General features: G+C 37.7%; 1 protein-coding gene and 1 long non-coding RNA gene across 9 annotated transcripts; both read right to left on the bottom strand.

Annotated features, from left to right (window-relative positions):
• Positions 1 to 15,581: 15,581 nt before the first annotated feature.
• LOC145795319 (uncharacterized) lies at positions 15,582 to 17,413 on the bottom strand. Its single transcript, XR_014336112.1, has 2 exons — positions 17,295 to 17,413; positions 15,582 to 15,763 (listed from the first exon to the last, which is right to left on the bottom strand). It is a non-coding gene; the product is annotated as an uncharacterized LOC145795319 (long non-coding RNA).
• A 16,379-nt stretch (positions 17,414 to 33,792) lies between these two features.
• Positions 33,793 to 71,264, bottom strand: LOC114317503 (arogenate dehydratase/prephenate dehydratase 1, chloroplastic). 8 transcript variants are annotated; one of them, XR_014336111.1, is made up of 12 exons: positions 70,541 to 71,257; positions 57,756 to 57,823; positions 57,549 to 57,641; positions 56,389 to 56,589; positions 52,107 to 52,187; positions 51,916 to 52,011; positions 51,446 to 51,523; positions 51,272 to 51,361; positions 51,109 to 51,176; positions 36,614 to 36,695; positions 34,325 to 34,440; positions 33,793 to 34,214 (listed from the first exon to the last, which is right to left on the bottom strand). XR_014336111.1 is itself a non-coding variant. In XM_028264242.2 (12 exons), exons 1-11 carry the CDS (start codon positions 70,830 to 70,832, stop codon positions 34,432 to 34,434), a joined length of 1,158 nt encoding a protein of 385 aa, XP_028120043.2. In that variant the 5' UTR covers positions 70,833 to 71,257; the 3' UTR covers positions 33,793 to 34,214; positions 34,394 to 34,431. The 8 variants fall into 8 exon arrangements, 6 of the variants coding, with proteins under 6 accessions (XP_028120043.2, XP_028120040.2, XP_082735528.1 ...); XM_028264242.2 differs by having other exon boundaries at positions 34,394 to 34,440; XM_028264239.2 differs by lacking the exon at positions 34,325 to 34,440 and having other exon boundaries at positions 70,541 to 71,264.
• Positions 71,265 to 72,089: the final 825 nt, after the last annotated feature.

Below are 72,089 nucleotides of genomic sequence, written 5' to 3'. Positions count from 1 at the left end.
GTGCTGTAGAAGTGGTTCATAGAATTCAATGTAGGTAAAGTTAGGTTGTTCAGTCATTAGATTTTTTCATATTAGTGTAGAGAGATTTCCAATAGTCATTCAGCTTCCCATTATTAGTATTAATCGTATTAATGATTGGAAAACTCCAGCAGCCCATTATTATGTATTTTTGCTTGTAATATTGAAGAAAAGGGTACAAACATTTAGGGTTTGAGTTTGAGTCATTTGTGATGTAGGCTAATGTCAAGGGTCTGATTCCTAAAATATTATGGTCAAGATTCCTAGATTCTTGCCATCTTTTTTTTTTTCCTTCCTTTTTCTCTCTTACTAGAAAAATAGCAAACTTACTATTGCCAGTTACAGCTTACATGCAAGAATAGCCCTCAATATTTTCACCAAAACCCTGTTCTATAACCAGAAAAATAAAATAGTTCCAAATATCTATATTTCTCATAGAAGCAATGCCTTTTTTCATGTCTAGTGATTTTTTTGCAGTGTTGATTGCATGTGGACCTAATCAATATTATGCCTTTTTTATTATGCCTTTTTTCATGTCTAGTGATTTTTCAAGAATAGCCCATTATTATGCCTTTTTTCATGTCTAGTGATTTTTTTTTCATGTCTAGTTCAAAACCCTGTTTTATTTTCACCAAAACTCTAGTGATTTTTTTTCATGTCTATATTTCTCCTGCAGTGTCCAAGTCTGGAATAGTGGAAAGTCTCTTGTCATGGGCAGATTCTGGAATAGTGGTATGTTTTTATTCTTTTATTGCATTTTTATGCATTAATAAGAAGTTTAAAGTAGCACTTAATGATTTTTTCTGCATTTTGACTCTAGACCTTGGGTATTTTAATTCCAGAATTTCTATACATAAATATCTATAAATTTTCTGAAACTAAGGTGACTCAGGTGTGGGCATGTGTGCATCCATCTATTCATTCCTGCAGTAATCTTTCCTATTCATTTTTTGATATATACAGGTAAAGCATAGTAGAGCATCATCCCCATCTTCTTATGAGAAGGATTTTTGTGAATTGGTAGATATATATACCAGAAAGAAAAGGCCTGACAAAAAGAAGCATAATGTGATGTTTATATACATGTTTATATGCATGTGTGTATCCATCTATACATGTTTCTTCTAGTGACTCTAGTCACTTCATTTATCTTATTACTCTTCTAATTGTCCAATCCATGGTAAAGTGGGGAGCTTTGAAAAATTATTCTCTTCTCTTCCCCGGACTGAAGAATGTGTTCCTATAATTCTTTTTCTCTTACATGAGCATTCACTTAGAATCTATTCATTGCAGTTTCCTGTGGTGAATTCTTTGGTCAATCGCCTGATAAGGACTCGTTTATTTGTGGGTTATGTGAGATAAATGATCTGCCTAACAAACGGGAAGAAGGATTAAAACTTCAGCAAGGTCATTTAGAAGGATCAACAATTATATATGTACCTAGCAGAAAAGAAACGTTAAGCATATCAAAGTTTCTTTGCAAGTGTGGTGTGAAGGCTGCTGCTTATAATGCCAAGGTAACTATTTTTGTACATCTGTTTAATTTGGATTACCTATCATTCATTAGTTTTTTTCATTTTGGTAATGGTTTTGTAACTCTCTTCCAGGTAAATCAACCCTTTAGCCTTACTAGACTTCTGTCACTCCTAGTTTTCAAAATTTGTAAAGTCTTACGTCTCATGAACGATGAAAGTGGAAGCTGAAAGTTTTATTCAATAAGTGATTATTAACTTTATAAAATTGATGCATTCTCTTTGGGGCAACAGAAACACCATTATTAACTTTCATGTTTTCAACCTCTGTGCTAATTTTTTTTTTTTTGTGACTGGTAATGTTGTCACAAAACGGTAGTGATGAGGTTGCAAACACTTTTATACTGCCAGTTTTCTTCTAGTATTTGAGGTCCTTTTTCCTGTTTGGTATGCAAATGATTTATGCTTTTTATTTTCCCCAGTTGCCAAGATCACATCTGAGGCAGGTGCTCAATGAATTTCATGAAAATGCCTTACAGGTATGGACTATGAAACTTTTGTAAATTGTCTTGTTTTTCTTTTGACATATGTTTTATCAAATGTTCTCTTGAAAAAGTGTGTACATGTTAATGAGGGTAGAGTCCAATTATAAATTAATTCTAGTTCAGATATTTCTGCAGTGTCAAGAATATACCTTTGTAAATTCACAAAGGATTATTGGCTGAGACCTGAGAGATTATTAAGAATAAAACTCTATGTCAGCTTCCTCTCCCATCTCTTCTATGTTTTTGACAGCCTATCATTGTCTTACTTTTTTTTTTTTTTTTTTTTGATCGGCAAAAAGAAGACTTTATTGATGAATTATATGAAGAAATACATCAATAAAGAGGATCTTGGAGCTAAGTCAAGCTCCAACCTCCTAGTTGGTGAGAAACCAACGAGCAAAACAAATAGAGCAAAAAAAATTCAGAAAAAGCAGAAAAAAAAAAAAAGGCAAAAAATAGCAGGCAAAACAGCACTCCTATAGGCACCAAACAGAACAGGCAGATTAGATTTTCCTTGAGCTACATTGCCCTGAATTACAACAGCCCAACAGTAAGACCAAACACTGCATTGACCTATAGCAACCCTTCATCCAAACCAATCCCCAAGATTGTTAAAACCAACACAGCAGCATAACAAATCAAAACAGATCAGATATCAGAGCATCCCTTCAAGCACCAAAACAGAACAGGCAAGTCAGAATTGCCTTGAGCTACAAAACCCTGAAATACCATAGCCCAACAGTCATACTAGTGTCATGTTTTGGGCCTATAATCTATTACCAGTTACTTGGAGAAGGTGAGCCACCAGATTAGGTGTAAGATGTTATTAAGATGTTATCATTACGCATTTAATTCAATTAGGCACGAACCATAATTGTGACAACTGATTGGAAGTGAATAGCTCTAAATTGAGCCTGGAGCAACTATAGCATGCATGGAGGGTTGTTAGAGGAAATAAATTCCCACATGAACTACCTGGATAAGTTGCATCGACAAGAGAGGGAGAGAGAGAGACATGATATTATCATAATAACTAAAAGAAATAACTCCATCACTAAGTACCAAAAGTTTTATCAATTTGGAGTCACATCGTCATGTAACCTGCATGCTGCTCTAGCTTTGTCTGCATCAATCCCTAAGGGTAGGCCAATGTAATTTACATATATGTATATATATATATATTTGGTTTAATAACAAAGAGAAAATAAGGGAAGAAGTCAGAGAATGGTTTTTGGTTCTCTAAGTTTTTTGTTTGGGGAAGAAAGTGTACCGTGTCTGTAAATAAAATGTCTAAATGCATATTGGCAGGTATTCACTTTTTTGATAACTTCAACTTGTCATAAATAAATAAAAAGTAACCAGAATGCAAGACCAAAACTCATCAAGCACTTGATGTCATTAGTTTTAACTGCGACTATTTCTCTTTCTCTTTGACAAATATTTTTGGTGCCTCCTTTGGTTTTTGTCAAAATGTAGCAGAACTCCTGAGTTTATTGTCTTGTTACATGACTGGGTGGCCAAGAATTTGAAAGATATTCAAGGACCTGCCTTAGCTATTGTTCTTGAACGACTGAAGCACTCTGGGCCTTTTCAAGGTATGTTGTAGTGAAGTTTGTTAAGGTTTTATTATCTTTGTTCAGTAGTATTGTTTCATAGTGACATAATTTTTCTTTGTTCTCAGAAACATTTGAAGTGGCTAAAACAATATCGATGGGGCCATCATTGAAAAGTGGATCAAAAGTTGGGAAATCTAGCTCTAATGGTCATGGTGACCGACGGGCTGGAAATAGGGTTGTTTCTTTGGTATGTTCTTACCCTGTTTAAGTTATTTTATTTTTGAACAATAATAAAGATACTGATTTTTTTCATGGTTTGGGTAGAGAGTAACTTCAACAAAAGGTTCAAGGCCAGAATCAATCATGTCTGTTCACGAACCAGACGAGCACCCTCCCCAACATATTTCTTAACGAATTCACGAAGCTAAATTGTACAAGACTACTTGGCAGTATAAGCATTTTTGAGAGGATTAAATGTTTTTGGATGGATGTGTATGGATAACAAATATTAGTAGTTTTATTTGTTAATAGCTGCGCATGGATAACAAATAGTTATGTTTCAAATTGTTATGCTAGATGGATGGCACTTGTGAATGAAAACTTAGAATAGTTGTATTGTGTCGAATGTTAATGAATTATGTATCGTGTCGAATGTTAATGATTCAGTTAATTTGAATGATACTTTAAAATTATAGGTTTATTATGGAGTGAATGAATTATTAGGAATTACGGGTGTATTGTTTTCCTGCTTTGGCGACTAATTTATTAGTCGCGACACCCAAAATAATTTTTTTCCCAAAAAATGACAATTGCCGACCAAGAGTTTTGGTCGCAAAAAATACATGTATTGCCGACCCAAACAGCTCTTAGTCGTGGAATCTCACTTTTGCCGACCAAAAGTTTTGGTCGCGAAAAGACACAAGTGGCGACCAATTTTTTTGGTCGCGAAATGTGATAATTGGCGACTAAAAAATTTGGTCACGAAATGTAATAATTGGCGACCAAAATTTTTGGTTGTGAAATGTGACAATTAGCGACTAAGAAATTTGGTCGGATAAATATCACTTTTCGCGACCAAAGTGTTTTGGCGACAAAATAAATTAGTCGCGGTAATTAAATATTTAGCGACTAAAAATTTAGTCGGCAAAATTCAACTTTTGCCGACCAACCACAATTTTGGTCGCAAATTACTTTTGCCGACCCTCAATTGGCGACCAAAGTAGCGACCAAAAAAATTGGTCGCGGATAACTTTTACCGACTAAAAATAAATTTTTAACAACTAATTTTTTTATTATCAAAAGTGTTAATTCTTGTAGTGTATGCTTACCCTTGATCATCCAACATTTTTGTGGTGATGGGTTGGCTGTCTTCTGTCTTTGACATTGTGGCATAATAACATATTGATTTCAAACTGACAACGACAACAGTGATTAACAAAGATTTCTTAAGCAAGACTCTTGCTCATATTAATATTTGTATAAAAAAATAAATTATATAATTGAATAAATATCTACTTCTTCAATATTTTATTTGTTACTATATCTGTACTCTGCACATGCACTTATTTAACAATTACAATAATTTTTCTATTTGTTAAAGGGTGCACCGACACGATCTAGGATTCTTTATCCTGAGAAAATTTAATAATATAATCGCAAACATCAACAATTTGATGTATTAGAAGGAAAAAAACAAAAACAGGCGTTTCGATATCTATAAGATCTGCACGAAGTGCTATACTTTACGTTGTCAGCTAGATTCTTATCTAGTTGGCATTAACCAAGTTTATTGAGCTGTGGTTTGGCAAATGAGTTAGTTTAAGTTAGAATTAAAAATATATATATATATATATAAAAAGATAAAATAAATTAAATAAATTAATAAGATAAAATATTATATTTAAATCACAATTATTTTATTTTTTCTTTCATAAAAAGTAAAAAGTCAAAAGAGTCAAAAAGATTTTCTCAAATGAAGTTAATTTAGTCAGATTAAATTAGTTAAAAAATCAAAAAGTCGGATTAAAAATTCTTCCCAAATGAATCCTAATTTATGTTAGGGCAAATTACACCATTAGTTTCGGTATTTTAACCCTTGTGTCATTTAATTCTTATAATTTTAATTGACTCAATTTTGATCCGAAATTTTTGACTTGGTCTCAATTGGTCCAATTGATTCTAATTGTTAGTATTTTTTTTTTAATGAAAAATATAAACATAAGTAATATGTTACATATTTTTAGAAACAAAATTATAAATTTGATCAATTCAGTTACTTAATCTCAACTAGTTTAGTGATCATTTTCCGTTAAAAATCTTAATTGGACCAAATTGAAACAAAATTTAAAATTAAAAATCAAAATTGAGCCAAGTGAAATTATAGGAACCAAAATGATACAAGTAACAAAATGTAGAAACTACATGTATAATTTGCCCTTTATTTTAACAAAAATGCAAGGGACATTAAAATATTATAAAAAATTCTATACAATACTATTTTGAGAAGTTGTTAAATGAAAAACATGGAGGAAGATCAAAATAAGAGGAAATAACTAGTAATAAAGAAAATTAAGACTACAGGTTCTATCGTAGGATTAGGAATTTTGAAGTGGAAATTGCACCTAAAAAGATGAAATCGAAGAAAGCTTTAGGACTCGATGATATTTTTATTGAAGCTTGCAAATGTTTGGGTAAAAAGGAGGTTACTCGGTTAACTAGGCTATTTAGCAAGATTTTGTTAACTATAAAAGTGACAGAGGAGTGGGGGAAGAGTATTTTAGTGTCAATCTATAAGAATAAAGGGGATGTCCAAAATTGCAACAACTATAAAGGAATCAAGCTGATGTATCATATAATGAAGGTGTGGGAGAAAGTGATAGAACGTCGATTGCGAGATATAACAGAGGTGTTAGAGAATCAATTTGGATTCATGCCGAGTAAGTCAACAATAGAAGCGATTTATCTTTTAAGGAAAGTAATAAAAAAGTATAGAAAAAAGAAAAGAAATATTCATACGATTTTTATCAATCTTGAGAAAACATACGATGTAGTGTCTCGGAATATAATTTGGTGGGTGTTAGAGAAAAAAAAGGTGAGAAAATGGTACATTGATGTGATTAGAGACATGTATAAATGTATGGTAACCACTATTAGATCGCTTGCTGGAAAGACAAGTGAATTTTCAATTACTGTAGGGTTACACTAAGGATCAATATTAAGTCCTTATCTTTCTTTCTTTTTATATAGTTATGGATGAGTTGATGAGAAATATTTAGGATGATGTGCTATGGTGTATGCTTTTTGCAGATGACATCATATTAATGGATGAGATTAGAGAAAGAGTTAACACTAAGTTGAAAACGTTGAGAGAAATACTTGAAACTAGAGAATTTAGGATAAACAGAACTAAAACTGAGTATATGGAGTGTAATTTTTATAACAGTAATAATGGAAGTAAAGGAAAAGTAAAAATTAAGAACCAAGAACTACCTAAGAGTGGACATTTTCATTATTTAGGATTGATTATCACAACGATTAGAGAAATAGGAGCGGGTGTGGTCCATAGAATTAAGACAAAGTGGCTTAAGTGGAGAAGTGCATCTAGAGTATTGTATGATAAACGAGTATCCACTAGACTAAAAAGAAAGTTCTATAGAACGGCTATTAGACCAACAATGTTGCATAAGACAGAATGTTGGGCAACTAAAAAACAATATGTAGATAAGATGAATATTGCTGAGATGATGATGCTAAAGTGGATGTGTGACAAGACTAGAAAAGACAAAATTAAGAATGAGTATATTCATAAATGGGTAAGAGTAGTATCGATGGAAAATAAGTTAAGAGAGAATAGATTTAAGATGATTTAGTCTTACATAACTGAGACCAACAAAGGCAGTAGTGAAAGAGATGTGATACAGTAACTATAGATGGAAGTGTTAAGGAAGAGACTGACCTAAATTGACGTGGGCGAGTATAGTAAATAGAAATATGAATCTCTTTAATTTGACTAATCAAATGGTCAATAATAGAGTCGAGTGGAGAAAAATGATTCATGTAATCGATCCCATTTGATGGGACTTAAGGTTTGATTTAGTTTGGTTTATTAATATGGGTGTATTATTTAGAATTTTTGATAATTTTTAAAAGAAATGTAGTATTTTTGTTAATTTAAAGTAAATATATAATCAAATGTAGTGGTTTTGTCAAAAATCTGTAAATATTCATTCCTAAATTCTGATAATTTTAAAATTATCTCTTTCCTACTTGGCAACCCTTTTTGATTGTCTTTCGTGTTTTCTATTTTTCTCCATTTTCTATTTGTTTGATTAATTAAAATGAAAATTAATTTCATGGCTTATGGATAAAGATTTGAATTTCAAAATTCCTCCATATAGATAAACATATAAAAACTGATAAATAATTTATGAAAATTAATTTCATGGTATACAGATAAAGATAAAAATTAAATACTTAATTTCATAACTTAGAGATAATTTAAAATTTCTTCCCATAAATAAGCATATAAAAATTGATAAATAATTTATAAAAATTAATTTCATGGCCTACTGATAAAAATAAAGGTTAATGAATTGATTTTAAAAAAAATTATTCATGTTTTTTGCCCTTCATTTTGTACTTTAATTAATTTCATTATAAATAAACATATAAAAAATCATAAATAATTTATGGAAATTTATTTCATGACATTTAGATAAAGATAAAAATTTTAAAAATTATTTGAAAAATAATAATTTCATGACTTATAGATAAATAAACATATAAGAATTGATAAATAATTAATAAAAATTAATTCCATGGTCTACAGATAAAGATACAGATTAACTAATTGATTTACAAAAAAAAATTATAATAATAAAATTTAGATAAATATATGATTTGTTAATCCATATCTATCAAAAACATATCTATCTAAATCTTTATTTTGGTTTACTTATATTTTTTTTCTCCTTTTATCACATATTATCTTTTTTTATTTTGAATTTTTTATCTTGTGAAATACTCTTATCTATAACTTCTTATCTCCTCTTAACCTACCCCTCATAATTTTTATTATTTGTTATTATCTACCAAGTGATAAAGATATATATAAAAAAAGAATGGTTGGCTATGAATAAGAAGAGTATTAATAATTAAATAATGAAAGCTGTATGGGAGAAGCAATACAAAAATCTCACAAAATTATTTTCCGTCACTATTTTTATCCAAGGTAATAATTTGATATTCTTTCTTTTAATTTTTAAAAATAGTTTACATTAGATCATTACTATGTGTTTTTTCTTTTTATTTTTTTTTATTAGATTGTCATTTGTTATAGTATTTTTTCAATCCCATCTCTAAATTTTCTCTTTGAAATTTCTATTTTTTTAATAATAAAGTTTAGAACTAATTTCTTATCAAATTTGTTTTCTTAGTGCTTATTTTATTGAAAGATTGAGACAAATAAAACTTTCATATGATATATGAAATTAATGAATATAATACAAAGATGGTAGAGAAATATTACATATTTGTTGATATCTCTCTGTTATTATTAGTTGATTTATTAGATTATATTATCAATTTAGAGCTCATCTGATTTAATTCAATGTCTATGACTTTAGTTTTATTCGACCATTTTGTTGTTGAGTAACCTATATAATTTTTTTTTTTTGGATATATAATGATTAAAGCCATCATTTGTTATATTTCTTCAAATACAATTCAAATAATCTGGCATCATTTTTTTTTATAAATAAAATGGATTAAACTATTTTCTTATATAATTTTTATAATCCTACGAAATTCTTATCTTGATTTTTTTTTTAAATGTTGTAGAAACTATGCAAGTATTATTCAAGTTATGAAGAATGATTACTTACAAATTATAATTAAAAGTTGAGATTTATTCATAATTTGATCCCACAATAATAATATAAATCATTGATTTAAAATAAGTAAATTTATGATAACTTATACAATTTATTTCTTTTAATGCTTTGTTTTTGTTTTTGTTTTGTTTTGTTTTTGTTTTTTTTTTTTTTGCATGACACTATAGTCTGATACAAATTATTTATGTTAGTAAGTGATTGTAATACTATTATCCTAACAATCTTTATAATTAACAATTTTTTATGTATATCAAATTTTTTTTGTGAAATTTTGTAGATTAATTATTGTTAACATCAACCAAGATGGCCTAACATCATGGCTTGCCGCGATTAAAATATAATTCAATATTAGAATAATTTATATATCACACAAAATGTATATAGTTTATTTTTCCGTGCATCGCACGGGTTACCGCTAGTTTAAAGTAAACAAAAGTATCTCAAGATTAGCAAAAGTTATTTTATTTGATATATTTAGATCTCGTTTGTTAACTATATATTTTAGTCAAAAAATCACTACAAGTTATCACGTTACTCTCTCTATTTTTTTGTATATTTTTTCATAAAAAACCAAAAACTTATTAAAATACCGTATTCCCAAACAAGGCCTATGAAAAAGTTCAAAATTCATGAGTCGGGTCATTGGGCTTTAGCAACCCGGCCTATTGACTAGTAAAAAGTCCATAATCCTAGGCTTGGGCCTTAAATTTTATGGACGGATTAGCTCGAGCCAACGCATTGTCGTGGCTTAGATATACTCACAACTTTGTAATGAGATGATTTTTTAATAAAAAGTTCCGATCATACAGATATTTGGATTTTTTAAAATTTTCAAAAAAATCATAATATTTTAATTTTAACTAACCGTGGTTTATGTTGATAATTTTTTTATTTATATTTATAAAAAATTTGAAAACTATAAATAAAAACTTGCTTAGTGTCTATTTTTGTTTTAAAAAAATTATAAACAATTTATAAAATATACTGAATTCTTGTAACATGAAAATATAAACTGATTTTATTTGTTTAGAAAATAATTTTTTATTAATTATTTCTTTCCTCTCTTACCCTTCCAAGCATAACACATTGCTCCACATTTGGCCACTCTTACCTTTCGGCAGCTTGCAACTACTTTTGTCTATCGATAATCACATTTGGCTAATACCTCACATAAGAAAATTTCATTTGGATAAATTATCAATAGGTCCTAATAATTAGACTTAATTTCTATCAAGTCCTGTTGAAAATAAGTCTTGATAAAATTATCGCAAAAAATAATTTTTTATGACAATTTTTTGCATACGTCGCTAAAAATTAATAATTAATGACTTTTTTTGTCATAGTTTTTATAAATTGTCGCTAAAACTTAAAATTAGTGACTTTTTTTATGATAAATTTTTTTCATAAGAGCTATTAAATAAAAAAATTCACTTATTAAGACTTACACGCATATCTCAAGTCATTTTTAGAGGCTAACCTTCATTACCGACCACCTCCTTTTATTTTATTTTTAAAATACTTATGGGTTTTAAATTTTTTTTTTTAAATAAATAAAAAACTTTTATAAATATTACTAAACAACACGTGAGTGATGTGCCAATGAAAGGTTAGGTTGTGCACGAGACCAATGTGCCATTGAGTCCCAACTATAGGGGTAGGCACAAATAAATGCCCCCTCCCTGCATGTATTTCAACCAACCTAATAACATGAAAGAAGCCATAATTAATGGGACAGAGAGTGAGGACAGGAGTTGGTTGGTTGGTAAGATTGCCAGAACGAATTTACGAGCAGCTTTCATTGCATGTTGAAAATAGGAACCGTAAAATGGGCAAATTATTTGCTGCCTCAAGGCACTAATATGCCATCAACTAATCACAAATTACCATATTTTTTATTATTCTTCCCATCGTTAATATAAATTAGTGGGTTCAACTATTTTCGCCAATTACAATTCAGAGTTAGTTTGAGAAGTAACTTTTTTTTACTGGGACAAGCTGAACCATGAGGCCCATTACTAGTGTCATTTTAATAATTCGAACTATTCATTTTTTAGGTTACAATATTTAAATGATACATGAAAAAATTAATTTTATTTGGTAACTATAGACGTGATAGTTTTGACATTTATTTGCAAAAAAATGAACATATATTATTTGAAAACTAAATCATTCATTTTTCAGAGAAAATCCGATAAATTAATGTAGTCATGATTTTCAGATCAGGACCAGCCCTAGCCTAAGGCCAGTAAGGCCTGTGCTTTAGGCCCCAAAATTTTGGCTCAAAAATAGGGCTTTCAAATTTAGTAAAATATTCTAGACTCAATGTTTTTTTTTTTTTGGTTTTAAGATCAATTTAAAGTGTCTCAAAATATTTTATTGGATCCATATTTATTTATAAGTGTAGTTTGGCCCATATTTATTAAAATGAAAATGTGTATAAAAAAAAAAAAATTGTTTGGGCCCAAGAAGAACAATACATATAATATATGGGCCTTAATTTTTTTTTACCTACTTTATCTATTAGATTTTAGTAGAATAAATAATTTTGCCCTAATTTTTTTAACTAGGTCTCTATCAGTTTTAATTGAATAATTTTTTCCTAATTTTTTTGCCCTAATTTTGTTTCAATAAATTGTTTTGTTTATAATTTTAATGATTACATGAGCAAGTAAATTTTTGTGGCTACAAACATATAAAAAAGTTGTAACTTATCGTTTTATTCATAATTTTTTTTTTCAATGTAAGAGGGGCTCCCATTTTCGAAATTCACCTTACGCCCCCTAAATCTCAGGGTCGGCCCTGTTTCGAATCAACTTGATTTTTTTCATGTTATGGATTAAAAAATAAAAGGGCAAATTACATATACCCCCTCGAGGTTTAGCAAAATTATAGATACCCCTGAGGTTTGAGAAATTACAGATAGTCCCCTAAAGGTACTATTTGCATAACAAATTAGGGGGCAAATTGTTATGAAAATATAAACCTCAGAGGGCAATTTATTATGAAAATATAAAACTTAGAGAGGTATCTGTAATTTCTCAAACCTCAGAAAGTATCTGTAATTTAACTAAACTTTGAGGGAGGTATATGTAATTTGCCCAAAATAAAAAGTTCAAATTATCTATTTTAGACCTATAGTGGGCCTCACAAGTCTAAATAGCACCTTCCACTCTTCAAAATTTGCTTCCTTTGATTTTTTTAAGCTAAAATATGACATACAAAATTTGAAGGTACCGTTTGGTAATATTTACGTTTTCTGTTTTCTGTTTATATTTACAAAAATTTAAAAAATTCAAATAAAAACTTGTTTGGTAAAATTTTTGACTTATAAATCAGTGGTCTCAGTTTATAAATTTGGCCAAAAAATGAAAACACAAAAAATATGTTTCCATTTTGAGTTTTCATTTTTTTTTTTTTTTGCCACCCAACACTAGCCACCACCTGCCACAATTTTCCACCACCGTCCTCCGCCACCACCACCCACCACCCACCCCCACCACCACCTGCCACCACCACTCACCACTCACTTGCCACCACCACGTACCACCACCCACCTGCCACCCACTCGCCACCACCATCCACCACCCACCACCCACCTGTCATCTACCCGCTACCACCCACCACCCGCCACTACCATCCACCGCCCGCCACCTACTTGCCACCACCACTCACAACCTACCTGCCATCCACCCGCCATCCACCTGCCACCAACCACCACTACTACCACCACCACCCACTCGCTACCACCTACCACCCGCTACCATCACCCACCCACCCACCACCACCACCACCACTCGCCACCACCCACCATCACCCGCCACCTGCCACCACCACTCACCACCACCCACTTGCTACCACCCATCACTCGCCACCGTCACCCACCCACCCACCACCCATCCGCTACCACCCACCACCATCCGCCACCCACCTACCACCACCACCCACCACCCGCCACAACCACCCACTCACTACCACCCACCACCGTCACTCACCCACCACCACCACCACCCGCTACCACCACTCGCCATCCGCCACCCACCTGCCACCCGCCACCATCACCACCACCACCACCACCACCACCACCACCACCACCCACTCGCTGCTACCCACCACCTACCATCGTCACCCACCTACCCACTCATCCACCACCACCACCCACCTGCCACCACCAGCTACCCACCACCTACCGTCATCACTTTCCACCACCGTCTTCCGCCGCCACTTGCTATTTCTCACTCTTTTTATATTTTAAATTTTTTTTAAACATTTTGTCAATTACCAAACGCATTTGCAGTTTATGTTTTTCTAAAAATAAACAAAAAATAAATAAAAATCAGTTTATAAAATTTTTATAAATATAAACTGAAAACGTAAACGTTACCAAACACACCCAGTGTTTGGGTATTACTTTTTTGACTTTTTATATAATAAAAAAAAAGTGTAAACACAAGAACATTTTGACTTTTTTTATGACTTTTAAGTAACTTTTTAACTAAAATTCAATCTTTCCAAATTTTGTCTGCGTGAAGCATATCAGTGTTTGATGTGTGCATATCAGTGTTTGATGTGTGGCTTATAGGACTCATTTTAAGTCTTATTTTGATTATTTGAATCATTCAAATTTCAGAAAATGTTAAGAACAATATATCTATAAAAAAATAAATTAATCGGTTATCAATAACTTATTCATCAAATCATATCTTTATATATATATATATATATATAAAGAATAATGACTTGGACCTCATTTTTTACTGACTCCCTTGACTCCCTCTTCCCATGATTGGTCCCTTTTTCTTTTTTTTTTCTTTTTTTTTCTTTCTCCTCCAATCACCACCCGCCACGTGTGTGTGGGAAGTGGTAGGGGTGGTGATTTGAGGGGGTCTCAATCATCACCCTTAATTTTTTACAAGCATATTATTCTCGATATTTTTTAAAATTTAAATAGTTCAAATCATTAAAATAATATCTAAAATAAGTTGTACAACAAACACGACAATTACCCCTATAATTCATCCACAACAGTGACACTGGATCTCATTTTGTCACACCATGTGACCGTGCACCTAAGGTAACAAATAACTTGTCCTTAAAATGGATCCTATGTCAGCTTCCAGCTCGTTCTCTCGGCAAATAATGCTTGGTTGATCTTATGCTCTGAGAATTTGCATTTTTTGTATGATATTGTGCACCTTATTACTATTTGTATAATAAATCTCACATGCACACATTATTAAATAAAATAATAAATACAATTACAAATTATATTGGTTAGTTTCGAAAATTGAAAAAATATAATAAATTTTATAGATTCACCATATTTTATACCCATTTCCAGTTACCAAAACAAAATGAATTAAAACTAGTAAAGATGATGTGTGAATAAAAGAATCTATATAATAAGATATGATGGTTTTCAAAAATGTGTAGAAGATACAATTAGTTAGAACATTGTAAATTGACTTAATTAAAAATTAAATGACTGAGATTGTTTAATTCGAAATAAATTTTTCTCCCAAACAATTGTTAACTTTTATTTTACACAATCCCATATGGCCACATCGGGGAAATAAGAAAAAAATGAATTATTTCACTTATATAAAGTGAATCATATGCTTTCATTTAATACTATAATGTTGTGCATGTTTCAATTTAACAAAGTTTAAATTTTAAAATAAAATAAAATTTAAAATTTTAATTAATTAATTTTTGTGTAAATTGGTTGGTCTTTTGACCTAACCGCTTAGATTAAACCGTTTTCTGTTTGATTGATTCGCTGGTTTGAAAGCGATTTAACGGTTTTATCAAAATATATCAGTTAGATTTGTTTGATTTGAAATAAACTTCTTATGACGCCCCAAAAATCGCGAACATCAGAAAATATATTAACAATTAAATACAGAGTTTATGTGAGGTTAGGAGTCTAAGAAACAACACTAATGAGTTCTATGGCCAATAACCAAGTATGATCCCAGATCGCCGGAGGAATCAAGTTAGCCTCCCTTCTAAGTCCAGCTTTCTTAAGTAACACACTATTCTTTTGACAGATCTTAAGAGGCATTGACGCAAAGTCTCATAAGCAACGTAAAGATAGGCATAGGATTACAAGGTAAATAATAATTGCAGTGTCTCAAATTTTAAATTTACAAAACGAGTCTCATTATTAATAAATAAAAGCACAGTCAAACTAATAAGTGAAATGGTTCTGAACTTTCTCTAAGTCAAACTTAAGTCTTCAAATGTCTTTGACTTTTCGTTGGCTTTGTACATTTCTTTGATACCTGGTATGAAATATCATGAGTTTTGAATGCCCAGTAAACACACACACACCCCGTCCATTTTTCCTAATCTAATACACAATAGCAAATTACAACAATAGGGGAAAGAAGCATGACATTCAAGTAATTAACACAGGTTATAGGGTTAGTTGTTAGTGGTCTAGAAATCCCCCAAAGAGATTTCGTCCTCCCAACTGCAAGAATCGAACGCGGATTATTCGGTATGCCCCCTCTTTTTGCAAAACTTACCTCAGATGCCTAGCAACGGTTATATACCGCGTAACGCCAACCGCAGGGCCTCAAAAGAGATAGTAATAATGGGTCTTGCCCAAATCTCTCATTATACCAAATACCTAGGGTCCGAATACAACCACTCTATTCAAGGGTTCTGAAAACCACTTGTGCAAGACTTTAACTTCCAAATAGAGAACGCATCCCGTCAACCAATCAATATCTTAGTAACTTGTCCAAAAATTCGCAACCCATTACCACCCATTAAGTTTCCCATTTGAGTTAGATAATTTAAGTCAAAGTTAGGATATGCTCTTGAAACAACATTTATTGCACAAGTATGAACAACTAAATAGTACAAATAGAAGGAAATAAGGTTACAACACATGAGATTCACATATAAAGATAGGCACAAGTAGCTCTAGGCATATTCAAGTAATTAAGGGAATAATTTCACACAAGAATATAATTTCCAAATTTGCATAAGTGTGAGCACCATCGAAGGATTAAAATAAAATACATAAACCTATGACATGTTTAATATCATACCGAGATATAATCATAAATTAATAAGCATATTCATGAACAAAAGAGCATAAAACACCAATGAAAATAGAATTTTCAAATTCAGTATTACCTAAAGATTATACTCAAAAGGGCTATTTTAGATTTTTCCAAAGCCTGGCCTTCTTATGGTTCGTAGGGAATTTTATCTAGTTCTCATAACATTTTTCAGAAATGGAATATCTTTTCCAGATTTTTAGTTATTTCAGAAATACTCCAGCTTTGTCCAGATTCGTTGATCGTTACCAAAATCAGATTTTCTCACAAACCGCTCACTCGTTTTCAATGAAAATAATTTTCCTTGAAAGCTAACTCTTTAAGAAAGATTTTGACATAAATTGGAGGTCCATAAGATTTTTATACATTTTTATAAAAAAATTTCAAGGTAGTTGTAAAACAGATTTTTCTAACACAGTTTTTGAAAATAGAAAGTTGGTGAGAAAAGAGGTCAGCTAGGGGAAGTTTTCCACTTCTTTTGTGATGAAAACATGCTAAATAATATGTATTAAACTCAGAAATTTAATGTGAAGGTGTGTCTTTGAAATTTTGAGAGATTGATATGGAAAAATGTAGTCTTATACCGATTAAGAGAAATAGAAGAATGGTAGAATCAAGGCTCAAATCCTTTCATTTTTAACACAAGAATACCATTAGAACACATGTGAAAATACCATTTTAAACTTCTAATAACATGTATTTGAAAAAGAAAAATGAAAGAGAGAGTTGTGTTGTGACTTACTTGAGGGTTGTGGAATTGCTAGCAAACTTTTTCTTCCTCTCCTCTCTTTTACCAAGCTCACCCTCCTTCCTTTCTTTTCTCTCAGTTGAATATAGTGTGTATAAGTGTTGTTCTTGTATGTAAAATGCTAAGGAAGGGGTTGTTTATATAATGAATTTGGTGCAAAAAGTCCTAAATGCCCCTTGGTTGGAATTGTATTGGATAGTTTGAATTTAGTTTGAATTCAATGGAATAGTGGAGGATTAAAGGTCTTAATTAGGTTCCTAAATACGATTTTCCTCCTAATCAAACCAACCTAGTTGCATATATACATATATATATATATATATATATATATAAAAGTTTGTTCAAAGTCAAAGATTTTATTCCTTAAATCATGCAAAATTGTCTCAAAAGATACATTCATCATATCTATGTAGGTGTGGCTGGCCATAAATGGTGATTTGAGGGACTTATTTTATATATATATATATATATATATATATATATTTGTACAAATCTTGAAAATTGTAAAATATAATGTTAAAAAAAGATTTTAGAGTACAAGTGTATATATAAATATATAATAGTACATGTTTGGATCAATTTGTGATTTAATAAAAATGTGAGGGCGTGGGCTCAACTAAAGTATCTATTTCAAGTGTAGAGTTAATAAATTAGTATTAGGAAAAATAATTCAGTTTGTATTATCTTGCTTTGAATTTAAAGGTAAATAACCGAACGAAAACTGTGAAAATCGGAAGTTAAGGTTTAGAGTTATTAATCTAAAATATTGGGAGTTAAATAATTAATATTAGAGTGTTAGAAATAATTTCTAAGCTTCTAGGGTCGTTTAGGGTTTGTATGGGTTCGTCGGTGATGCGTTTTTAGTTCTAAGATTTAATTTGCGAATAATCGACGAACTAAGAGCTTTATTATAATAATTCAAAATTTAGGGGCCTAATAAGGTTTACAAAACTTAGGGGTCTCACACTTCTGACCTAAACAATTATTAGCTTTAGTTTAAACAACCCCACATCGGAAAAATAATGATTGAGTGGGTTGTTTTACTTATATAAAGTAAACCTTATACTTTCATTTAATATTACAGTATTGTTCATATTTTAATTAAATAAAATTTAAATTTTTAAAGTTTCAATTAATTAATTTTTTTGTGAGTTGATTAGCCTTCTAACCTCGCAGATAGGTTTAATCGGTTTTGATTTGACTAAATCGTTAATTTAATTGCGATTTGTAACTACTTTATCAAAATATTAGCGATTGATTCCTGCACTCTGAATAAAATAAAATTTTAAGCTATTTACGTGAAAGTAAATTTCTATTGAATCATACCAATGCTAACAAAAAGAAAATAGTAATAATAAAATAAAATCAATATAAAATTCAAACATACACCTAGCTAACAACGACATATGATGGCTAGAAGTTAGAGGATGGTGAATTTACTACACACTCTGTACAGGGGCGAAATATCCTCTGTTTTTCGTACTCCTTGTACTCCAAGCTTCTCTTGACGGCGTCTACCTGGTAACACAGAAACGGTGAGCTGCCCAGCGGTGGTGTGCCGGATAGACCCTCCGACGATCAAGTCAATCCACTTGAGGAAGGAGAAAACAGATAGAGAGAGAGTATTTTCTTTTGGGGGAGAAGTTGCATACCTCTAACGTTCGTCCTCCTCCCTATTTCAAGGCTGGCTATGCAGCCTCAAGATTATGCGCGCACTACCTCTGCTGTCCTTCCCAAAACAGGTGGCAGTGCTTGCCTCTCACCACCTTACGCGTGTACAGGCTTAGTCCTCTCACCAGTACACGCAGAACTGTCTAACGGTATTGAGGCATGTGTGGAGCAGATGTCCTCTCCCTCGTGCCATTGGTCCAGGTGGCACACTCGACCGCAGTACCACGACCGGCCTATCTCCCGCGAAGAGCCATCACTACAGGCACTCAACCGCGCTATTCCCCACCGGACTGCCCCTTGGCAAAAGGGCAGAGGGGTGATGCTTATGGGCTAGGCTGGGCTGGTATTGACCGGTTTATCGTGGCATACCGGTCGCGAGGCATGCCGGCCTCTGTTCGTCCTACCTTCATCCGAGGTTATCTGGAATCTGCCCATCTCGGCTAACCGGTCAGAGACGTGCCATCCCTCACTTGTCTATAGTTTAGCCCGAGCTACCCGTAGCCCGGCCTCGCCACTTGGCTGTGTGCCCTGCCGAAGGTTTTCTAGTCGCAGCTCGGCCAGGCTTAGTTCACGCCCGGTCAGCCGATCTTTTCGACCGAGCAAAACAGACCCACCGGCCCTCTCGATAGAGGACATAGCATGGCGCCGTGAGGTCTGTCACGACCCGCCCTATCTTAGCTCGGCCGTACTAACGACGCAAATCTCCGCTCTCACACTCCATGTGTTTGGATAACATCAATAGAAAAAATAGGAGTTTTATAATTCTTGATTACAAACGATGAAAAAGAATAATTGCATGATAAAATTTGTTTCCAAACAAAGAAAGATTAGTTATAAATAACGCAAATCGATATGGATAGATATTAAATTTTCTTATTTTATAGGTATTTACATAATAATCATGATGGTTTTAAAAAATGTCTAGAAGAAAATTAGGACATTTGATTCAATTGTTTGGTTGGAATGGAATGAATTGAATTAATTAAAAATTAAATAGCTGAGGTTGTTTAATTCAAAATAAACTTTTCATTCAAATAATTGTTAATTTTTATTTTACACAATCCAACATCAGAAAAAAAAGAAAAAAGTGAGTTATTTCATTTATATAAAATGAGCTTTATTCTTTCTTTAATATTGTAATATTGTACATGCTTCAATTCAAGATAATTTAAATTTTAAAATAAAATTAAAAATTTTAATTAATTTATTATATTTTGTGTAAGTTGGTCGATTTTTTGACCTAATCGATTAGGCTGAACTATTTTCGATTTGATTGATTCATTGGTTTCACTGCGATTTCATCAAAATATATTAGTTAGATTAGTTTGATTTGAAATAAAAACTAAATTTAGATCAAAAGACCTAAATTTGATAATAAAAAAAACCATTATATTTAATAAAAGTTTCAAAATATATTCAGTAAACTAAATTTAGGTCAAAAGATCTAAATTTAAGTTGGAAGTGCCTTTAGACATGGTTCATTTGCTAGTAATAGAAAAAACAAAGAATGATAAAAAATAAAATATATGCTTGACTATACAAAAGATAATGACATTATTTTTGAATCTATATGATTAATGAATAACAAATAAAGTTTTATGTGAATTAAAACACTAAAGGGTAGTGTAGTTATATTGAACTTATAGTTTTGAGTATATTTTTTTCAAATTTAAATAAAAATTAATATAATTTGTCTTAAACAGAAATAATAAAAATAAGATACATTATACTACCTTCACATGAGCTTTATACTAACTTCACATGGGCTTTAGAGAAAGGAGGAGGCTCCTCTGCACTTGAATAATTAAACTAGATGACATTGTCAGTCCATCACGGGACTTACCTCGATTATCCGAACAGGTCATCTTATAATAGTCTCATTTGGAAGTAGAGATGGCAATCTGAAACTGGCCCGACGGTGACTCGACCCCCCGTCCCCGAATTTAATGGTTATTCACCGAAAAATATCCCATACGGGCCGAGGACGGTATTCAAAATTTCATCCCCGATGATATCCGGGCCGGGGACGGGGATAGATGTTTCATACCCGGACCCGGCCCGGCCTCGGCCCCGCTCCCCGGCCCCGCCCCGCTTATTCCCCGAGATGAAATTACCTTTTTGTCCTTGCATATATATATATATATATATCATATATGCTTGTATTTGATTAGGGTTCACTTTCAAACACCAAACTCCCTCTCACACACGGCGCTCCTCTCCCTCTCTCGCAGCTCGCCACTGGTCTCTCCCTCCTCACCGGCGATCCTCCATCACCACCGAGCCTCTCACTCACCCACGGCGCTCTTCTCTCTCTCTCTCGCTCACCACTGGTCTCTCCCTCTCGCTCGCCACTGGTCTCTCCCTCTCTCTTTCATCTGTCACCGCCGAGCCTCCCTCCTCACCGGCGATCCTCCGATCGTCCCTTACCGCCGCTCCTCCGGCTCTCTCTGTTTCAGTATCTCTCTCTCTCTCTCTCTCTCTCTCTTTCTAGGGTTTACATATATGTATATATATATATCTGAGTGTTTAGTATTTAGATCTGAGTGTATAGATGTGTAAATATTTTGTATATTTGAGTTTAGATCTGTAAATATTTTGTGCTGCAATCAACAGCCCCTAACCCTATCGTAAGGACTGTCTAAACATTTTTTTTATTTTTATTTTCATTTCTTTCGGGGAAGTAGTTTGGGTGTAAATAGAATTTCCTGCGAGAAGAAGATGGAGAAGATCCAATCTTCGACTCGCAAACACAAACACATAGAGAAAAAGAGTGAATGTGTGTGTGTGTGTGAGAGAGAGAGAGAGGGAGAGGGCTGTTGATTTGGGAGGTGAAATCATCGGCTCAGATGATCCTTGATCTGATCATCTTTTGTGTTGCAGAGAGGGGCAACCACCATAAAAAACGTCCCAATCTCTATTTACAGATTTTTATATTAAAAAAAAAAAAAAAACGCCACCGGGGATTTTCGGGGTCGGGGATCCCCGATCCCCGATCGGGGGCGGGGATGGGGCCGGGCTTGTTGGAAATGGTTAATTTTTCCTCAAGTTTGGTCTATTTTTTAGGTGGGCCCCGAGTGTCGGTTTACTCGGGTCAAAGTGGTAACGCGTTCTATGCCGCGTTGTGATTCACGTGGTATATTTGGTTGCTCAAAACCATTACCGAGTGAATGGGAAATTGAAGCCAAAGTGTGCTCCATGGAAATGGAGTTTTGGTGGAAATTCCTTAAGGTTGTAAATTGGCTTGTCCCACATTGATTTGGTGGGAAGTTTTGAAAGGGTTTATAAGGCTTAGGGTGAGATACTTGGGGTGTGCCCCAAGGGGTACCCAAGTGTTTTAGAGGGAGAGGTTATGGGCAAAATGGGCTAGACCCATTGGACCCAAAAATCACCACACACGCGCGCGCGCGCCGCCGTCCGTCCGGTCGGGCGGACTGGGCTGGGCCTGGGCGCGGGTGCGTGGTTGGGTTGGGCTTCTAATCTTTTTGGGCCAAAAACATTTGAATTTAATTTTATTTTTTATTAAAATAAAATCCAGAATTCAAATTAAATTAGTTTGGATTTTTTGTTCATCCAAACAGGGCCCTTCCCAGTTTCAAACAGAAATAAACTGTTTTGGAATTAATGCACACCCAAACAGGGCCCTTCCCGTTTTACTATCTGTTTGAATTAATTCAAATCTGTTTGAATTCAAAACCCAACAGGTATGATACCTGTTCAATTCAAAACCAAGAGCTACATACCTGTTTATTTCAAATCCAAGAGCCACCTTCACATCTATAAATAGGACCACCCTCATTTGATATTTTGCATTCAGAAATTTCGTATTTCACCTCTGTTAATTCTATTCTTCATCTTGCTGCATTTTATTTTCAAAAGAAAGAGTGTAAACACTTAGTGTGTTCGTAAGGCAAACAATTAGTAGTGCTGGTATTGTTTGTGGAAGATCATTTCATCCTGGGAGATAGACGTCCGAATTCTGAAAGCACCGTGGAGAGGACGAATCTGTCTTAAGGACACAGTGTTAAACACTGGACTTGATCAGAAAAATAATTCGAAAAAATTAAATCAAGTAAGTTATTTAATTACTTTCAGTGTTGTTTTTATTTGTTTATTTATTCAGATTTTAATTTTGTTTTTGTAACAAAATAAAATCTGTTATTTATTTATTTATTTTTATTTCGAGTTTGATTTTTGTAATCAAACATATTCTCTCCTTTTCTCTATTTCTTTTATTCTTGTTGTTGTTTTGTACACAACAGAATTAAATCTTTTTAAATACAGTGAAGATTGTCCAACAGGGCTATGGGTCCCCGTCGGGGATCGGGGACGGGGGAGTAGTCCCCGGCCCCGCCCCGCCCCGCCCCGTTGCCATTCCTATTTGGAAGTGGCTATGTTTTAGATTTTTTTGATTATTTGACTACTTAATTATTTTAGTTTTTGTATTTGAGAATATGGATTAGATTTTTTGTTAGATTATTATATTAAAAAATATGTTTGAAATGTTGTGGGAAAGAAAATGACAAAATTACTCCTAATAGTTGAATAATTGGTGTAGTTTTCAAAAAATTTCAAGAACAAAATTGTCTAATCGCGTATCTGGTAGTGTGCCTGGCAGCCCTGCCACAACCCACGTGACCTAGCAATGTACCTGTTGCAGATAAGTTTTGTTTGCATATGTTTTTTTTTTTTTTTGATTTTTTTCAATTTGAGACTATTTTAACCTTTAAGATGAACGGTTTAAATTATTGAGGCTAGTCCATGATGAGCCCACGAACGACCGATAGTGTCGTCTAGTTGAATTATTTAACTGGAGAGGAGCCTCCTCAGAGAAAATATAATAAACCTCATTTTATTAGTATTTCACTTATCATATAAATTGAAAAATGTGTTTGGTTTGAATTTTTTGGATTAAATTTTTTAAAAATTGAGTTTTTTGGTTTTCATTTTTTTTTTGTTTTTAGTGAATATTTTTAAAATTTTAAACATTTTTTTTTACTTTTTTAGATGCACCTTACTTAGATGTATTTAAAAAGTAAAAAATTTATGAAAAAATATTTTAAAAAATTAATAAATACATAAAAATATAAAAAAATGTACTGAATTCTTATATTTTTCTTATATTTTTGGTATTTAGTGAATTTTTAAAAGGTTTTTTTCACATTTTTTTTTACTTTTTAAATATATTTATGTTAGGTATGTCTAAAAATTAAAAAAATTACTTAAAATATTAAAAAAATTTCGTAAAAATAAAAAATGCGAAAAATAAAAAAGTAAAATTTTTTGAATTTTTTTTAAAAAAACTCTAACCAAGTAAACTAGTATTTTTTTTACAATGATATATATATAGTATCTTATTTGTTTTATGACTTTATATCATTTTTATTAATTAGTTTTGATAATTTTAACTATATGAGGAGAAAATTTGATATAATTATTCTAAAATAATTATTTAGTAATTTCAGAATATAGACACGTATTATTTTATAATATTATGATTAGTAAAAAATATAAATAAATAAGATATTATATTAAACGATTAAAAAATATATTAAATAATAATTAATTAAAGAATGCAGATACGTAGGGTATGTTTGGTTTGTGTTTGAGAGATATGTTTTAGCCTCCGTTTGGGAAGTGGGTTGGCTTTTTGGCTTTTTGACTTTTTTGGCTATTTTAGCCTGGGCTAAAAAGCTTGGTTTGGGAAGGGCTTTTTGGCTTTTTGGCTTTTTTGACTTTTTTTGTGAGAGAGGATTGTAATGATTATGGGTTGGATGTGATGTTTTATTTTTTGTGGCTAAAATAGCCTATTTTGTCTTTTGTGGCTAAAATAGCCAAAAAAGTCCCCAACCCAACTTGCCAAACGGAGGCTTAGAGATAAAAAGTACGAAAAGTTGTTTGGTTTGGTTTTTTTCAAAAGATGTTTTGGAAAATTATTTTGAGAGAGAGTTTTGAAAAAAGTGATTGATTTGATGTGTGTGAGAGAGAGATTTGTTTGGAAAACTTGTTTGGTTTACAAGTTTTGAGAAATTTTTTTAGAAAAATTTATTTGATTTGATTACTTTTAAAAATTTATTTGTAGAGAAAATTTCTCAAAAATTTTTCACAAAAACAAACCAAACGAACCCGTAATATTTCCATAACAATGAATAATTTCGCATTATTCTCTCAGATTTATCCATAAAAATAATGGCAAACGAGTCATGTCAATTAGTCAAAGACACTCTCTCTCATCATCAAGATGTGTGTGGGCGTTAGCAGATCTATATTACTTTTAGAGTAATGATTCATCCCCCTTTTCTCCCGAGTCCGGATCCTCGTCCGCCCTTTCCGGCGGCCGAGCCACCAGCCCCCCAAAACGACGTCGTTTTGGGGGTTATTTTGATTTTTTTTTTTTTTTTCTCTTCTTCTTCCTCGTTGCAAAGCCGAACCAGAGGGAGGGGAGGGAGAGAGAGAGGGGGAGGGGAGGGGAAGGAGAGAGAGAGGAAGGGAGAAGAAGAGGGAGCACCGGACTGGAGGGGGCCATAATCACCGGGGGAGGAGGAGGAGGAGGCGGAGGCGGAGGCGACGGCAGATCGGGCGACGATCGGACGGCTGGCGAGCTCCACGACCTGCGACGGCGAGCTCCACGACCTGCGACGGCGAATCCGGACCTGCGATGGCGAGCTCCCCTCCCCTCTGCTCTGTGCTCTCCCCTCCCCTCCCCTCCCCTCTGTGCTCTGGTTCTGCGACAAAAAAAAAAAAAAACGAAAAAGCCCCCAAAACGACGTCGTTTTGGGGGCTGCTGGGAACGGCTGCCCAAAAGGGCGACCGAGGATCCAAATTCCTTTTCTCCCCACCCCCTTTGACCCCTTCTCTCTCTCATTGGTTATCTTTTCTTTTTTTTTTTTCTTTTTTTTCCTACTCCACCAATCACCCCCTGCCACGTAACAAATGGGAGTGAGGGGGTGACCCCCAAAAGGGGGTCCCAAGCATTATTCATTACTTTTATTTGGGAGGGGAGCCGCGACAGACGACAGAGACAACTTTCATTTGCAATTGCAGCCAGCAGAGAGATTACGAATCTATACTAGGGCTTTGTTTAGGGTATGGATTAGTTTTTTTTGATTTTTTTTTAGTTGTTTTAGATTTCGTTTGGCAATATATTTTTTAGTAATCTTTTAATTTTTTAATTAAAATATAATGTTAGAAAATAACATATTTGGGATAATTTTTTAATTTTTTATAAAAATGTATACAAAAAATAGAAAAAAAAAGAAATCTTTAACTTTTTAGTATAAGTTATTGACTTTTTGATTTTTTAGTATTTTTTGACTTTTTTTTGCTGAAATCACCACTTGCCAAGCGAGGCTTAGTTTGAGTTAAAAAATTTCGTTTGGATTAAGTTTTATTTATTTATTTTATTTTATGAGAGAAAAAATGAAATGATTTTATTTTGAATGTGACGTTTTATGATATTGATTTTTTAACATATTTTACTTTTTAAAAATTATTTAAACTTTTTAGCCTCCCAACCTAACATGTGATATGAGGGTTAGGGATGACAATTTGAATCCGACCCCGATTTAAGCGGTTTTTTTTTTGAAAAATATCCCCAACAGGATGGGGATGGTATTAAAAAATCAATCTCTGATCAGTTTCAAGCTGGGGACAGGGATAAGTGTCCCAGCCCCGTACCCGGCCAGGCCCAGCCCCGTCCCCGTCCATCCCCGAAGCAAAATTACTATTTTACCCCTTTATATATATATAAACCAAACGCTTCTCTCTCTCTTAGTCTCACGTATCTCAGTTCTCTCTTTCTCACTCACATCTCTCATCTCACTCTCCCTCATTCACTGACTTAGATCTCTTTAAGTCTCACCACCACTTCTCTCATCTCTCTCTGCCTCACTCACTTAGATCTCTCTCATTTCTTATCATCATCAACATCATCCAGATCCACCACCACCACCGATCTGAAGCACGACCATGACCAGAACCGTGAAACCACTGATCGATGTCTTGATCAACGGACAGATCGTGAAGCCCCCAATCTCTCTCTCTCTATATATATATATCTATTGTTGATTGATGAACACATTTTTTTTTCTCCAAATTGTTATCTATATTATATCTGTTGTTTGTCTGTTGTTGTTGATGAACAATATTTTATCTGTTATGTGTGTGTATGTGTGCGTGTGCGTGTTGAACAGATCTGTATACATATAAATTAATTTTTTTTTTTTTTGTTCTTGTGTTTGTATGTGCATTGAACAAATTTGTTGGGAATTTCTCGGGGTCGGGGAAACCCGATCCCTGTTAGGAGACGGGAACGAGGGAGGTGAAGGGTTCCCTACCGGGGATCAGGGGCGGGGGCGGGGCCGGGGCCGGGGCCTGGGATTTTGTTACTGTCGGGGATTAGGGATGGAGAGGGTCATCCTCGGCCCGTCCCGCCCCGTCCTGCCCCGCTCCGTTGCCGTACTTAATGAGGGCCTCCATTTTAGAAAAGGGTTAAGGCCAAAATAATCAATAAAAATGAAAAATATTAAAGGAAACGAGGGCCTCCCTTTTAGAAAACAGTTGTGCTACGTAGCCCAAAATACTTGGGCTTGAATGGCCCGATTTTATTATTATTTTTTTTCTTTTCCTTCCTACGCTGTTTCCTCTATCTTTCTCTCAAACAAAATTCCACAATCCAAAACCAAGATCCAAAATCAATCCCAAAATCAAAAACAAAATCAGAATCAGAATCAAAATCAAAATTAAAAAAAAAAACAAATCTATACAGATATTCCAAATATACACAAATCAAAATCTAAAATCAAAATAAAAAACAGAGAAAGAAGGAGAAGAGCAGAGAAAGAAAGAAGAAAAAAACAGAGCAAGAAGGAGAGGAGGAAGAAATAGAGTTCTGTGTATACATAGATCTATACAGCCCATCGTCTCTCCAGCCCATCGTCTCTGTCATCACCCATCGTCTCCATCTTTCTCCCTCCAACCCATCGCCTCTCTTGCTCCCTCTTCTCTTTTTCTTCTCTCTTCCCTCTTCTCTGTTTCAGCGAGAAGAAAGAGAGGAGAAAAAAATATATATATATATTCAAAACGACGTCATTTTGAATTTCGGGGCAATCGAGCCTTGAAATTTCGAGCCCTCAAGTATTATTCTTCAAACGATTGAATTTAAATATAGATTTGAAAATTCAAAAGGTTTCGTTTGGGATGTTGGGTTGACTTTTTAGTTTTTTGACCTGAGGCCAAAAAGTTTTTATTTGGGATGAACTTTTTAATTTTTTTAACTTTTGTGAGAGTAAAAATAAAATAATTATGATTTGGATGTGACATGTTGTCTTATTGACTTTTTTGTCTATTTTATTTTTTTGTGACTATTTTAATCAAAAAAATCGGATATTTTTTCTTCTCAAACGAGGGCTAAATAGTCTTTTGGATTTTCATCTGTCAAATTATAATTTGCGAAAGTAAATCAAACTATAAATAGGTTTGAAAGTTATGCAAAATTATTCAAAAATGGAGCAGTAAAAAGTCCGTTTGGACCGAGTCGTTTACAAAGAAAAGAAAAGAAAAGAGCCTGCAATGGTTTAATTTTTGAAAAGAAATTGGAATTGTATTTTAAATAATAAGTTGTTAAATTTTTTTTTAAAGATTAAAAATTTATTTGGTTATGAGTTTTAAAAATAATTTTAGGATGATTTGTAGCTTCTTTTTTTTTTAATTTTTTTTTTGTAATTGAATATATAGGTGTAAGAAAATTTAATAGATTGATATATAAAATATGAGAGAAAGAGAAAAGAGAGAGGAGAGAGAGAATTGATTTATTAATAAAAAAAAAAGAGAAGAGAACAGAGAAAACAATTTAAAAAATTTGTTAATCAAACATATTTTTTGATTTTTTGGATCCAAATATTAATTTAAAAATTAAACCAAACATTGCGGAAATGTTCCACTTCTAATATCCACAACAAGGGACCATTTGGGAGCATCATAAAAAAGTCAAAAGTCACTTTTTAACCCATTTCGAGTCACAGGTTTCACATAAAAAGTCAAAAAAATTAAAGATGTTTTAACCATCTTTCCAAAACACATCAAAATGTAATAATTTGTAATTTGAATCTATATGGTTGATTATTTTAGTATTGTGAGATTGGTTTCTATTATGAGGCATCTCATGATAGTTACCGTGAGAAGGAAGATTAGAATTTAAAAGGATGCAACAAAATATTAATTGAATTTATGAAGCCAGTCAAAAAAACAGCTAGTTCATGCTGTACTGATCATATAAATATTAATTTATCAAGTAGTTCATCCTGTATGACGTCTGAATCCTTTTAAAATAATTATAAAACAGTTACATTAAAATAAAAACAAACAACCTACATGAAAAAAATATTGTTGGTAAGAAGTGACTTGTGAATTAAGTTGTTAGTAATATATGAAAAAATAATTGTTAAAATCTTGTGGTAGAAAACAATAGTCCATCATATGGACCTCTACAAATAAGTAATGTATAACACCTATATATATATGTAAAATTAGAAGTGGTAATTTTTTAAAATAATTACAGATTCATACAAAAATTTAAAATTTTAATTGTTAGTGTTTCTCAAGAGCTTCATCCTTACATCTGCAAGGGTAAATTACATATACACTTTTTGAGATTTGTTTAAAATATACATTATCATATGTGATGAAAAATTACACATATTCCTTTATCAAAAATTTTTATTTAACATAATTAATTAAAAAAATAAAATTCTTAACTACTCTTTTATACAATAATAAAATCATTTAAATTATTAATCAAAATAAGTTTCAGACATTATTAAAAATTATTAATTAACTTGATAATTTATTAATAAAAGAGTTCATTTATTGCGAATTAAAAACTTCAAGGGGTGAGATGTAATTTTCAAAATTATAAGAAAAAAATTCGTATTTTAAACAAATTTCAGAAGTATGTTTGCAATTTACCCATTTGAAAACATCACATATACTTTAAGGACATGTTTGATTGGGTGGATTAGAGCGTGGGATTGAGATTATTAATCCGTAGGCCCAATTATCTTATGTTTGTTTTAACATTTTGGTTTAGGATTATTAATCTAATAGATAATTAATCCAACAAATTTGTAGGATTATTAATAATGGGGTAGGGGTGAGATTATTAATCCAATGGATATTAATCCAATTGGATAGTGAATACCACACTAATTTAATAACACTATTAATACTTCACTATTAATCTTGTGAATCAAACATGACAGATTATTGATGTAATTAACATTATTCATCTGAAAAAAGAAGCGGCAGTTGGCCAATGAATTTTTCTATACACCCGCCCTACAAGAATCTCTTTCAAAAGATCTGTTGTGATGAGTGTAAGAAAGAATGTCTACAGAAAAAAGAAAAAAAAGATAAAAAAGAAAAGAAAAAAAAGGTAGATTCTTTGCCAAAACAATAACCAAACCAGGAAAAACAGAGCTACCACCACACTCTAATACAGTTTCTACTTACAACTTTTCAAAATAAAAAACAAAAACTATGAACAGCTCCATTATCTGCACCAAATAGGACCATAGAGGGACAATGCCAACATGAGCATCCAGGTTACTCAGTTTTGCAGCGAAAAATTAACAAGTTTTGGCGAATTAGGATAGAAAATGCATATGAATAAGGGCAATGGTAGAGGGCCACAATTTTTGTGGCTCAAATGGCTCAAAACTGCCAAAACGACGTCGTTTTGAGCACAAAACATGCCAAAACGATGTCGTTTTGACAGTTTTGAGCCATTTGAGCCACACAAATTGTGGCTCTCAAACATTATTCTATGAATAACGATTTCCGGTGGCTAGTACTTTTAAAAGCTGTAGATGTTGCTCAAGGCTTTTGAAATTCAAAGCCTTGAATGACTATAGCGAAAAATGTGACCTATCGCAGTGAAACCAGAAAACATAAATGCAGAAAAACAGAAGAAAAAGAGGAAAAAGAAGGAGATAAGCTAAACAAAACAGAAGAAACTTTACCTTAGATGAGTCTTTGACTATGAAGATCTGATAAACAGCAATTGCAGCCATTACACTACTGACAAACTTTCTCGAATCTCTGGGAGTGGCACAATGATCAGCCATGAATGAAAATAATACGACAAAAGTAAGTTAATCATATATGTATTATTGATTGATGAATATTGTTATTTTCTGTCTATTACAAATGGTTCCTTATATAGATGTAGGTGTAGTGGATGGTGGTAGTGGTGTAATGGGTTAGGTTTAGTGGAGTAGGTGAGGTGGTAGTGGTGGTAGGTGATGGTAAATTCTAACAGCCCCCCGCAAATTCAAGGAGGATAGAAACTAACCAACTTGAGTTTGAAGAGAGGAACAAAACAAGAAAATACATAAAAATAAAAGAGGATAGGAGACACTGTATGGTCGTGTCAGACCATTGGTGAAGACACTGGATGGCGGTGTCAGACCGATGTAGAAAACAGTTTATGGGGTCATGTCGGACCGTTGTAGAAGACAGTTTATGGGGTCATGTCGGACCGTTGTAGCAGACAATGTTGTGACAGTTGTTGTGACAGTTTACGGAGTCTTGCTGGACCCTTGTAGAAACTAACCGGAATCAATGTCGGGACAGTTTACAGAGTCTTGTCGGACCCTTGTAGAAACTAACCGGAATCAATGTCGGGACAGTTTACAGAGTCTTGTCGGACCCTTAAAAAGGCGCACCCTCAAAAGGTGTGCCCAATTCATAAAAAGGCGTGCCATCAAAAGGCGTGCCATCAAAAGGCGCGCCCAAGTTGTCGGCGAGCACCGAGAGGCGCATGATGCGCGTGTTTGTCTCTTCGTCAGGGTCTTTATAAACTGAGGCTGAGGCTTGGAAGCAGAGACAAAAAACCTGCTAGAAAAACTCTGAAAAACTCTTCGTTTTCTGAGAGAGATTTCTGAGAGAGATACTCTGTAATACTCTGTTTTCGGAGAGAGATTCCTGAGAGAGACACTCTGTAACACTCTGTTGTCCAGAAAATGGCTTCATCTTCCCGTGGTCTGCTCACTCTCTTTCCAGACCTTAACGAGTCCACAAGAGAAATAACTGGTGCGGTGGCCAGTGAACCTCAACCAAACACCTCTGTGTTTACTCTGTTGAACTTTCCGATGCGGTCGGTGGAGCAAAAAATGGCGGTGCAAACTGATATTGAGGCCAATCAGTATACTCTGAAGTCATGTGTGGAAACCATGACTGCGATTACAAATTTGTCGTACCGGCTGCAGAGCAGGACAAATGAGGTGCAACAGTTAAACTCCCAGCTGGCTCTGCTCCAACGCATGTATAAGGATGCGCGAGCAGAGATAAGTGTGCTAAAGGCAGAAAACAAGGAGCTGAAGCGGAAGGCCACCGTGATGTTCCGATTTGGAGGGCCGCCATATGCTGCAGTGGAGGAGCAGGGAGTAGTGATCATGCCCAGTGGAGTGGGAAACACGGAAGCAACACCGTCAAGGACTGCCCAGGACGGAGGCAAGAAGAAAAGACCGGCGGCAGAGTAGAGAAGGGAAAAATCCCACTGTTTGTTGTGATGGTGGTCTTTGCTGTTTGTTTGTTTGTTTGTTTGTTTTTTTTTTTTTTTTGTTTTTTGTTTTTTTTTTTGACCGGGGTTGATCCCGGTATGAAGAAATGACAAGTGTGTGGAATGTTTGTGGTGTTATTTGGTGTTGTTGTTTTGTTTAAGAATAAAAATAAAATAAAATAAAACAACGGATAAATAAAATAGATAAAAATATTTGGGGATGCTCACTAACGAGTTGTAGAATAAGGAAATATTGATGAAAAAAGAAAATAAAATAAAATAAAATAAACAAAGAGATAGGAAAAATATATTATAATAAAAAAAAATATAAATATATATATATTAAAATAAAAGAAAAGTGAGAAATAACGTGGTTGGGTCTTTTTTTTTTTTTTAATAAAAAAGAGAAGATAAAATAAAATAAATAAAGATAATGTTGGGGGCGGTGGTGTAGTTGTTTACGTGTAGCTTTGTCTGGTACTCATGACTTGAGCATTATACAACTCCAAATAAAATAAAGCAAAAGAGGGGGACAATAAAATAAAGCAAAAGAGGGGGACAAAACCATGTGCATAGGTCTGCCCTCAATGTATCTCTGTGTGTGTGGTGCCCTGAGTGTGTCATTGTAACAGAATCTACTTTACCATAGTGCAACACATGCGGGCAAAGATAGTGATTTAGAAAGCCTGCAACAGGTACCAAGTGTGTCTGTAGCTTTCCACCAGTAAACATTACTTTCATGCCATTAGAGTACCAGAGCTCACAAGCCCATAAGAATTGCTCCCATGTGTAGAGATCTACTGGAAATATATCAGGATGATCATAGGAAATAACTCATCATAATGGGTGCGCAAATGCTCTTTAGCTTGCAATATTTCTTCTAACAAGGTTTGCACGCAATACGTGCAGCTTCCAGTTCCAGTGCCTCACTGGAGACATTCTCCTTCTCCCAGCTGACCAAATGCACACAAAAGGGAAACTCATCGACTCGAAGGTGTTGGGCGTGAAGGTGGTGGACTCGAAGAAATTTCAAGGTATGTGTAGAAAATTCTAGCGGACTAGGTTGAGGTCCGGCGGGCGGCCAAGGCGAGGTTGCCGCCCGCCGGTGAAGCGAAAAATACTAAGTGCTTAACCTTGCTCTGATACCATGTAAAAATATATGTATTATTGATTGATGAATATTGTTATTTTCTGTCTATTACAAATGGTTCCTTATATAGATGTAGGTGTAGTGGATGGTGGTAGGTGATGGTAAATTCTAACAAGTTACAACAACAATTGGCCCGCCAACAATGCCATATGTGGAAACTGAAGTTCTCTTTAATACAATCAATGTGTGTTATCACTCAATAATCAACTGACAAGCAATTATGGTTCCTAGACTACATTTAGGTTTAATAATGTGAATTTAATTGTTGTTGACCACTAAATGATACTTTTCTTACAGAAAATGTCTCAAACATGGTGGATTGTGGATTCCAGAAAATGTCTCAAACATGGTGGATTGTGTAATCGATCAAATCTGGGAATTTTGAAGACTTCATGTCCAGTCAGAGAACATAGGCCACTGCAACAAATTCTGGACAAATATATAAATAATTATATGATAAGATCGACAGCAAGATAGACATCTATTGAGCTGTATCCCTGGGATAGCAACCAAGTACACGAAGAAATGTTGCCAATTCCTGCAAAGAAATAACAAAATCATGGGGATCATAAACTGCTATATTTTTGTGCATCAAAGGAAGTGATAGTGGTAAAGCAATACATTCAAGTAATTTAAGGAAATAGTTACCATTGCGAGCAACAGTGAGTATAAACAAGAGTTGTGCAATAGGCACTGATATATTCTTAAGAGTAATACCACTTTGAAATAGCTACGGAAGGCAGCTTGAACTTCTCTCAAGGAATCTATATGTTAGAAATATATATCCAATAAGTTCGATCATAATATTTAATGAGTTTGGAACAACGGTTTGAGTTTGACAATAGTTACTTCGAGTGAATAAAGTCAAGCTGAGAAACATAGATACATGGAAACGCTGACACAAATTTTTGAATGTAGGACACGACACATGTGAGACATGTGCAAAATATATAATATGCCATATATAAGGATAAATAAGTATTATATATCACATATATGAATATGTAAGCCAGAGACAATAATTTTTAAAACATAAAAGAGGAGAATAGTATTAATTTTTATTGTTTTTGTTTTATCATTAGATTCCAAGTCATTTTATTTAAACTTGTAATGTGTTTAATATGTGTCTAAGTATTGGGAAGTGTCTAACAGGTCTTGCGTTGTGTCGTGTCCAACATTACTTTCTTAGAAGTGTTTGTGTTTCTTAGGTCTTTTGTACTAGACTCTCACTCCTAAATTCCTAAATTAAAGGGACCAATATAGGTAATAATTTTTATGACCTTTAGGTTTGTTTGGGTGAACATAGCCTTAGGATTAAATTAATAATCCAACAAAATGCATAGTCTGATTGGTTAAGAAAATTGGATCCAAACTAATAGTCCATCTAGACATAGTATCTCCCATATGGGGGTGGGATACAAAATGGAGGACTAAGGAGAACTTCGGACTAATTAGTTAAATTGCAAAATGAATAAGATTTTGTTAATCTCTCCTCATAATCCCACACCAATCCAAAACATAAGATAGAATATACAATCCAAAAGGATTGATAATTGTAGGACTCACAGTCTTAGACATGTTAATCTCATCTATTCCAGTCCAATTAAACAAACATGGCCTTAGTGACTTCAACCTAAGAAATACAAAATGGGAAAACACATTGAAAAAATTTAAACAAATTACAAGAACTATTGAGACATACAACGGGGACAAAACCTGGCAGGCTCAAGAAATTCAAATTTTAACAAACCAGGTCCACCTCAATTGGTCCAAGTGAAGAAAATTTTCACCAAAGGAGAAGTTGTAGCAACAAGCTCGAGCTCAATTGATTTAAGTAACAGAGGTTGCGCTCAAATCTTTCCAGCGAGGTCTTTGTCTGAGTAGAAAAAAGTTCTAAAAGGAGAAAAGCTCATACATTAGAGCATCTCCAATCCTTATCTCTTTTTCATCAAATTTGGGTTAAAAGCTTGATTTGGTGAAAAAATTTGAATGCTCCACTCCTCACTTAAAAATTTCATCAAATTCTTTTTAAAAATACCAAGCTTATCCCCAAAAGCTTATGTAAAAAACTCGTTTTTCACCAAATTTTTCGTCAAATTTAAATTTGATACAAGATTTGGTGAAAGATTGGAGATGCTCTTACAACGTGAAAGTAAGTATGAAAAATGTCGAATCAATGTCAGCCTTGTGTTTTGATTTCCTGACCAGTTGCGTTCTTTTGCAAACAGTGTAAGCAAGCTATAATTTGCAATCTTTCTTTTCTCTTTCTTGTTTCCCATCTTATCCTATGAGCTTCTAAAACATAACTAGGGCATATTTGTTGATTATAGGCACTGTTTGAAGTCTGTCTTCACAGGTTAAAATTTCTAACCAAAAAGAAAAGAACAACTCTTGTCTGCAAGTGCACTCAAATGAAGGGAAATATTCCAATTGCAAATGCCAAGTATAATTTAGAAGCATGAATTATGTTGATATAAATAAAAGAAAATGAAAAAATAGGTATCAGAATAGTGTAGAGGAAAATTAAACAGAGAAATAATAATAATTTTCAGTTTCGGGATTATGAGCTGTAACAAAAACTACTTTAGTTTTGCTGAACGAATATTTTGTTTCAGTTAAACTGCACAGAGAATGTTCCTAAAGTTTTGAAAAATTTCTCAGTTTGGCATATGATTAAACCATTTTGATGGGATTGAAACACAAAAGCATGAATAGGGTGCATGTTTTGACCCGGGAAAATTCTATTCTATTCATACAAAAAATATTACAAGAATGATGTGGCAATATCATTTTTGTAAATAAAACCACCTCCATGGGTGTTTTGTTTTAAAGTAAAAGGTCTACATTAAGCCACATCATTCTATATGAAAATTTTGTATGAATTTTCCGTTTGTATATCATTACTCTTTGATTCGGTGTAAATTATAGAGCACAGACCTGCAAATGTCCCAAAGCACTTTGTGCACGGGGCTCTGCCATAGAAGCTTCAAAATCAATATAGAATAGGTAATCAAAATACCTGCAACCATAAATTAGTCAGCAAAATAACAAAGGCCATTTCAACATTAATTCATTGTTCCCGAGTAGATGCAAAGTACTATCTAAAGTGAAGTTTATAGAAGCAAAGGGCACATATTCTTCTATTAAAGAAAGAACAGTAAAGTAGTAATAGATCAAACAACAGCAAACTTAAATCATGGATTGATAGAAGTTCGTAGGCACAAATGGAACAGTATGCTTCAAAAGTTTCAGTAGGGAAAAAAGAAATGCAAAATAAAAAGAGTCCATTAGCAATATTTTCCTTAAATACTATTGTACGGGGAGCAAATATTCAGGCAAGCCCGTATTCCTTTCTTCCAAGCTCCGTTTCTGTCCGATCACCTGAAAGCACAATGAGGGTGAGCTACCCGGCGGTGTGTAGCCGGAGAACCCCTCCGACGATCTAATTAGCACACACCTTAGGGACAGGAGAGAGAGAGAGAGTGTTTGAGTGTAGGAGTTCCTTACAAAGTGTTCGTCTGTCCGCGTATGGGGGCGCAGACATGCTTATATACCCTCTGCGCCCCATATCCACTCCCAGTCATCTCCTGACACGTGGCTCCGCTATCCCATCTGTCAGCGTAAACCTTGCTGAACATCACCTAATCTGAACTGCCTGCCTTCTCAGCTGGAGCTCGGCAGCCGAGCTTCTCTATCCACGGCCGTGCTGTGCTTCATACCCAAGCACTTCACTGGCTAAGCCCAAGGAGGACCGGGCTAGGCGGCATCTTGGCAAAGCCGAGCCCGGGGCACCTCCTGTGGTCGGCCTTCCTGCCGATCAAACGATTACCTCAGCTGACCACGCCTTTTCGGGCGCCGGTCACTCAGCTTGACTGGCTCCACCATCGCCTGATCAAGCAGCTCGGTCCAACCGAGCACTGCCCTGCCGAGCAGCTTCTTTACGGTCTGGGGCGGCACATACTTGGCCCAACTCCTGCCCGGCCCAAGTCCTGGCAGCCCATCTCTGAGCGGATCGCCGGTCATCTCGGCCCCATGCACCATTAGGCTCTCAACCTGCTCGGCTGTTACCTCGGCCCAATTCCAGATCATAGATCTCCCTCTCAATTGCCTCTTAATTCCGTCCGCTGAAGCGTGACTGGGATTACCTATACTGACCGGGATAATCTTTTCCTCGGTCCGCGGTTTGCAGAATGGCGATCAGGCCGGTTATTATTCCTGGCTTCAGAACTTGCCCGGTTCAACTTCTCGGTTTTTCATTCCTGTCTTCAAGACCAACCCGGCTGGCTCCTCGGTCGTCGTCTCGCCTGACTTTCCTGTCGCTTCAACTTTGACGCTGCATTAATGGGAACACGTGTCGTCCTTTTATTCGCCCTCGAGCGGCTAACCCAGCCGTCTTTGCAAATTTGAATTTGGGCGGTTTCTTACCCTTTATAAACATGCCCCTGCCCTCTTCCTTCCGTTCTTACTGCCTCTCTTGCTTATCAAGCTTCACAGAGCTATTGCCCATCCTCTGCCGTTCCTGAACTCGAGCTCCAAGGTGGAGAACACACTGCCCTAACTTGGTAAGTCCTGAAACTCCCCTTTTATTGTCATTTTCTTCGATATTTCACACATTAGGGGAGAGAAACGCAGCTTTTAGGATTCGGGCACCAAAAACCATCCCAAACCCTCCATTACTCATGGTGTTCTTCATTTTTCCTGAAGAACACTGAAGAACGGGGGCGGCCCGGGCTCCTGGTCTTCATTAGATCCAAAAAACCTTTATAACCGAGCAAATAACATGTTTGTCAGAACCCAAGCAAAAACCGAGATAGCAAAAGGAATTGGTCGCTCAACCGGGCTAACATCTGGTTCGCTTGGGCGACCGAGCTCCTTAGTTAGCTTAGGAAACCGAGGTGGTTTGGCACTCTTCATGACCGAGCTAAAGAAAAGCTCATTTTGCACGACCGCGCTCACACTTACACTTGCCATCCTTTTCCTGCAGAGTCCAAGGGGACCACTGTCCATTCCTCAGGCTCTCAAGACCGAGCAACTACCAATTGCCACTGTGCCAAACACCTCAGCCGAGCTACCTTAGTCCGGCCACAAATGGGGAAATTCCGCTTCCTAGTGGATACTCCGGCCGCGCTAGCTGCGTTCAGAGAGGAGTACGGCATCCCGGCCGACGTCCATCTCGAACTGGCTGAAGAGGAGACAACACCCTGTGGCAGACTAGACCAATGCCCCTTCACTGTGCTGTCAATAGTAGAAGGAGGCCTCCGCTTCCCAGTCAATCCCCTGATGACCGAGTTCCTGCGCCGAACCGGGCTAGCACCAACCCAAGTATCCACCAACACCTACCGGATAATAAACGGCGTGCACGAGCTAAACAACCGGTTAGGCATAAGCCTAGGTTTAGCCGAGATCCTGCGCCAATACACCCTAGGCCACACCAGCGACGGCCTCGCCTATTATCTTAAGATTAGACCGGGCAGAGAGAAAATCGTGACCGGCACACCAGACAAGGATCTTCACGATGATGATTTCTTCTGGGTGTCAGGTAATTACGAGATAGCCGCGGTACCGGGCTGGATGATAAGCAAAAACTTTGGCAGCACATGTAAGCCGCGCAAATTAGCTCGGTTAATATACTTTCTTCATGTTTCTGTACTTAGTCATTTTCTTTCTTGTTTCTTTTGCAGCAATCCAAGCCTTGCAAGCCAACTATCATTTCCCCAACGTAGAGGCAATTAGGACCGCGCTCCGCTACCGCGACCGAGATTGCAACCAATTGCTCGGCTACAGTCCCTCATACAGATACTCCGCTCCCCGCCGGAGTAAAGTTACAGACTTCCTCCGCGCTCCAACACCTCCACCAGATCCAACTCTACCAGACGTTCCACTCATTCGCTTGATAGAGGAGCAAGAGATGGCCAAACGAAGCAGAATCAAGAACCTGCTCACCGCCACGTCTGCCAAGATGCCGAGCGTTGTCACCCACTCGCCAGCCGCCGGTCAATCTAGCGGCGCCGTGGTCGCTCTTGCCTCTCCAGCGACCGGGCAGTCCAGCCGAGAACCTGCTCCTTGCCGTGCTGGTAAAAGAGCTCGCGCAGACCCATCTGCCGAGCTTGTCGTCGAGCTGGCTACCGAGCAGCCATCTGACACTACTGTCCCAGTGCCGGCCTGGCGTCCACAGCTGAAGCACCGGGGTTAAGACATCCCAGCCACGGCTTCGATCAAGGTCGATAAAGAGCATTTGCTCGCCTTCAATCTTACCAAAGCTCTTCTTCTACCGAGCGACGTGGTCAGCAGCGACCACGTCCCTGACACTCGGTTGATAAAATCATCAGTGAAGGCTATGGCTAGGGTAAGTCAATATGCCTCTGGAATTTTCACAAGTGTTTGCCCGGTTCCTTCTCTAATCAACTTTGCTTCTTGCAGGCTATTCAGAAACAACACCTAGTAATGGGGCGCATCCATAGACTTCGGCAAAAGGCCAATGACACAGCCAGCCAAGTCCAGAGCCTCCAAGCCGAGCTCGGCCTGGCAAAGTCTTCACTTGAGATGGCTAATGCAGACAACAACAGACTGCTCGGTCAGCTGGATACGACCGTGAAAAAACAAGATGAGCTCCAGACCGAGCTAAACGCGCTCAAAAAGTCGCGGAAGAAAGACTGCCGGGATGCTAACAACGCCGGCTTCAACGAAGCCAAGGAGAGCTATAAGAAACAAGTCTTTGCAACACAAGACATTTACTTCAAAGCTGGCTGGAAGTCCGCCTGCGAGCATCTCGGCCAGGGCTCTAACACCAACGTATTTGCCAATCCTCCTCCTGCTTTCCTATCGGTCTACCTCGTGCCTTACGCAAACGACGTCTTCAGTGGGTTGCAAGCTGAGGCCGAGGAAGGGCTTGAAGAGGGAGACGCCGAGACAGATATAGAGGCAGAGGATGCCGAGGTGCAGGAGCAGCCGGGCCATGACGAGCCCGGTGCCCAAGACAAAAGTCCAACCATCAACCTTGAGGCCGCCGAGGACGAGTTTACCAATCTCTCCCCCTTAGTTTAGTTTTCTTTTCTTTTTGTATGTTTGCTTTCTGCGTTTCTGATGTAACCGGGCTCTGTCCCCACCTTTTGTATTGACTTTCTATCAATGAAAAACTCTAATTTTGCCAAGTGTTTCCACGGTTGTCATCAATTCCATCTTCAGCAAAACATCTCGGTATAAATCATAGATTGAACAACACACCTCGTCAACCGAAATACATAACTCGGTTGAAGTACTTAAGCAGAACAAAACAGCAACTTCATAAACCGAAATAACCATCTCGGTTGGTAATAACAAAGTTGAACAAATCACCAACTCTTCCAACCGGAGTAAATCATCTCGGTTGGGAAAAGCAGTTGAACAAATCACCAACTCTTCCAACCGGGATAAATCATCTCGGTTGGGATTCCTAAGTTGGACAAAACACCAACTCTTCCAACCGGAGTAAACCATCTCGATTGGGAATCCTAAGTTGGACAAAACACCAACTCTTCCAACCGGAGTAAATCATCTCGGTTGGGAATCCGAAGTTGGACAAAACACCAACTCTTCCAACCGGAGTAAACCATCTCGATTGGGAATCCTAAGTTGGACAAAACACCAACTCTTCCAACCGGAGTAAATCATCTCGGTTGGGAATCCGAAATTGGACAAAACACCAACTCTTCCAACCGGAGTAAATCATCTCGGTTTTTACATTAAAACAACAGTCCAAGTGCTAAAGCAAAATTACTTCTATATATTGACAAAAAGAATTACATTTTGAAGTGCAAGCCAAAAGATTCCTTTGCACAAGAAAAGAAAGCAAAAGCTTAGAAATAATACAGTTTCAGGTTGGCCGCATTCCAAGGCCAGGGTATTGCTCTTCCCTCTAGATCCTCCAAGTGGTAAGCCCCCTTGCCCGCCAGACCGGTGATCTTGTAGGGTCCTTCCCAATTTGCCCCTAGTTTGCCTTCACTTGGCACCAGGGTGTTGCCCATAACTTTCCTCAAAACCCAATCACCAACTTTGAACGGTCTGGGGTGCACCGTCTTGTTGTACTTCTTTGAGAGCTCTTGTTGGTATGCAGCCACATGGATGAGGGCCTTCTCCCGTCGCTCTTCAACTAGGTCCAGCTCCAAGGCAATAGCCTCGGCATTCAGTTCGGGCTCGAAATTCTCACTTCTTAGGGTGGGCATGCCAACTTCCAAAGGTATGACCGCCTCCATGCCATAAGCCAAAGCAAATGGAGTTTTCCCGGTAGATCGCCTCGGGGTTGTTCGGTATGCCCAAAGAACGCTGGGTAATTCCTCAGCCCATTTTCCCTTTGCCTTCTCCAGCCGTTTCTTCAACTCATCCAGTATAGTCTTGTTCGATGTCTCGGCTTGACCATTACACTGCGAGTAAGCCGGGGTGGAGTTGTAGAATTCAATCTTCAAATCTTTACAAAATCCTCTGAATAGGCGACCGTCAAACTGGGTGCCGTTGTCAGAGATCAAGATCTTGGGGACGCCAAACCGCGTGACCACGTTCTGCCAGACAAACCGCTTCACGTCTTTCTCTTTGATTGTTGCCAAGGGCTCAACTTCAACCCATTTCGTGAAGTAATCTGTGGCCGCAATGAAGAATTTCTGGTTGCCCGGTGCTGTTGGCAGTGGCCCCACTATATCTAGCCCCCACATAGCGAAGGGCCAAGGACTGGTGAGGGGAAGAAGTTCCCTAGCGGGCCGATGGATCTGATGGGCGAATTTCTGACATTTTTCGCACTTGCGGACGTACTTTTGTGCGTCGGCCTGCATGCACGGCCACCAGTATCTCTTTGAAATAGCTCTGTAGGCCAAGGACCTGCCTCCTATGTGGCTGCCACAAATGCCTTCGTGAATTTCGTACAAGAAGGCCTCCACACTACTTGGGTGCACGCACTTTAGATAAGGATCAGTGAAGGACTTTTTATACAACGCACCAGATGGAGAGAGCCAAAACCGCTCTGACTTCACCCGGACTTTGTGTGCTTCTTTCTTGTCAGTTGGTAGAGTCCGGTCTCTAAGGAATAAGATCAAGGGGTCCATCCAGGAAGGACCTAGCGCGGCGCAGAGTACATCCGTCTGCCCGGCGTCTTCAATGCTTGGCCGTGGAAGAAAGTCAATTAACAGGGGGTTTGGAGACGACTATCTACCATCGAAGCAAGGCCGGCCAGCTCATCAGCTCGGCTGTTTTCTTCACGGCCAATCTGTTGGACTCTGATTGCCTGAAACTGCTTGATGTGTTCCCTGACCAGAGCTTGGTACTTCGCCATTCTGTCATCCTTTGCTTCATAAATCCCAGAGACTTGGTTAACCATAAGCTGGGAATCACTGTACACCAGTAGCTCGGCAGCCTTCATTTGAATAGCGCTCTTGAGCCCGGCGAGAAGGGCCTCGTACTCAGCCTCGTTGTTAGATGCTGGGAAGCCAGGCGTGATAGAATGTTCAATGGTTAGGCCATCCGGGGAGATAAGAACGATACCTAGGCCGGCACCGTGACGGTTGGACGCTCCATCAACAAAAAGCTTCCACATTTCCCCCACAAAAAGCTTCCAGCAGTCTGACGGGTCTTGAGAGTTGCGAAGGGCAATGGGATCATGGTTTCTTGGCTGTCTGGTTTCAAGTTCCGTGTTGATTGGTTCCACTTCAGCCCCCCTTGGTGATTCGGCACCGGACTCAGCAAGTCGGTCTACAATGCTTAAGTCCGTAGGCGAATCACCAGGTTGCGGTATTATGTCGGCCGTAGGCTCTGTGCTGAGTAGTTCCATTACTTCACCCACTGACGACGCGGTACCGGACAGAGTGGGTGGGACAACAATACCCGACTCCGTCATCGCGTCACCGGTTGGTTGAATTGTACAAGTTGAGGGTACTGCGGTGGGGCGCGCAAATTCCGTGTCGACAACTCCACACAGTTGTGGTATCTCGGTCAGGCTTGCAGTCCCTTCTTCTTCTGCTGCGGCAATATCGACCGGGCATACCGAATGAGTTCCTGGCGAGAATTCAGCAACGAAATCGGCCAAAGTTTGGACCTTTATGGCTGTGCGCGGTTGGAACTTTACATCAAACTGTCCTAATTCGACCGCCCACTTGAGAATTTGGCCTGAAAAGTCCGCCCGTTCAAACAAGGCCTTAAGGGGAAACTCGGTCAGTACGATGATGGTATGGGCGTGAAAATAATGCGCCAACTTCTTTGAAGCCATCATCAAAGCCAACGCAAGCTTTTCCAGCGGCAAGTACCTCGTCTCAGCCAGCAGCAAGGTCTTACTGACATAGAAAATTGAGAGGTGCTTGATTCCTTCAGCGCGGACTAGCACCGCACTGACTGCGTGCTAGGAGACGGCAAGGTAAAGGTAGAGTTCCTCACCCAGCTCTGGTGTAACCAACAGTGGCGGAGAAGACAAATATTCCTTGAGCTCGGCCAAAGCTCGGTCACACTCTTCGTCCCATGAGAACTTTGACTTCAATGCTTGAAAGAAAGGGCGGCAGTGATCTGATGACCGGCTTATAAACCGATTAAGCGCGGCGGCCATCCCGGCAAGATGCTGCACGTCCTTAGCCGAGCTGGGCTGCTTCAACTCTTGTACGGCTCTGATCTGAGTAAGGTCTGCTTCGATGCCTCGGTTCGTGACTAGGAACCCCAAAAATTTTCCGGATCCCACGCTAAAGGCACACTTTGACGCATTCAAGCGCAGCTTGTGCTTCTTTAGAATGGCAAACATCTCGGCTAAGTCGGACAAATGGTTCGCCTCATGTCGGCTCTTTACCACCATATCATCGATGTAAGCCTCCATTGTCCGGCCAATCAAAGGAGCAAACATTTTGGTCACCATTCTCTGAAAGGTTGCCCCAGCGTTCTTCAAACCAAAAGGCATGACTCGGTAGCAGAAGAGTCTCCTTGGAGTCGTGAAAGAGGTGATCTCTCGGTCAGGCCCATGCATGGCGATCTGATGGTAGCCGCGGTAGGCATCCAAGAAACTGAGCCTATTATGTCCAGTCGTCAAGTCCACAAGCTGGTCAATTCGCGGCAAAGGGAAGCTATCTTTGGGACAAGCTCGGTTGACTGTCTTATAGTCGACACAAACTCGCCACTTTCCATTCTTCTTGGGCACCACTACTGTGTTGGAAATCCACCGAGGGTAGTGCACTTCCTGAATTGCTCGTGCCTCAAGCAGGTTCTTCACCTCCTCTGCAACTACCTCGGCGTGATGCAGTGCCGATCTCCTTGTTCGCTGGATGACTGGCTTTGCTCCAGGGAAGACGTTGAGGTGATGGCAGATAAAACTTGGATCGAGGCCCGGCATGTCGTAAGGCGACCATGCGAAGACTTCGATGTTAGCCATCAAAAACTCAACCATCTCGGTCCTCTCTTGGGTGGTAAGGCTGGAACCGAGCAGGAAGAACTTATCCGGCCGCTCTACATCGAGTCGCACCTCAACCAGGTCCTCCACAGCTTTGTCCTCTGCCTTAGTGCCCACATCCTCCAGAACTCCTCGGTCTCCCGGTCCTTCTATCATTTGCACGAAGCCTTTGGCAGCCCGGCTGCCGTTCACCGCCACGAAGCACTGTTTGGACATGACTTGATCCCCCCAGATCTCCTCGATTGCCCCCATAGCCGAGGGGAATCTCATCACCTGGTGGTATGTCGATGCTACAGCTTGCATAGCGTGAAGCCATCCCCTTCCCAGGATAAGGTTGTACGTCGAAGGCACTTGTAGCACCCAAAACTCCACTTGCTTGACCACGGATCCCGCTTTAACCGGCAGGATAATCTTTCCCAAGGGCCACTCCGGTTGTGAGTTGAATCCAACCAGTGGCGAAGTTGCCGGAGCCAAGTCTGTTTCCCGGAGTTTGAGCTGCTTGAATGCATCATAATACATGATCTCGACCGAGTTTCCCTGATCGATCAAGATCCGTTTAACATCAAATTCCTTGACGCGTAGTGTTACTACTAGGGCATCGTTGTGCGGCGTCTGGATACGTTCTAGATCCCTTGAGGTGAAACTAATCACGTCTTTTTCTTCAGTCTTCCCCTTTTTGATGGCAGGCTGTACCGACAAAACTTCCCTCATAAGTTCTGCCTTTTTTATCATGCCCCAGAGTTCGCAAACACGCTCCGGTTCCACAATGCCGTGAATGACATTAATAACTCCCTGTGGTGGTGCGTCTCGGTCATCCTATCCCCTGGGATCGACCGGAGCCTGATTCGGCTTCACGCCGCCATCAATGTACAGGTCTAGGTGCCCGGCCGCGACCAGCTCTTCTAAGTGTTGCCTTAAAGGCAAACAATCCTCAGTCCGGTAGCCTCGCTCCCGATGAAACGTACAACGATACCGCGGATTGTAGCCCTTTTGTCCATCGCCCAACTTAGCAGGAAACCGGACATACTCCTCGTCTCGGATTTCACTAAGTATGCGATAGATTGGAATCTTGAAGACCGTGGTTATGCCAGTCCTTGCCTTCAACCTTCTGTTTGCGTCCGCTACGTCATCTCGGGGGTAGTCATCCCGGTCATTCCGACGTCCTTTACCCCGGTTTTTGCGATTCGAGCCACGGTCCGATTCCTCTGCTCGGTCACTTGAGCGGCTGGACTCTTGCCCAACTGCGTGCACTTTGCCTGTTGTCTTCTTGTCTGTTGCTGCCGGAGTTGCCTTCACGGTAGATGCTGACGCGTCATCCTCTACTCGGATGTGCTCATTGATGCGCTGCATGAGCTGGCCCATAGAGGTCGGTTGGTGCATGGTAAGCGAGTCCCGCAGTCTATGGCCGACCGGAAGACCACGCTTATATTGCGTGATTGCGAGGTTGACCGGGCAATCCAAGATCTCGTTGAAGGTTTCCCAATACCTTGAGTTGTATGCCTTCAGTGTGTCGCTCGGTTCCATCTTGACACTTAGTAAGTGATCGACTTCCTTTGGTGTTTTTGTGTTGGTTTTGAAGCGTGTAACAAACGCCTCGGCCAACTGATGCCACCTTTGTATGCTCCCTTCCGGCAACCTCTCGAACCACTTTAAGCCCAGCTCGCCTAAACTTGACGGGAAGATTAGGCACATAAGTCCGTCATTTCGCCTATGTCCGGCCATAACCTGTCGGAAGTGGCTCACATGCATGTAAGGATCGGTTTTTCCGTCGTAGAGTGTGAACTTAGGCTGGTGGAAGCCTGCCGGAAGCGGTGTTGTTTCTATTTCCAGGAAAAAAGGGGTGGCACTCAGCCTGGCCAAGTCCGTATATTCAAAGAGTGGCACTGCTTGGCGGGGTGGAGGCATTCCGACCTCCTCGCTGACGTGAACCCGGTAGGATAGTCGCTGGAAAGCCGGTATTCTCTGAGCTTCGCGCCGGCGAGCCCGCTCCTTTAAGACCGCCCGTAAATCCTCTGAATGAGCGGAGTAAGAGTACCTCGACGTCGTCACCGGACGTGAGGGTTTGTAGGTGCTGTCTTGCGCGCTAGACTTTTCTGCATGCGCGTCGGAATCACCAACCTGGTAACTTCTGGTAATAGATATGGACTGAGTGCGTCGCTGACTCTGACCGCCTGAACGGCGGGATGGGGTGCGCTCACTGTGGTCACCCACTCCAGCTACACCTTTCCCTTTGACATGCCGCTTCAGATCCTCCATCTCCATCGCCATTCGCCGGATGACAGCGTCTTGGTCCCTCAACTTATTTTCCAGACGTCTGGCGTGTGAGTCTCTTCTCCGCCGGTGACCGTCTGGACTCCGTGAATGACCATGACTTCTTCCGCGCTTATCCCGCGCGTCTCCTGACTGTCCTCCGGTGGGCGTCCCCAAGTCCGCCATCGGATGGATGACGGGAGGTCCTTCTCTCCTTCAGGTGAACTCCGGCGTGGCTCCGTCTATGGCAGACAACGGAAACTCCTCGTTGTTCGCCATGGACGGCGATCAGACGAGCCTGGAAGACAAGGTTTTGTCTATCAAGCTTCCCACAGACGGCGCCAATTGTATGGGGAGCAAATATTCAAGCAAGCCCGTATTCCTTTCTTCCAAGCTCCGTTTCTGTCCGATCACCTGAAAGCACAATGAGGGTGAGCTACCCGGCGGTGTGTGGCCGGAAAACCCCTCCGACGATCTAATTAGCACACACCTTAGGGACAGGAGAGAGAGAGAGTGTTTGAGTGTAGGAGTTCCTTACAAAGTGTTCGTCTGTCCGCGTATAGGGGGCGCAGACATGCTTATATACCCTCTGCGCGCCATATCCACTCCCAGTCATCTCCTGACACGTGGCTCCGCTATCCCATCTGTCAGCGTAAACCTTGCTGAACATCACCTAATCTGAACTGCTTGCCTTCTCAGCTGGAGCTCGGCAGCCGAGCTTCTCTATCCACGGCCGTGCTGTGCTTCATACCTAAGCACTTCACTGGCTAAGCCCAAGGAGGACCGGGCTAGGCGGCATCTTGGCAAAGCCGAGCCCGGGGCACCTCCTGTGGTCGGCCTTCCTGCCGATCAAACGATTACCTCGGCTGACCACGCCTTTCCGGGCGCCGATCACTCAGCTTGACTGGCTCCACCATCGCCTGATCAAGCAGCTCGGTCCAACCGAGCACTGCCCTGCCGAGCAGCTTCTTTACGGTCTGGGGCGGCACATACTTGGCCCAACTCCTGCCCGGCCCAAGTCCTGGCAGCCCATCTCCGGGCGGATCGCCGGTCATCTCGGCCCCATGCACCATTAGGCTCTCAACCTGCTCGGCTGTTACCTCGGCCCAATTCCAGATTGTTAGAATTTCCCATCTTTACCTTCACCTACTCCACTACACACTCCACTTCACCTACCTCCACTTCACCACACACTCCACTTCACCTAACCCACTATCACCTCCACTACACCTACTACCACATTTTCTTCTATATATAGATTGTATAGGAATTGTAATTAATCAATCTTGTAATACAACAAACATAAATCAATCATTAATACAATTCTCTATTTCTCTTTATACATTAAATTTCTACATGGTATCAGAGCAAGGTTAACAACCTAGTCATTCTGCTTCACCGGCGGGCGGCAGTCTCGCCTTGACCGCCCGCCGGACCTCTACACATACCTTGATCACTCTGCATGTGCTTCCTCCCCAGCTGCCGTCCTTCTATCTCTCTTTCAAGTCCCAAGCTGAGAGAGAGAGAGAGACCTCTCCTCTCTGCTCTATCATTAATACAATTCTCTATTTCTCTTTATACATTAAATTTCTACACAGATCATAGATCTCCCTCTCAACTATTATGGACCGGCCATAAATATCATGTACCTACATCAAGTGTAAGAAATTGCAATTTACTCTGAAATGTCTTAGAAATTACTCACCAAAAAATGACAGAAGTCTTAAAAATTACTGATCTCCTCTGAAATTGTAATGAGTCTAATGACAACTTTGATCTTAAATAGAGAATGTCAAGTACAAGGAGGTAAAAATATTTTGCTTTCCTGGTTTTGCCTTTTTCTTGTTTTTTGTTTTTGGAGATTTGTATTCAGCGCCATTAACACTTTAAATCAAATTAAGAATGATAATTAAAGGGAAACGCTTGAGAGGTCAGTGACATTTCAAAACTCTAGGAGCACATCAGTGACATTTGCAGAGCTTGGGAAAGGTCACCACATTTTTCTCGTCAGTTATGCATATAATTCTGTAATTCTTCTCGCAAACAAATGGTATGCACAATCAGTCAGGGTTGAGGTTTAACTGAACTGAATTGAGTACAATGGTTTACTTTGTTTTGAAACATTAGTGTGATATATGCCTTTGCCATGTTTAGGTTCAAAATTCTAAGGATTCACAATGTCACCAATTCCAAGTGCATAGATTATCTTCCCTTGTCAACATCCTTGCAATGTAGCTTTCAACTCAAATGTATCCACAATTTTTTGGGGAAATGTACCCATCAACTTGTGCCAACTAGATGACATGTACTTTATTCGAAGGCAAATTATACAAGTTCCAAATGGTCTTCAAGCTAATTAAAACTTTTGGCTGATTAAAAAGTGTAGGAAGGTGCAACCGGTGTGTAGCAAAATTCTGTTGTTGGAGGATTTAGCACATTTTTTTAAAACATGATCCAATGTATGCATTAAATTTTATACAATTTTTTAAGTTACTGTGAAGAGAGTTTTGACATATTTTTCTTTCAATATTTAATGATTTCATATGTCATAAATTTATAACACACCACTTTACTATTAAGTATTTTGTTATTAGTAGTTATAAACTTATAATGATATGTTGTATTTCAAATTTGCAGGTTATAGCTATTTTATAAATAAATTTGAATATTATTGTTGTTATTTTATTAAACAAACTAAAATCATATAATAAATATCTCCAAGTTATACAAGTAACACAACGTACAACATACACGTTACAACTACATATAAAAGTTATGTTCAATTTTTAATTGTGAGTGAATAAAACAAAAGTTGAAAGAGGAGAAAATGAGCAAAATAATTGGCTTTTAAATGTAGCAGGAGTAGCTGCCACTGTTATATAACAACCGTAATAGTGTCATAACGGCCCATTATGGCATTACATAATGATGGCAACCATTACACTTGTGAAATTCAATTACACCATTAACATGGCCATAACAGGTAGCAATGACTACCCATACGGTTACGTAATGGCGCTACGTAACAGTTGTGGCCCATTTTTAAAACTACCTCACCGAAGGCATAGTGACAAGCTATGAAGCACCGACACTTCAAAGCAAGTGTTGTATCCATGTCGGACACACGGACATGGCGAGGACACGTAGACACGGCGGGGACACACCACATGGTGTGTCCCTCTTATTTAAGTAATTTATTTTCAGGGGACATGCTGGGGACACTTCGGAAACACATTAGGGACATACCAAGTTATATTTTCTCTCATTTTCTTTAGTTCTTTTGATGAATGTTGAATGTTTATTATTATTTTCTTAGATTTAAATACTTAATAAATCCTCCATAAAAATTAAAAAAAGAAGATATAAATTGTAAGTGCTAATTTAAAAGTTTTATTTTATTTTATTTTATTTTAAAATTTATAGAATTAGAGTTATTTTTGTTAAAATTGATTGTTTGTGGATGTAGTATTAATTTAGATAGCAAATAAACATATATGAAAACATATTTTATTGTCGTGTCCTTGCCATGTCCATGTCCGTGTCCGTGTCCCCATATTTTTTAAATTGCCATGCCCCGTGTCCGCATCCATGTCTGTATCCGCATCCGTATTCGTATCCGTGCTTCTTAGCTGGCAAGGGGCCAGTGGCCCAGGATTGATGGTCATGAGTCTTGCCCTCGGGACTAGAACCTATGTCCTCTTGGTCATCAAATCACATGGAAGTAAGCCCCCAACCACCAGGCTAGCACTCTTGGGTGGTCTAGCTGATTTAAATCAAATGTGAAATTAGTACTCACTTGGCACTTCCAGTGTTTGAGTCATCAACCACCCTTAACGGTCGCTTTCTTTGTGGTCGACTTTCAATCTGAAATCATATTGAAATGGAAAAAGTTAAGGGCAAGGGATTTTCTAAAGAAGGATAATCGAATGATACAATCCAACCCTAATAGAGCAAGATACCTTTGTCAAATTGATGTTCCTCAGTGCAAACACTGATAAGGCTTTAAACAACACTCCAGGGCCTTCATCCAAAGTAAATACAATGCTTGTCTAGAATAAAGGACATCAAAATCTAACTTTTCACACCTTTAGGCAACCACTAAATTGAATAGACTAGGCAAAACAAAGTCTCACCTTAAAGGGCTTATCAGCTCTTGGAATTATAGGTTCCCTTGCAAGTACCAAGTAACGAGTAACAATATCACAGTCATCCTGCAGAGGCCATGGAATTCAAGTAACCTCAGCACCGTTTCTCATAACATAATATGATTACACAACTTAGTAGCATTTGGCAAAAAAAAAAAAAAATCTTCCTCAAACATGTCCGAAGTTGCACATAACAATATACAATATGATAATCTTTCCTATTAAATGATTCATTTCCCTTGGGGTCATGCCTCAAGGGCACTCCACCCAAAATTTATATGGATTGTTTATTGACTGATGGGAAAGGGAGGTGAGATTTGCAATTGAATGCTTCATTTTTCATTTAAGTAAATACTAGAATACTCATGTTTCCATTTTTCTTTCTTTTCTCTTATTTCTTGGCAATCAAATGGAGGATAAAAGAATTAGGGTTCAGAAACAGGTATGGAGAAACTAACCTGGATTCTCTCAGCAAGTATACTAAGCCCATAAATTTCTGCAGCTCGAGCACTTGCAACAACACCAGCATCCCTCAATCCATTTAAGGCAACAAACTGACTCAAAAGTTAATAGAGTTAGAACAAAGATATTAGCTGGAGTGGTATAAGAGAGGTTAAAATAAGATGCCAAAGGGACAACCATAGATTACCTGAGCAGCACCAGCTGGGTCGTCCACATTTTCTCTGGAAACACCTAACTTACTCAGGAAAGCATCACTTTGGGCAAGGGCCTGAAATAAAGAACTTGTCAAATTGTAGCACTTAAATTTTGAGGATTTAGAACTTTTTATTTAATAAGAACCTAGTTACTATGAAGTATGGATATGTATACGGATACAGACATGGACATGGGACATGGCGATTTCAAAAAAATCAAGACACAACACAGTGGGGATACTGGATTTATTTTTAATTATATTTTTAATTTATATGCATATGAATATTACATCATAAACAACCAAAAAATAATGAAAACTAGCACTGATTTAACATTAACAAAAAAAAAAAAAAACTAATTAAATTTAAATCAGCCAAAGGCGAGATCTGTGTTGCAATAGGTACCAGAGATTATTAGAAGCCAGTCTCTCAACTTCACAACTGTGTTTAGATCCATGCTGTGTTATTGATGATTCAATATTAGTTCTATTTTCCTTTTTAATTCAACATTCATGTTTCCAAGTATTATAATATGACCCCAAAATTAACTTTGGAAAATTAAAATAAGTCTTTGTTGTTTCCCCATCATGTCCATGTAGGCCGTGTTTGTGTATATGTGTCCGACACAGATACGACACCTATTTTGAAGTGTCGGTGATTCATAGCCTAATTATTCAAAAGGACTATAGTCTATAAAATAAAATATGACCCAACTACAAAAGCGTGTAATTGTCCATATGACAAACAAAAAGTGAGGTCCCTAAACTCAGTATGGCAATAATTATTCTAGGCTTCCCCACTCTATGATCTAGGCATGGTTTAAGTTTCTACAAAAATGAAATGAACACTTCTCTAGAGAGAATATTTTACCCAAATTCACAGTTTAAACCATATACTCCTGTCCTTCCTATAAAAAAAAAAACCATATACTCCTGTAAGAAGTTGAGTGTTTTCCACATGTTAAAATCCACCTACTCTCCACCTACTTCACCCACTTAAACCTACTCCACTAAACCTAACCCACTACACCACTACCACCTCACCTACTCCACTAAACCTAACCCACTACACCACTACCACCTCCACTTCACCTACTCCTTACCTACTACACACTCACCCTCTTCTATATATAGGAATCATGAATCATTGTATCAAAATCAAAACATCAATCAATAATACAACCATTTCTCTTTATACATTAAATTTCTACATGGTATCAGAGCTATAGGTTAAGCTCTTGGTGCTCTTCGCCTTCTGGCGGGCGGCAACTTTGCCTTAACCGCCCGCCAGACCTCAACCAATTGAAACCTCCAACACATACCTTCTCTCCAATCACCGCCAATAACCACTGCAGCAACTCAAACCACTGCTAGCTCGAATTGACGCCAACTCTTCTCGCAACCAGTGTTTCATTTCGGCCTACTGCAGATACAGATTGCATCTTCGTCAACCAAGCGCCCCTGAGTTCGGTATCATTTTTATTATATCCATTGGAATAATGTTAACAGTTGCGAAGGAAACTGAATTTGAATTTTGGGGATTCATTTTTGTTATGCCTGCTGCTGTTATGTCTGGATTTCGTTGGACCATGACTCAGATTCTTCTTCAGAAAGAAGTATATGGTCTGAAAAATCCACTTACCCTGATGAGCTATGTAACTCCAGTGATGGCAGTGGCAACTGCTATGCTCTCTCTGATAATGGATCCTTGGGATGAATTCAGAACAAGCAATTACTTCAATAGTTCATGGCATATCACTCGGAGTTGCCTTCTCATGTTTCTTGGTGGAACTCTCGCCTTTTTTATGGTATTGACAAAATACATTCTTGTTTCAGTAACTAGTGCAGCTGGGAGTTTAACTGTTGCACCTCATTTGTCCTGCTCTGCAGCCGGTGCGACAAGTTTGTGACCGCAGTCATGGTTTCCACACATGACTTCAGAGTATACTGATTGGCCTCAATATCAGTTTGCACCGCCATTTTTTGCTCCACCGACCGCATCGGAAAGTTCAACGGAGCAAAACCAGAGGTGTTTGGTTGAGGTTCACTGGCCCCCACACCAGTTATTTCTCTTGTGGACTCGTTCAGTTCTGGAAAGAGCGTGAGCAGCCCACGGGAAGAGGAGGCCATGTTCTGGGTAGCTGGACGGGAAGAAGAGGCCATGTTGCTGAGTGTTTCAGAGACGGGTTGGTTACAGAGTATTACAGAGTTTCTCTCTCAGCAAAGGAAGAGTTTTTTCAGAGGATTTTCAGAAGTTTTTTGTCTGCCTCAGCCTCTGCCTCAACCTTGGTTTAAATAGCCAGGGCCGATCCGCGCATCGCGCGCCACTTGCCGACAGCCGACCAACGGGCGCGCAAGCCAAGGCGCCCACGTGCCTCGCCATCATGTCAGGCACACCTTTTTATGACTTGGGCACGCCTTTTGATGGCACGCCTTTTTATGGATTGGGCACGCCTTTTGATGGCACGCCTTTTGAAAAATTGGGCACACCTTTTGAGGGTGCGACTTTTTAAGGGTCCGACAAGACTCTGTAAACTGTCCCGACATAGATTCCGGTTAGTTTCTACAAGGGTCCGACAAGACTCTGTAAACTGTCCCGACATTGATTCCGGTTAGTTTCTACAAGGGTCCGACAAGACTCTGTAAACTGTCCCGACATAGATTCCGGTTAGTTTCTACAATGGGTCCGACAAGACTCTGTAAACTGTGCCGACATTGATTCCGGTTAGCTCCTTCAAGGGTCCGACAAGACTCTGTAAACTGTCCCGACATTGATTCCGGTTAGCTCCTTTATGAGTCCGACAAGACTCTGTAAACTGTCCCGACATTGATTCCGGTTAGTTTCTACAAGGGTCCAGCAAGACTCCGTAAACTGTCACAACATTGTCTGCTACAACGGTCCGACATGACCCCATAAACTGTCTTCTACATCGGTCTGACACCGCCATCCAGTGTCCTCTACACCGTTATGACACCACCATACAGTGTCCTCTACATGGTTATGACACCCCCATACAGTGTCCTCTACAACGTTATGACACCACCATCCAGTGTCTTCACCAATGGTCTGACACGACCATACAGTGTCTCTTATCCTCTTTTATTTTTCTGTATTTTCTTGTTTCTCCAAACTCAAGTTGGTTAGTTCCTATCCCCCTTGAGTTTGCGGGGGGCTGTTAAAATCCACCTACTCTCCACCTACTTCACCCACTTAAACCTACTCCACTAAACCTAACCCACTACACCACTACCACCTCACCTACTCCACTAAACCTAACCCACTACACCACTACCACCTCCACTTCACCTACTCCTTACCTACTACACACTCACCCTCTTCTATATATAGGAATCATGAATCATTGTATCAAAATCAAAACATCAATCAATAATACAACCATTTCTCTTTATACATTAAATTTCTACACCACATCACTTCAACTTCTATGATTTTCAATTTTTCACAACTGAATTCCACTTCCAAAGAGAATGAACGTTACTTCAAAGTTATAGCTTAATCCAATATCAAAATTTCGAACAGTGATCACTCTCTTACCACAAACAAGATGCGGTGGACCGGCTGGTGGAGCTTTTGGGCTTTCTGTATGGGTTGCAAGTTGGGGGGCGTAAGAGAGGATTCTTTGGTGTGGAATTGCCCACGGTCCAAGAGGAGTGACTTTTGGTTTGGTTTGGGTGCAGCCGGGTTCTGTGCTGGCAGTTCTGCAAAGTTGGGCTAGGGGTAGGGTTGGGAGGAGGCATTGGAAGGCACGGATGATTGCTTCGCACTGTTTAATGTGGTTGATTTGGCTGGAGCATAATAGGCGTGTATTCAAAGGCGTGTCTCATTCGGTCCCTTGGCTAGAGAGGCGGTTGCTTATGGTGTTATATAGTTGGGTTATAAGTTTGGTTGATCTAGACATTTTGGCTTTTGTAGATTTTGTGCGTGATTTGATTTCTTAGCTTTGTTATCCCTATGGAGGCTGAATTTTTGTATTTTTTGCATCATCTTGATGTTTTTCTAATAAAGCCTATTTATTTATCCAAAAAAAAAAAAAAAACATGCGATGGATATGACTTGAAGCAATTGCTCCTTGAATAGTTGAGACAAGTGAATAACAAGTCTGGGATATATCAGGTCTCTCTCTCTCTCTCTCTCTCTCACACACACACACACACACACACACACACACACTCTTTTCACTCAGTTAATAAAACTCAACTCAACAATCCTTCTCCCCATCTCAAAGACAAAAAACTAAAAGAAATAAAGCCTGACCATTGGATGACTCAGAACACGTTTTAACTGGTCTGTTCGGACACCTGGTAGTGCTAGAAGGCAGAGACTAATGGCCAACTGAACCTCAGCCACAATATGCAGTCTATGACGAAGGAGTAAATCATAATTGCGATGGATGCTTCCACCTAAACTATTCTCAATTGGAAGAATAGCTTTATCAGCCAACCAGAGTTCAACAGCCTGCAAAATATATTCAAGAACAAACCAAGCAGGGATGATTATATTAATTTAAGCTAGGAGCCCTTCAGATACAGTTGTAACCAAACCATTTCATTTTGTTTACCAGCATTCGAATTGACAAATCCATCTTTTAGAATTTGGTTCACCACTAAAATAGGAGTCATTAACAAATAAATAGATGTCAACGGAAAGAAAGAATGGGCCTGTTTGGTGCAGCTTTTTGCAAATTGAAAGTTAATAATCAGAAGTAAAAGCTAAAACTATGTTAACTGGAACGTGGATCATTCTGGTACATGGAACGGAAAAAGAAACGTGGTACGCCACATGCTCTAAAATGTGATACGATAGGAGTAGACTTATATATATTACACTAGAGTAATTTTCTTTTAACTATTAGGTATCCAATAATTTTATTTATTTATTTTTTATTTTTTATGTAGCAAATCATTTCTATGAAAATTATGACCCATTTTTTATGTTACTGTCTTGTCAAAACTTAACTCGCCTTAGATTTTAGTTCATATATTTGATTTTTTTTCTCCTAAGGTAACATTTAAAGAAATATATTGGAAAAAACTTATGGGATCGTTTCGGATCACTAAATTTACTGTTTTGAAATGAAAGTGTAACATGTTTCGGAATGTTCGTACCAATACGTAATTCACTAGGGTATTAGCATTTTCTGGTAACATAGAGCTAAAAGCACTTCTCTGCCTACTTCTCAATAATTAGTTTTTTTTTTCAACTTATTTAAGCTATTTGTGCCTCATAAGCTGTAGGCAAAAGTCGCCCCAAACAGTTTGGCACAATTTTTCAAAATTAAAAAAATCTACAAGCAGCTCCATAAGCTGCACAGCCCCAATCTCATTAAGTGATATGTAAAACAAAATTTATAATTGTGATTCTGAACTGTGTCCTGAATTCTGACCACAGGCTGTTAAAATTACATCATAACCAACCTTGAATGCATCTTCAAACTCATCACAAGGAACAGTTTCACAGTGAGGGTAGGTTTTGAGGGCAACATCCTCACTGTAGCCACCTGGTAGCCCCTACACCATTAATTGGTAAAAATAAGAATGAAAGATGAGAATTTCCAGCAACCTTGGGCTTTTATATTTTTCACTATACAATAGAAACTAGCAAACTTTATACAAATGCAATACCTTAAATGATATCCGAACCTTGGTACCATCATTTCGAGAAACAGAAAAATCAGTTACCGATAGTGGTCCTGCATTTGGTGAAGACATTGGAAAAATGGAAGAGGGAAAAGTCAGATATTGTTAAACTGAAATCAGTCAATGATGAGATGAATAAGACAGTATATCATAAGCAGGCTTACTTAGAAAATATGAGGAAGAAGAACTCCGAAAATATGAGGAAGAAGGAATATATTTCTGTTATATTCAAAACTTCTTATTTTACAAGACCAAATGACACTCCTTATATAGGAGATATTACAAATATCATTATAACCCATTATATGCCACTTACATATTATATATTACCACTATCTACCACTATCATATTATATACATGCCACTATCTACCACCAACACCACTATCATATTCTATACATGCCACTATCTACCACCAACACCACTATCATATTCTATACATGCCACTATCTACCACCAACACCACTATCATATTATATGCATTAACACAAATTTCCAGCACTCCCCCTCAAGCTGGTTTGAAGATATCTTCCATAGCCAGCTTGCTAGTCAGCTTATCAAATTGCTTCTTGTGTAGTCCCTTCGTTAGCACATCAGCTAATTGTTCACCTGTTGGAAGGTAGGTCATATAGATTATGCCAGCATTGATTTTCTCCTTGATGAAATGTTTATCCACTTCTATATGTTTTGTGCGATCATGTAGAACTGGATTATGAGCTATAGATATAGCTGCTTTGTTGTCACAATAGACCTTCATAGGTGTCGGGTGAGAAAGCTTTAATTCTTCAAGAATTCTTTTAATCCACATTACTTCACAGATTTCATGGGCAACAGCTCTGAACTCTGCTTCTGCACTACTTCTAGCTACCACATTCTGTTTTTTACTCCGCCATGTAACTAGGTTCCCACCTACAAAGGAGCAGTATCCGGATGTTGATCTCCTGTCTGTAACACTTCCTGCCCAGTCTGCATCTGTGTATACTTCAACTTGAAGATGTCCATGTTTCTTGAACAGTAAGCCTCTCCCTGGAGTTCCTTTCAAATATCTTAAGATCTTATAAACGGCCTCAAAGTGCTCTGCCCCTGGTGAGTGCATGAACTGACTTACCATGCTGACTGCAAAGGCAATATCAGGCCGCGTATGAGACAAGTAAATCAATTTCCCGACAAGTCGCTGATATTGTTCCCTCTCTTTGACTTCTTCAGCCTTAGCAGCTTGTAACTTCAAGTTAGGCTCGATCGGAGTCTCCACCATCTTACAACCAAGCATACCTGTTTCTCCAAGGAGATCAAGAACATATTTTCTCTGATTAACGAATATACCTTCCTTGGATCTTGCAAATTCCATTCCGAGGAAATACTTGAGAGCTCCCAGATCCTTAATGTGAAATTCTTTTGCGAGTTTCTCTTTGAGGGTTGCTAACTCTGCTTCATCATTACCAGTTAAAATGATGTCATCAACATAAACAATCAAAATTGCAATTTTACTGTTTTTTGAATGTTTATAAAATATTGTGTGATCTGCTTGACTCTGCGAGAAGCCACAACTGATAACTGCCTTCCCAAAGCGTTCAAACCACGCTCTTGGTGATTGTTTGAGTCCGTATAATGACTTGTTCAATCTGCATACTCTGTCGCTTCCAAGTCTCTGCTCAAATCCCGGCGGTAGGCTCATGAACACCTCCTCTTCAAGATCACCATTGAGAAATGCATTCTTAATGTCAAGTTGATGTAGAGGCCAATCTGAATTTACTGCAAGAGATAACAGTACTCTGATGGAATTTATTTTAGCAACAGGGGCAAACGTCTCCTGATAGTCGATCCCATAAGTTTGAGTGAAGCCTTTAGCCACCAGTCTCGCCTTGTATCTCTCAACGCTTCCATCTGCGTTACATTTTATTGTAAACACCCATTTACACCCAACTGTTTTCTTGTCTTTGGGTAGATCAACTATCTCCCAAGTACCACTTCTCCTTAAAGCATTCATCTCCTCCATGACTGCTAATTTCCAATTCGGATCATCCAATGCTTCCTGTATATTTCTTGGAACAAACAAGTGTGAAATCCTAGATGTGAAAGCTCTATGATTTTTAGACAGTCTTTGATAGGAGAGGTAATTTGCAATAGGATGTTTAATGCAATTTCGGACACCTTTCCTAATTGCTATAGGAACATCAAGGTCGGAAATAGAAGGAATAGGATTACCTAAAATTTCGATGCCAGAACTCGGGTGGACATTCGGGTCATTAGGATGGACATTCAGGTCATTATTCTTCAGATGAAATCGCTTCCTAGTATAAACCTGAAGCTCAGGATTTAGATTATTTTGTAGTACTTCTCCCCCTAAACAAGAATCTTCTTGACTAGGCACCATAGAACTTGGTTCTCCTAAGTGATTATTATCAGACAGATGTGGTTTTTGTGTAGGATAAATGACATTGGGGAGCGGGATAGAAATATCCCAAAAACGGTCTTCTACTCCACTTGTCTCCCCCTGAAGAGAAGTGTTGGGGAAATAGGATTTTGTTTCCACAAATGACACATCCATACTCACATGAAATTTCTTGGTTTGAGGATCGAAACACTTATACCCCTTTTTGTTTGAGGAATAACCCAAAAAAACACATTTTATAGCACGGGGGTCAAGTTTTGAACGAAATTGACTAGGAACATGAACATAGGCAGTACATCCAAAAACTTTGGCGGGTAAATCAGAAAACAACCTCGTGTCAGGAAAAAAAGCTTTGAGACAATCGAAAGGTGTTTTGTATGTTAACACCTTTGTAGGCATCCTGTTTATCAAATAAGAGGCTGTTAAAATTGCTTCACCCCATAAATATTTAGGAACATGCATGTAAAACATTATAGCACGTGCAACTTCAAGTAGATGTTTATTTTTTCGTTCTGCAATGCCATTTTGTTGAGGGGTATCCCGACATGTAGATTGATGAAAAATCCCCTTTTTTTTCCAAAAACTCACCCAACTGCTCATTGAAATATTCTGTTCCATTATCAGAATGTAAAATACCAATTTTGGTTTGAAATTGGTTTTCAATCATATTGTAAAAATTTGTGAATAAATTTTTCACGTCAGATTTTTTATTCATCAAATAAATCCAACATAAGCGGGTATGGTCATCAATAAATGTAACAAACCATCTTTTACCAGAAAGAGTAGTGATTTTAGAAGGGCCCCAAACATCACTATGAATCAAATAAAAAGGTTTGGAAGTCTGGTAAGGTTTTGGCAAATAAGTAGAGCGATGAAATTTTGCAAAAATGCAACTTTCACAATGAAAAGAAGAACAATCAATCCCTTTAAATAATTCTGGAAATAAATGTTTCAGATAAAGAAAACTAGGATGTCCTAGCCTATAGTGCCATAGCATTATTTTTTCTCGAACAGAGATTGAACTAGTACTATTAAAGCTCTGAGCTTTTTTATTACTAACAGGTACTTCATCAAAGTAGTAAAGACCTTCAAACATCCTAGCACGCCCAATCATCATCCCCGAGTTCTGGTCCTGAAATTCACAATGGGATTCAAAAAATGTAACACGACAATTAGAATCCTTAGACAGTTTACTGACAGACAAACGGTTACAGGCTAAGTTGGGGACGTGAAGAACAGCATTGAGATTAATTTTCTCAGTTAGTTTAATAAATCCTTTTCCTGCAATAGGTGAAAAACTACCATCGGCTATTCTGATTTTGTCATGACCAGAACAAGGGAAATAGGTACTAAATAAATGGGAAAAACTAGTCATGTGATCGGAGGCACCGGAATCTATGATCCACGGAGAGAAGTTTAGGCAAGAGAAGGCTTTAGGATTTCTACCTGTTTGTGCCAACAAAACACTAGGAGTACCGGATGAGGAGTTGGATTTTATCAACTTTAAAAGTTGATCAATCTGCTCTTTGTTGAAGGGACCTGAATCGGCTTCATTAGCGGTAGAAAAGCCACGATTCTTCTCTCCTTGTTTGCTGCTTTTCCAGTTGACAGGTTTGCCATGGATCTTCCAACACGTTTCGCGTGTATGGCGAGGCTTGTTGCAAAAATCACACCAGACCCGTGGCTTATCATCAAACCTGCGCTGGTAATTTGCAGCCTTGTTGGCCGCAGCATCGCTAATTAAAGCAGAAATTTCAATTGATTCACCAGTACCTTTTTTCTTAAGCATGACGCTCCTTCGGCTCTCTTCCCTTCTGACTTCGGCAAATACTTCGCCAATGGATGGGAGAGGAGGTCTGCCAATAATTCTTCCTCGCACTTCATCGAACTCAATGTTGAGGCCGGCAAGAAACTTGTAAATACGGCTGTCTTCCACAGTTTTCTTGTGGTGGTTGCAGTCGTCAACCGATTTCCATTCGTATGTGTTGAAGATGTCAAGATCCTGCCACAACCTTTTCAACAAATTGAAATATTTGGTGACGGAATCATCTCCTTGACGAATCTCTCCCAACTTCAAAGTTAATTCGAAAACTTGAGATTGATTTCCTAGGTCAGAATACATCTGACTAACATTATCCCACAATTCTTGTGCAGTAGGATAGCACATGTAATTAGAGCTTATATCCTCCTCCATAGAATTGACCAACCATGTCATAACCATGGAGTTTTCAGCGTCCCAACTGTCGAACAGCGGATCATTAACAGCAGGAGCCTTCTTGTCACCAGTGATGTAACCAATCTTTCCTTGCCCACGGATATACATCCGGACAGATTGTGACCAGCGGAGAAAATTATCACCATTTAGGCGGATGGTGGTGATTTGGACAGAGTGAGAGTTGGACGTTTTCACCGGAATGGCAGCGGCAGGGGTTGAAGTGGTTTCGGACGTGACTTCCGACATGGCTATGACGGTTTTAGGGTTGCTGCGTTTTTTGTTGCTCTGATACCAACTTAGAAAATATGAGGAAGAAGAACTCCGAAAATATGAGGAAGAAGGAATATATTTCTGTTATATTCAAAACTTCTTATTTTACAAGACCAAATGACACTCCTTATATAGGAGATATTACAAACATCATTATAACCCATTATATGCCACTTACATATTATATATTACCACTATCTACCACTATCATATTATATACATGCTACTATCTACCACCAACACCACTATCATATTCTATACATGCCACTATCTACCACCAACACCACTATCATATTCTATACATGCCACTATCTACCACCAACACCACTATCATATTATATGCATTAACACAAATTTCCAGCAGGCTTCATAGAAGTAATGCAAACAACTTACAGAGAATCTAAATAGTAAAAAGCATGACCATGAAACGGAGTAGAAACAGAAGTACATAGTAGACTTCTAGATTAAAGAAGGCTATAAGCAGGTAAATTACAGTTATAATCCTGTAACTATGAAATAAAACAGAGATTCTAACTTAAAATTTCTCTAAATCTACTCTACAAAAGTATTCAGTCCTAATTTTCATTTTCTGTTCAAAATAATAACAGCAATAAAATTGAATATGAGGAATTGTTTGAGCTTTCCTGCCAATTAGAATTGAAAAGGAGGTGTTCCATCTTTGAGGCATTCCTTGATAGAAAGACATAAGGTGATGAAGAAGGCCGAGTATATCATAATATCATGTTTTCCTCTTATGGTTACCCAACAATTATTACCCTGAAAATCCAGGTAAAATACTAATTTTTTGTCACTAGGATGAAAAAACAAGTTTTGCCAATTACTGAGAAGAATTTCTTGATCATAAAATTATTTCATCACTCATCGTAAAATCCTATGTAAACCAAAGACGCATAAGATAACCACGTACCCTCCCTACCCAATAATCAGTCTTAAAAAGAGACGGGAAATGATTAAGTGGGTTCTATCCATCCTGAACTTTTTCTAGTTTCTCCAACAAGCAATAACACTCGTATGCTTCAATTACAACCCTACACCAAAAGTGATACAATTATTGCAAGCATAGATTATATTGATCCTCCTAAACAATACATGGAGAACATGTTTTCACCTACTAGCGTAGATAGCTGGGTATCCTCACCTCCATTGACCTCAGAGTGTACCTTTTTAGTCTTAGGGTTAGGCACCCCTCCTAATGAGTCCCTATTCACTGACTCCCATGAGTCTGTTCCCTCCTCTCCTTCTCCTTTCCTGCCTTCTCCTGCTCCTTTTCCTTTTCCTTCTCCTTCTCCTCCTCCGGTGTTAGTCTATTCTTGTCAAAAGGCTCTCCCTCCACCAGTTGTCTCTGCCCCTGCTGCTAATCCTTCTGCTTATGACGACTCTGATCTTACTAACTGTAAGTATCCTCTTCGCATCCGTAAACAGGTAGTTAAACTTGGTTTTGCTAAAACATGTTTTTCTCCTTCATACTGTACATTTTTGTCTACTATACTCTCTTTTTCAAAACCTCAATCTTACAAGAAGGCCTATCAGGATCCTCATTGGATTCAAACTATAGAGGATGAGTTGTCTGCTTTGCAGAAAACTAGTATTTGGGAGTTGGTTCCTTTGCCTGCTGGTAAGAATCTGATTGGTTGCAAATGGGTCTACACAGTCAAGACTCATTCTGAAGGTTTCTTGAATGCTATAAGGCTCGCCTGGTTGCCAAGGGTTTTTCCCAGGAGTATGGTATTGATTATGAGGAGACCTTCGCCCCTGTTGACAAGATGACTACTGTCCGTATTTTGATATCTATCACTGCTATTCGTCATTGGCCTCTTTATTAGATGGATGTTAAGAATGCTTTTCTTAATGGTCATCTCGCTGAGGAGGTTTACATGCATACTCTCCCTGCCCTTTACCATTCCTCTGGACAAGTTTGTCGTCTTTGACGTGCTCTGTATGGTCTATAGCAATCTTTTCGTGCTTGGTATGATAGCTTTGAGATTGCTGTTACCGAGCTTGGATTTCATCCTTTTACCTAGGACTCTGCTTTGTTTCTCCCCCACCTCTGTTGGGTTTGTTGCCTTATTACTGTATGCGGATGATATGATTATTACTGGCTCTGATACCATGTAAGTTTTTGAATAAATCTATATATTCAAATTGTGTACTAATACAAAGAATACATCTGATTATATAGTAAACCTAACCCTAAGACTAAAAAGGAAACACTGCCATATATATAAACCTAAAACACTGTCATATATATACACCTAAATACTGCCATATATATACACCTATACAATCTCTTAAAAAAGGAAACACTGCCATATATATAAACCTAACCTAATTCACAGTGTTGGCTTGGCACAAATACAATGAAAAAACACTAGGAAAGGAGCTCCCATGTGGTTCTTCTAGCATTGCCACATCACTATGAATGCATAACAAACAAAAAAGGTCATCTTGATTTTAGTATAAAAAGAAAGGAAAAAAAAGTGTAAAAATCAAAAGAAAAGAAAGGGAAAGAAAAGAAAAAAAAGAAGAAATGAACTATTCTATCCCACATGGCGATAATTAATCAATTAAATTCAGTATATGCAGCAGAATAGGTCATCCTGCTTTCCATCAAAGGCCATTTTTTTCATAAATAAAAGATTTCTTTAAGAAGAGGCACCATGAGAGTGCAACTGATGAACAAAGGAAAATGGAAGACTTCATCATAAACCTATTCAAAGGTCTCTAAAGAATCCAAAATTTGGGTCAAGGATGGGTCGACCCTCTCCAAAAACGAACTATACAAAAAAGGACAAAATTTTACTCTTTACTCAAAATTTTTATCAACAAAAGTTCGTTTATGCCTCTCTCCCCAAATTATCCAGATGATTGCCAAACGGGCCAAGCACCATGCCTTCTTCCTTCTTCTCCCCACACTACACCTTTCCAATAATAGAGACAATCTTTCACATTACTTGGGATTGTCCAACCCACTCCAAACAAAAATAGAGTCAAAGACCACAACTCCTTCATCACCTCACAATGAATAAGAAGGTGACTCACAGATTTTGCATTGTGCTTACACATACAACACCAATTTTACATGCACTTGCCTCCGTCTAATCAAATTATCAATCGTGAAAATCACGAAGGGACACGCACCAAACAAAAAAAAAGCCACTTTGGACGACCACTTTGGATGGATCTTTGTTCCTCCCTAAGGACCAAGGAAATAACATTCCGTTATTCTATGAAGTATGGACACTCCAAAATCGGTGTTGTGGTGGTGTCTGATACGCGGACACGCCAGGGATACGTACGAGACACGCCAGATGGTGTATCCCTTTAATTTAATGAATTTTTTGATCCACCACCTCCATCTAGTCGATCGAAGATCCCCGACCCCCATCAAGTCGATCGAAGACCTTCGAAGACCTCCATCCAGTCGATCGAAGACCTCTCTATCAGTCGATCGAAGACCCCAAACCTCCACCCAGTTGAGCTCCATCTAGTCGTCTTCCATCTGGACGACTTCGAAGGTAAGCTCCTCTCTCTCTCTCACGCTCTCTCTCTCCTTCTCGAAACTGTTTTTTATTTTTTATTTTTTTATACTTTATATATATTTAAGACTGTATTTTTTTTAAAAAAAAAAAATTATAGGTTTATATATATATACAGTATGTAAAATGTCTATAATTTAAGACATTTTAAGACTGTTTTCTCTTTCTTTCTTTTTTTTTCTTTTTTTTCCCCCTTCTAATGTGAATGTTAATTTATAATGGTTATAATTTATAGGAAAAATGTCTAGTTCAAATTTTGCCAATAACACACTATCTGCCTTTGATGCTGAAGATGATAAGCCACTGTGGAAATATGTGACTAGATTAGAAAAATCTGGTGCAAGAGGGGGGAACTACACTTTTCAATTTAACATTTTTTAGTCTACACGTAAAGGTTCATACACTAGGGTAAAAGCCCATTTGATGCAAATTAAAAATCAAGGGATAGAAGTGTGTCCAAAAGTAACAAGGACAAAGCTGAATTTGAGAGAGTAATTGCAGAAGCAGAGTTGAAATTGAAATACTCTAGGTTGAAGAAAGTCCCATTGCCTCCTCCTAGTTCAAGTGCATCATTAGGTTTATGTTTCAATGAACCAGAGGAGATCTATGGATCAAAAAGGAAGAGGTCAACTGCTATAGGGAGTGGAAGTAGTAACCCTATTATGAAAACATTTAACATTGGGGCTCGAGAACAATTAAATGGTGAGATAGCTAGAATGTTTTATTCAGCAGGCTTGCCATTTCATTTGGCAAGAAATTTTTACTATGTTAGTGCATTTACTTTTGCTGCAAATAACAACATACAAGGATATGTACCGCCTGGGTATAAAATGTTGAGAACTACATTACTTCAAAAAGAAAGGATAAACATTGATAGGTTGTTAAACCCTATTCGAGGCACATGGAGAGAGAAGGGTGTGAGTATAGTCAGTGATAATAGACTGATTCCCAACGAAGGCCATTAATAAATTTTATGGCTTTACCGGTGGTGGGCCTATGTTTCTTAAAGCGGTTGATTGTTCAGGGGAAACAAATGACAAGTATTTTATTTCCAACTTGATGAAGGAAGTAATCATGGAGGTTGGAGCTAAAAATGTGGTTCAAGTCATTATAGATAATGCCCCAAATTGCAAGGCGGTGGGGCACCTAATTGAAGCACAATTTCCTCACATCTTTTGGACTCCTTGTGTTTTGCACGCCCTCAATCTTGCCTTGAAGAATATTTTTGCTGCCAAGAAGGTGGAAAATAATTTAGTTGCATTTGAAGAGTGTAATTGGATTAGTGAGATTGTGGGTGATGTGATGATGATCGAGAAATTTATTTGTAATCATTTCATGAGGTTGGCAATGCACAATGAGTTTGTGAGTTTGAAACTTCTTTCAGTTGCCGAGACATGCTTTGCTTCTTCCATTGTCATGCTTAAGAGGGTCAAGTTGATAAAGCAAGGTATCCAAACAATGGTAATCAGTGACAAATGGAATTGTTATAGGGACGATGATATTGGTAATGCTAGGTTTGTGAAGGATAAGTTGTTAGATGACTTTTGGCAGGATCAAATCGACTACATACTTTCCTTTACTGCTCCTATTTATGACATGATTAGAGTTTGTGACACCAATAGACCTTCTATTCACTTAGTATATGACATGTGGGATACAATAATAGAAAAAAGTGAAGACAGTGATATATAAGCATGAAGGAAAGTGATTAGAAGAAGAGTCTACATTCTATAATGTAGTACATCAGATTCTTGTAGACCGGTGGAACAAGAACAACTCACCACTTTATTGCTTGGCACACTCATTGAATGCAAGGTGATTACAACACAATTTACTATTTTTATTAATTTAAGCTTAATATTATTCTTTCACATTTATAATGAGTAGTACATTTTTTTCATTTTAAGTATTATAGTGATGTGTGGCTTCATGAGGATCCAAGCCGAGTTCCCCCACATAGGGATGAGGAGGTCTGCCTTGAAAGAAAAAAGTGTTTGAAAAGGTTCTTTGATGATCCAATGAAGCGCATTAGAGCAAATTTGGAGTATGCCAAGTTCTCAACCAAATAGGGGCCATTTGCTGAAATTGATTCCATTGGAGATAGATGTGATATGGATCCTCATAGTTGCTGGGTTGTTCATGGTACATCTGCACCCACTCTTCAATCTTTGGCTTTAAGGGTACTTGTGCAACCTTCTTCTTCGTCATGTGCTGAGAAGAATTGGAGTATATACTCTTTTATCCATTCAATGAGAAGAAACAAGATGACACCCCAAATGTGCAGAGGACTTGGTTTTTGTTCATAGCAACCTCCGTCTTTTATCAAGCAGAACCCCACAATACCTTGAAGGAGAGACCAAGTTATGAGATATTACGGGCGACACATTTGATTCATTTGACAATGTTGGGATGCTTGAGGATGCAAATATCTCACTTGATGAACCTGAGTAGAGGTTGTGTTGTTTACAGATGATGGAGGTGCAAACAAAGAAAAAGATGTGATGCTAATGATGATGAAGACGTGCAAGAAATTGAATCTACATCTACTTGAAGCTTGAATTAATGTTACTATGTTAGTGTTTGTTAATTTTGATTTAGGATAATATGAATCAACATAACACATAAAAATATTAAAAAAAAAAAATCGCCGTGTCCCCTGCCATGCCCGTGTCTCCATTTTTTGGAAATTACCGTGTCCGTGTCCGTGTCCATGTCCATGCTTCATAGCTGCTATTTCCTGTAAGATTACAATTGGACTTTTTCCCTTATTGAATAAAGTAGGATTAGAGGTAACTTCCCCATTACCATAATCCATATTCCAACCATAGACATGAATGCGCTTGAGTGCACAATTGACACAAACATGAATGTGTGTTGCAGGTATAGACGCACACGATGTTTCACCAAGTTCAAATAAGTTCCTATACAGCTACATCTACCCACTTGGATTCTGATTTGAGCAAGAAGATGAGAATTGATCAAACACATTTTTTGTTTGCTTCCAACTTGCACCATATCCTTTTGAAAATTTAAACATTAAAAACTGGTAGATTTCTTCTCAATTCACTTGTAAGTATCAAAGTTGAACCTAAAAATCAAAACCAGATACTGTTTGCAATATACTCAAAGAGTACTATCCAATTTCACTTAAGCTTCGTTTAGTCTTGTAAATTAGCCATCTTGAACTCAGAAATGATACAGAACAAAAATTCATTTTCCTGCAATTCTATAAATTATTAAAGGCCATTCCATAATGCTGGGCCAGTTAATCAAGGGTGATGGAAAGGATAGCCTCAGCCTGGGGATAGACTCAAACTTTTGTATTACTCGCTCAAAGTGGCCATCCCTCAAACTTGAACCTGCAATCCCACGTCTGGCAGCCCCAGCTTGTACAATAGCACTGAGGAATAATAAAATTCTTTCTCATGTAGAACTCCTCATAATAGGCAATCCTAATTTCTACTATGAGAGTCCTTGATTATAGTCTCAACCTAAGAAGTACGGATCCTTCTAAGAAGGTGACGTATCTGTGTCATGTCCGTGTCGAACACCAACACTCTTTGGACACTCTTGGGACATGTGTCCAACACTCTTCAAAATGTGTCCTATTTTTTAAAGATCTGGACACTCCTTGGACAATTGAAGGACACACATATTTATTGCTTAAACACATGTGTCTATCTAGACACATGTGAAACTAATTATAAGTTTGAATTAAACATCTTAAGGCACAATAATAAAACAAAAACCATATAAATTTATAGGAATTAGTGTCATATTACATTTTTTATTATCTTTGAATGATATATTCGAATATATAAATATAATAAATATATAAAATTATATATTTCATGCGTATCCCTCATGTGTTGTGTCCTTCATTTTTTGTCGGCATGTCCGTGTTGTGTCACATGTCTGTATCCATGCTTCTTAGGTCTCACCTCATCTTGTGAAATCTCTCACAGTATAACTACAAACTCTCGGCTCAAGAAACAGTGAAACCACCAGTCTGGCCAAATTCTTAGCACCAAAATGGAAAAAATTTTAGCACCAAAATTATGCTTTCCTAATTCTTAGCACCAAAATGGAAAGATTCTTATGCTCCACTAATCAAAATGCAAATACAAGACTTGAATAGAACAACATCACTTTACTTGTTTATTTAACTTTTTCGTTTCGTCATTATTCACATGAATGACTTTGTTATTCATCAGTAAGTAATTATATGAATTAACTCAATATATTTAAAAGTCAAGGGTTATATCTTCAAACAGCCTATATATTCAATCAGGAATAAAAACCCATATATTCATCAAGTAGCAAAGAAAGAACCCACTTGGAAGAGAAGTAGAATCATTCTGCAACCTCCTGGAGCCATTTCCTTCTGTCTGATCAACCACCCTCTGCAATTCAGTAGCCGAACTTGACGACTTCTCATCATCATCCACAGATCTTATTGTCTGGTGGGTTGATGATAAACTCAAAAACCCATTAAGACACTCCCATTTACGAACTCCCTCCTTGCCTTTCACCTGACAACACACAAACCCATAAGGCTTTAAACTCAATTCTCCCCAACCCAGTTGAGGAACAACACTCCCCAGCTTAACAACACCGTTCAAAGCCATCAATGGGTTACCAAAGCAATACAATTTTCATCAGGAAAACTGTTCAATTCAAAGTAATTTATAATAGGTGTATGGAAAAGATTAAAGAAACACTTGGGTTAGGACTGGAAGATTTGGTTGAGGAATTTCGTTGAGCAGGTGAGGCGCACCAGCAGAGAATTAGGTGAAGAAATGGTATTCAACAAGTTCAGCGAAATGTTTGAACAAAGATAGTGATGTGTAACGACCACATGAGTTAGTAATTTTGTTTTTTTGGTACTACGTGAGTTTGGTAATTTGGTTTTTTTGTTTGTGACATTGTTCTACGAAATCTAACACTACTGTTTGAAGCTTGGACAATGTAATGAGAATGGTCTTGATGAACCGCCCTAGGGTGTGTGGTAGGTGAGGTAACGGGTGTACTCGTGTCGTCGGGGAACCACTTCTCAACTTGACGGTGCGCTGGACCCCACCACGGTCTATTTTTTATGATTTAAACCGTACGAGTAATGATAAAGAATTTTAATATGGAAAATGAGTGAGAGTACTAATTAGTGTTATCACTAATGATGTGGCAGTGAGTTTTATCAGAAATGATTTGATGTTTTGATCTTAGTGTTGTATTTTTTTTCTTTTTTTATTGAGTGACATATCATTAGTAGTCTTTTTATAGTTCCAAAATTAGTGGTGTCTACCATTACTATTTTAATATTTGGCCTCAATCATTTAAAGTTCTTTTAGGGTTTGTTTAAGAAAGGGATTGGCTTTTTAATTTTTTTAGTTATTTTTAATATATGGATTAAAAAATCTTGTTTATAAATAATTTTTAATTTTTTTGATTTTTTTAAGAGATAAATAATATAATGATTATGAGTTGAATGTAATATTTTATCTTATTAGATTAAAAAATTTATTTTATTTTTTGTAATTAAAATAATAATAATAAAAAAACTCCAAACTTAACTTGCCAAACGAAACCTTAAAATTTTCTTTTTAGAGTTCTCGATCAATTTTCTTAAATTATTTAGAATTACTTCTTAGCTTGGGGGTGCGGTCAGGCCAACCACCATGGTCTATTTTTTATGATTTAAATTATTTATCTTTAAAGATTTTTAATGTATATTATTTGTTAATAAAATTAAGTTAATTTTTTAAATCATAATATTTTTTATTTTATCACATTATTTATTATAAAAAAGATGACAAATATATTTTTAAGAATATATTATTGATTTTTTTGAAGACAAATATGATAAATAAAAATGTTGTGATTTTCTA

Source organism: Camellia sinensis, chromosome 7 (assembly GCF_055761805.1).
Source record: "Camellia sinensis isolate YWXY chromosome 7, ASM5576180v1, whole genome shotgun sequence".
Lineage (NCBI taxonomy): Eukaryota > Viridiplantae > Streptophyta > Magnoliopsida > Ericales > Theaceae > Camellia > Camellia sinensis.
This window is presented reverse-complemented; position numbering and strand designations above follow the sequence as displayed.

Excerpts from the sequence above, each read along its gene's own strand:
- LOC114317503 (XM_082879399.1), bottom strand. The coding sequence starts at position 42,747 with ATGGACCCCTTGATCTTATTCCTTAGAGACCGGACTCTACCAACTGAC. Across the intron at positions 36,696-41,524 it reads AATGCGGCCAACCTGAAACT|GTATTTTGATTACCTATTCT; the intron begins GTATTATTTCTA and ends TTATGGTTGCAG. Across the intron at positions 34,215-36,613 it reads GTGCTTTGGGACATTTGCAG|GAATTGGCAACATTTCTTCG; the intron begins GTCTGTGCTCTA and ends ATTTCTTTGCAG.